Source organism: Pygocentrus nattereri, chromosome 5, assembly GCF_015220715.1.
Source record: "Pygocentrus nattereri isolate fPygNat1 chromosome 5, fPygNat1.pri, whole genome shotgun sequence".
Taxonomy (NCBI): domain Eukaryota; kingdom Metazoa; phylum Chordata; class Actinopteri; order Characiformes; family Serrasalmidae; genus Pygocentrus; species Pygocentrus nattereri.
In genome coordinates, this window is record NC_051215.1 from 33,391,058 (window position 1) to 33,457,315 (window position 66,258).

Consider the following 66,258-nt stretch of genomic DNA (forward strand, 5'->3'; position numbering starts at 1 on the left):
AGCAGGTGACACTCAGACTGAAAGAAAGAAAGAAAGAAAGAAAGAAAGAAAGAATGAATTACATTTTGAGTGTGTATCTCTACTTAGCCAGGAAAGGAACAGGATTTCCTCATAATAGGATCACACATGATAAAACTTGGCTGACTATAGAAGATCAGTTATGTGGTCCTTGTAAGACACAGAGGCTGGATATCACATATCACATATAAACATTCAGTTTGTCTAATATCTTATTCAATTAAATGGCAAACAAACTGGAAGGGGAAAGAAATACTGGAAGAGGAAGGAGTATTTAAAACATACTGTCACAATCTCATAATCCAATATCATAACGATTTCGTTCTCAATAAATCAACTGTCTTATACTGATTGTTTGATTGTGGCAATGCTTCAATTCACCTGAATAGTCCTAAGAAAAGAAAGGGAGATAAAGAAAGAAAGACAGAGACGTGTATATAATGATACACAAAAAAGGAATTATCTATTATTTTTACGTATGTCCCAAATGACCTGCATAAGCTTACAACTTATCCACACAAAACTCATAATTAAAGGGAAATCCCCACCAGTTTTTTTTTACATGAATGTTAATGATGGTAAAATAGTAGTAAATCTGAAAAAGTACAATTTCTTTGGGTACTATTTTGTCTTACTACACCCCATGTACCTTTCTGCCAGGAATCAATTAAAAAAATATATGTTTCAGGCCAAAAACCTTTCTTAAAACTGTTGTAAAAATTAAAAATATCTCAGGCATATAGCTGTCTGTGAGGTAGCTTTAAAGAGGCATTAAATGCTTCAGATGTCTGGTTTCTATCACCACCACTGTGAACACTTCTGAATCTGTAAGCATCTTTCAAATTATGTATTTAAAACCACTCCAAATAGTGCTGTTTACTTCTTAATGATTAAATCCTGCAGATGTTGTGAATAATCACTGGAATTCCTCTTTAGGTATTTTCTGCAGCTTTCAAACCATTACTGAATATGCAATGAGATGCAAATGAATGATAAATAACATTACTGTTGTGTTGTATGATCAGCACTTGGTTGTGTATTGCATATCACGCGCTCCTCCCACGAAACTGACAGCTCAAAGTAACGTACTAGTGCCACTCTCCAGAGCCAAGGAGCGTTAGAACTGTTACAGAGAAGAGAAAAGTTCATGTTCAAAACAGAAGCATTTATTCTCTTTACTTACCAAACATTTAACTTTTCTAGCCCCAAATGTAACTCTGCTGTGCAATCTATCTAGATTTCAAAACTGATAAATAATGAATGCTAAAACAGACAAGCAAATGAAAAGACAATGAAGTGTAGCCCATTAGTTTTAAAGACATTTTGCATGATATGTTTAAAAATCAGTTTAGTGTGTCACATTACACACATTTTTAAAATAGTGATTTTAAAGAAGCATTTTAAAGACTATTAATTATATTACCCAATATAAAGATACTGCCAAATATAGTTGGTATTTTATTTTAATGGATTAATTTATTACATACAAAAATGCAAATATTGTATCACATCCATTATCATCAGATATACCTTTATATAAACCTGAAGATACTTGGTCTGTATTAGAGAGATTAATGCACCATGTAATCCAACCGTTCATACATTTCCATACAAAAAAATGCTAAGCCCAAAATGGCAAAACATTAAGCTCAACAACAAATCATTAAGCAAATAAATAAATAAAGTAACTTAGTGTTGGATTTTTTTTTAACTTTCTTTAAAAATGAAAATCTTGCGGCTAAACTTGCTGACAATTTTTACAGAAAGAAGAGTGACTATTACTCCACTCAGCTTTAAACAGTTAAAATGAAACGCAAGCTATTTTCAATAGGGTTTAAATCTGGACTCTGATCAGGCCAAAACAAGTAGTAATCAAGTCCATTTTTTTGCACTGGAGTGTATACATGCACATGCAGCACTTGTATGATAAATCCTAATCTCTGAGAGGTCATCTTTGAAAAACTATCCGAGTCTCTTTCTGTTCCGTCATGCTAAAGTGGTCCACGTGGTGGCAGTATAGCATTTCTGAATCAGAATCACTATGGTTTGTAAGTATTTTACCAGATGTGTACAATTCAGCTCCAGAAAGTAAAAATCTTCCCAGGATTTTGTTCCAACGGCCTGGCTTCTCTAGTTAGATCAAACCGCCAGCGGAGATGTCTAGGCAGTTGGAACAAAATCCTGGGAAGGATTTTTACTTTCTGGACCTGAATTTTACACCTCTGTATTTTACACATATAAGAAATGGTTTCAGGCAACATACTAAATAGACCAAACAACAACGAGTACACAGACTATAATAAAGATTCAAACACTACAGTAATTAAGCAAAAACATGATAACAGAATAAAGAATAATGGGAATGGGGAGCTAAAAGAGATGAATATGTAAATATATGCATATGTGTAGGGTCTAAGGACACATAAACTGTTATTTACAGTATATGAGGAAGACCACGAGGACTCTGAAGGACTCCATCCACCCAAGCCACTGTCTGTTCTCACAGCTGCCAAGCGGGAGGAGGTACAGAAGCATAAAGTCCAGAACCAGCCAGTTCCAAGACAGTTTCCTGGACCATCAGGCTGCTGAACAGTTTTTCTTTCACTTTCCACCTGTGTAAATGTGATGAGACAATAAGCATGATTTGATTTGATTTGATGACAGGATGATATAATATACTAGGTTCCAGCTGTGTTATACAGTAAGGGAAGTTTGCTGGTTCAGTTTAACATGTTCACTGCAGTTAATGCGCACTATACCTGTTAACATGTATACTTGTGGTGTCTTTAATGGCCCAAAATCTTCTACCAGGGGGATATGGCTGGAGGAAGTGATGTGCAGGATGAGAAGGCCTTTATAAATGTCCTGACACAATGTGGTTATAAGTCCTGGAATTAACCTGCATACAGAATATATAGGAAGCAATATATTAGAAACTATAAATGAAATTCATTGTAATGTTTTTCTAGGATTTCATGTACTTGAACTAGGATATCTATAGTGCTTTTATCCAGAACTCATAGCTGGATATGAAAGGTGAAGTGCTGTAACTCAAACACTTTCTCAGAACCGCTGCTGCACTTCAGTCTGAATGAACAGATGAATGGCTCTCCATTTCTTTCCTCATAGGATTTCACTCACAGCAGACAGTGTAGAAGCACTGACAACTGACAGAAAACAATACAGGATGTGCAATGGTGACATGCATAATAGGGTTGGTTGTCACACAGCATATGTCACAATCAATAAACCTTATGTTAAACCTATAATGAACCACTTTATCAACATTCATTTCTCATCAGTGAGCAAAAACCTTTCAAATTAACAGAAATGTATATTTAAATCATTAGTTAATTAGACTCAATCGATATTACTTAATCTATTTTATGGAGAAACTCTAAGAAAGTCTTAAAAAAATTTAACTGAAAAGTTTAAGAGCAGTTAAAATACTGTGCCCCAAAATTGCTACGTTGATTCCTTAACGTGTGTTCACATCTCTCTCATTCATAACACACAACTTAACACATAACTCCAAACTTTGACTGTTTGGTATGAAACACGGGGGAAAAAATTACTTCAAATAAAATCTCTTTGCAGTTTGAGAGGAGATAAGAAGGCAAATGACTTCTGCTCTCAATCTTTAACGTATTACTACTCCTATTTCTAGTCCCCTTCGTGTACCAGAAAACAACCGTGTAACATCCAAATCGTGGTCCATGGGCACATCTCCTCGAATGCGGGGAGCACTTGGAGAAACACAGCTGGTTCTGATGCCGAATCTCTTTTTAACCCTATCCAGCATCTGCGATACCCACACAGGCCCCGAGAGGGCAGCAGCGGACAGCAAGAGTGAGTTCATCAGAGGGCGAGTTCACTGAAAAGCACTCGTGTTTCAATTCACTGCACCGAAGTGTTTCTCAGCCCGAGACTCACTCTCATTTAGGGGAGGCTGTTTTCCTAAAGCCTGCACGTCTCAGGTAATCATTAAGCCACACGGGGTCACTGAGTCCGGTCGGTTAGTGAGCGCAGATCCGTGACCCAACTTTCCTTGGCAACACGCATTAAAACAAATCAAAGGAGTAGCAGCTGATAATCTCCCTGCATTCTGTGATTAACCACGTAGAACCATCTGAAACAAGGCAGATGTAAAGAACACTTGACATACTGCTTTTGTAGCAGTCGCAAGAAATCCCACTTCTATTTTGGCCAGATGGGCTCCATGTAGCATAGTGCCTTGTGCTGTGTTTATAACCACTTACAGCTCTCGCTCTCTCTCCTTTAAAAAATCTCCACATCTCTTCATTTCCTCACGCCTCCTATTGCTGCAAGGTTAAATCTCTCACCCATCCTCCCGCCCCCCCCCCTCTCTCTCTCTCTCTCTCTCTGTCTATCTCTCTCCCTCTCAGCATGGTAGTTTTTAATTTTGTGTTTGTGCAGATGGCTGGTTGCTCCATTAGTATTCATTACAGATTCCATGAGCTCTTAATTACGGAACGGGAGAGAAAAGTGGCAGACAGAAACACTGGGTGAGACTTGCTCGCTCTCTCTATCTCTCTCTCTCTCTCTCTCTCTCTCTCTCTCTCTCTCTCTCTCTCTCTCGTTTTAAGAGTAGACCATAATCGTCAGAATGCCTGTATGTGAGTGAAGTACGTACCTGTACACTGAGTGGTGTGTGTGTATGGGGGGAGTTCTGAGTTCTAAAAGGACAGATATCATCTAGTGACGTAATGCAGGTGCTGAGATGTTTTTTTCACCGCCCCCCCCCCTCCTTTCCTTTTGCCGCTGCCCCGGCTTTCCACTGCACAAATGAAATGGGAATAACATTAGGAATGTCTCACCTATCCAGAGTAACTGTACACTTCACTGAGTGTAAAGCAACACAAACACAAACATCCTCGAGCAACTCCGGACAAAACATGTAAAAACATTAAAACAGTACAGCTTAGTTAAGTGGCAAACTCTACAGGAACCTTCAGCGCAGCGCTCTCTCTCCAAAAGGACAGAGAGACACAAATAAATATGTATGAGATAGATAAATAGATAAATCTGCATTTATCTAAATAGTCTATATATTGTCTAATATATATAATATACTATACACTAATATAAATAGTCTAATATATATATATATATATATATATATATATATATATATATATATATATATACATCGTTAGTATTATCATTATCATTGTTGTTGTTGTCGTGTTGTCGTCATTACAGGCCCTGCCGTGTACAAAAGCTTATATAATGCGCAAAAAAGTATTTTCCACGTAGCCTAAGAATACTTAATGTAATAACACGCAAACAAATAAATAATTCGATAGTGCGATTTTGCAGATTCAACTTTCGTCATCTTTTGATTCCGTAAACCACTTTAAACTGTTTTAAAGTATTTTAAAAGCATTTAGAAAGTATTTGAATTTTATTTCACTGTGGATTTGTGCTGGCAGTACACATCCCATTAAAAATAATGAAGTGAAATGTAAAATTCGTTGCGGACTATTAATTGGCGGAAAAGTTTTAAAACGGCTTCTAATACATTCACTGTCTATTCTTATATATTTACGAACAACGCCCTGCGTCAGACAGGCACTACTGTCATCATTACAGCTGCACTTCTAATCTATTTAAAACTACTAGACTAATTGTCAGACGTGCAGGTCCTTCGCTAGGCCGCGCGGTGCTGAGTGTGCGCGTTCACGGGCTCTTTGCTTTCTAAATAGTCGCTCAACATGCTGTTGCGCAGACTAATGCTCCGCTGTAATGATTTTCTAATGCGCACTGGAGGTAACGAGCCTATCAGGCGGCTAATCATTACCTTTAAAAGCACAAGATGAAACGTATGCTGGATGAGCCCTGAGGAAAAGCGAGCTGGCCTGGAAATTAATAGCTGAGCACAAGTTCACGAACTCTCCACTTAATTGACGAATGTGTGCGTTTCGGGCTCCATATGTTCAACCATTGAAACCGCACACATTCAATTATTGACCCTGTGAGGCGGCGGAGCTCCTTCCACACTGTAGCCTGTAGCCGTGATGGCTGAGCGCTCTTTAACAGGTGAGCTCTGCTCTGCCAGCAGATCTTTATCCATGTCCAGCTGTGGAAAGCGCTCTGGTTAATACATTACTGTGGGAGAGACGGGTCACGGCTTTTCATCACAGCGGACTGAACCCGCTCACAGGCCCGAATAGCGAAAAGAACGAATCTGATGCTCTGGGACTGCTCTGATGTCCCAGAAAGTCCGCAAATAAGCGGAGAGCGGCGAAACAGTTTAAAGTGGTTTCAGTGCGTCGTTTGATCTACATCGTTCATGAACAGCTGAAGTTCTGCAACGGAGTTTTGGGGGAACTGTTAAACTCTTAAATATTCAACTGTTCTAAATACTCAACTTACGTAAGAATAAATTAGTAATTGCAAGAGATGTAATAGTAGCTGTGTAAGCGTCATAATAAAACCCCCAAAATAAAAGTTCTGAAGCAGCACATCGTTTTCCACGAACTTGTGAAAGTCTTATTTATTACTTCACCGATCACTGGGCAGAAACTTCAAGCAGGAAAAAGTCGCGCAATAGAGGTTTGGAAGAGTATGGCTGAATGTAATAGACATACAGAGATATTTAAGCACACTGTACTATTAACGCAGTGCACTGAGGAGGCAAATAAATCAGCCTCAAACGAACTACTTTGGAATTGAATACATATAACATATAAAAATTGTGTTTGCAAACTCTGGATAAATCAGATAATTTAGGTACGTGCCTGTGTATTCATGTGTGTAATATATTATCATTATTATAATGACAAGTATTGTCTAGTCATTTTGCAATGTGAAAGCGAGGCGTATCTCAGACTGAATGACTTTAAGAAGTTGAAATGTTGGCTATTCCTTCAAAAATCAGGGCTAAATCTGTTTGTTAATTCATTAATTAATTTATTTATTTATCGTCTGTAGTGGGACTGACCTGTTGGAGGCAGCCGGTGAATGATCGCACTAATAGAGTTCATTATCGGGCCTTAGTGAACGTGGACCCGCCCACCAATCAGCTTTGCGAGCTCCACCGCTTCTGTCCAATCAGCGCGGCGCAAACGCGACCCCTGCTCGTCGCCCCTCCAATCCAAATGCGCCTAACCACAGCACGCAGCCTGCAGCTCCTCACTCCCGCGCTCATCACTCAAACACGCGCACACACGACTCATGGACCGCGCGCGCTGAGCCCAAACTGAGCGCACGCACTGAAGTCGGTCTGCCGTTCAGCCCCGCGTAGTTTCCGATCACCATGCGCGCGTGAGCGAGGACCTCCCGCTGGCAGAGGTCGACGCACAGGTCCCGGAGAGGACGGAAAGACCTCGCGCTGCTGCACGCTCCCGACGGGGACGATGTTCTCAGCCGCGGGGAAGCGCTGCTTCACCATCGAGTCTTTAGTGGCGAAGGAGAGCCCGTTGTCGGGGGAAGAGCCCGTGCGCCCCGCCGCCCTCACCTACACGCCCCCCACAGACTCTTTCCTGGGCGGCTATCAGAGCCCCGCGGGCCGAGCGCTCTACACCAGCCCGGAGCTCGTGTTCCCGGACGCGGTGAGCCACGCGCCTCTGAGCGCGCACCCGCACCAACTCGGCGGTGCGCACCTCCAGCACCCGCACTTCTTCAGCGCGCAGCACCGAGAACCCATCAACTTCTATCCGTGGGTGCTACGGAACCGGTTCTTCGGACATCGATTTCAAGGTACATATCGGTTTATCGCTATTTATATCGACGGTTAGGCCGATTAAATATTATAGTTGTTTTCAGCATTATCACACTGTTTACTGCTACTACTAATAACAATTATTATTTTATTATTTATTTATTATTTAATACTACTACTACTACTACTACTACTACTAATAATAATAATAATAATAATAATAATAATAATAATAATAATAATAACAATAATAAAAATAATAACAATAGTAAATAATTTCACAGTAGAGCAAAAGTATTTCATCTTTTAAAATAGTTGATGAGATTATTACTTAATGCTATTTTAATGAGACTATATGGTCCATATTGAGCTGAAAGTCTTGCATAAACATTTCTAAAGGACTATTCTGAGCTCTGTGTAGTTCCAGGCCTACTCCACACTCAGACCAAGTTCATGTCTCCTGCTTTAATAAAATTGTCCGATTAACCGTTAAACCCTAAAAATAACCCTTCTGGACTTCAGTGCTGTAAACTCCCTCAAGCGCTGCACACGACTCCAACACCGAAAAACCCGATACAATAATTATTCACCGGAGAAATGAAGCTATAAAACTGGAGGGTTGGTCTTTGGTTTTGAATTGACTGAATTCACAAACTCAACAGGTCAAGGCCAAGTTCACTGCAGTTCATCACAGCCCTCCACGCGCTCAGGTTACCTCAGGATAGTCTGTTAGTGAAAGCACTGCTTTACCAGCCTCGTGCACGAGCGTCTCCACACTCTCTGCTGTTGTTCTCTATTGGTGTCAAGGTGTTGAGAGGCGTCTCGATGATGATTATCCAGCTGCACAGCACCTTCTGTTTACTGTCATTTTGGGATCTTAATTAGCCCGGATTTCTGCAGCCTATAAAAGGATGCCATTGAGATAAACTCGTGGGCGAGGCTAAGAGATGAAGTAAGTGCTCAGATTGTTATAGCACTGTGTAAATGAGCTGAGAACGCTCCAGTGACAAATGAAGCGCAACGTATACCTTCGTTATTACCATGTTGACCCTAAAAATCCAACACAGCGTCCGCTTAGTGTTTAACACGGAATCCATACAGACCCCCCCCCCCCCCGACTCTTAAGACTTCTGAAGATACTTATATAAACATAGAATTATTAATATGCACACATGTTAAATATGAATAAAGATGTTATTTTAAAAGGTGTATATCGGAAATATTGTATATTTTTAAAGACATTTTAAAACAAACTTTAAATGCATATTTATTACATTTAATTATCAGTTATTTAGGACTTGCGTGTCCGTGGATGAAAACAACGAATATTATCGTTTATTAATCCAAGTTGTTTATATAAAATAAAACATAAATATATACAATATACAGATACTGCAAATACATATATACAGATACTAATACCCAACACAGTACAAAGACTGTCCATGCAAAATGCCAGTATATAGTGAAATACTGCTAGAAACAATCTGTCAGCTGCCAGCCATGATAAGCAGGTCATCCAGCTATACTCCAGCAATAACTCAAGAGGAATCACTGCAGAGTTGTTATGGTTGGTTTCACACCTATTAAAATAATTACTTATATTTAACGCACCCACCAAAGACTAACTGCGCACAACAGAACCCACATTAATTAATGCTGAGCGCTTTTATACTGAATCAGCAGGCAGCGCTCAGAGTGAAACAGCAGCAAGTTCTCCGCGTTTTCTCTGAATGACACATTCGAACCTGATGACGATTACAGATTTATTTAGATTTATTTATGCGGTAATGAAGGTTTTTCGTGCTCTAACTGCGCTAATTCAAGTCAACCCCCCTCCCCCTCCCCGTCTCTCTCTCAGGGAATGAGGTGGCTCATGACTCGCTGCTGCTGCACGGGCCCTTCGCCCGCAAGCCGAAGCGGATCCGCACGGCCTTCTCTCCCTCTCAGCTGCTGCGCCTCGAGCGCGCCTTCGACAAGAACCACTACGTGGTGGGAGCGGAGCGCAAACAGCTGGCCAACAGCCTCAGCCTGTCCGAGACTCAGGTACACACACACACACACACACACACACCACATCTGAGGGCTGCAGAGGATCACACACACTGAACTGCTGCACTTCAGTCGCGGTGTTGCTGCGGTGTTTTTCAAATAATTCTCCACCACTTCCGCTCAAATATGGTATTTTATCATCATATAAAATCAAACAAAATGTAGCATTTTTCTCAGATGTGTCCAGATGCGTCCAGCTAATAACTGTATTTGACTGACAAGAAAATGGTCTTAGTTCAGAAATCTTTTATTATTATTATTATTTAAGACCAGTTTTAAAACTAATAATCCATTTTTAAAAGGATGCGTTTGTAAAGCCGGTTAAAATACCTCATGTTTACAGGTTATACTCGCTAGAGGAGGACAGGCTGCAGTTTGAATGATCTGAAGAGAATATAAATACGCTGTAGCTCTTAGCCTCACGCGCGGTTTTTGACATGAATGAATGACGCCACTTTCAAAGATCTTTGTTAATGTAATGAATTAATAAATAAATAAACAAATAAATGTCATTACTGTTGTTACTGTTTTGTTGTTATATAGCGAAAGTCGACCATATCACACATGAGCAGTAATGGTCAGGCTGTATTAATGTTGTCCCTGCTTTGCGCACCCCGACACCAGACTGGACTAAACACCTTCACCCGAGTAATTAACGACTTCACGTTAAAACCACCCATCCAGCTCTTTCGCCGCCTGTTGTACAACGTACTGAAGACTGGAGACTTGACTCACCTGTCCTGAATGAAAGGCTGATCTCAGTGAGAGGCCACGTGCTTTACTAATGGCACTGAGCGGTAAACCCATCAGATCCCCGCTGCAGTGCGGCTCACGCTGTCTAGGTGTTTCTGCTCTTCAAATTAATCAACGAATTAGTTCATCAAACGAAGTTAATCAACAAATCAGTGATTCACACCATGTAAACAATGGTTCAGTTCAACCTAAAACCGTTATTCGTGAGAAGCGACTCAAAAAACGCTTTGAAAGAATTTCATTCAGCGGTTAAATAGTTTTAATTTATTACCACATTGTGTTTTTTTAAAAGTTTAATTGGCGCGCCGTGTGTTACAGCCAAACTAATGTGATTTAATGTGAGTGATTAAACCTTCTGTTTAGGTTTTATTTAGTAAAAGGGTAACGGTGCCCTGCTGTAGGGCCGGACTGCAATCCAACATTCAGTCTTTAACGAAGAACCACAGCAATATTGTGTAAGCGGACTGATAGTCTGTTCAAAAATTATTAAGGTATTAAATTATTAAGTATTAAAGTGTTATTTTTTGAACAAGTTTGATTTGCGTTAATTGAATCGGAAACCTGGAGCACAAATGTAGATTAAATACATATAGATCAAATGCGCACCGCGCCGGTTCAGCATTAAATGAATAAAATGATGAACATAAAATCCACACTACAAAGAAAAGAATAAATATAATAATCACAGTTTAATTTTAATATGAATATAAGTGAGATTCTAAGTATTATTTTAAAGTATATTATTTCAAGCATTTTTATTTTACTAATAAACAATTTTCAAAAGTCTTGTTAAATTGTTCCATATTTGCGTCTTGAAAATCACGTCACTGCCGCAGGATGAGGACCGTTACTGTTTACTAATACTCACTCTCTGCGCTGTGCTGTGACTCCAACAGGTGAAGGTCTGGTTCCAGAACCGCAGGACCAAGTACAAACGGCAGAAGCTGGAGGAAGAGGGACCGGAGAGCACGCAGAAGAAGAAGGGCAACCACCACATCAACCGCTGGAGGATTGCCACCAAGCAGACCGGCTCTGAGGACATAGACGTCACATCTGATGCCTAGAACCCATTAGAACGGGCCTAAACTCAAACACAAGGCCAAACAAGCTCTATTTATTTATGTTCTACGCCATGACCATGTCTGAGTTAAACGTGGCTGCTGAGGACTGTATGTGTGTGTGTGTGTGTGTGTGTGTGTGTGTGTGTGTGTGTGTGTGTGTGTGTGTGTGTTGATGTGAAAGAGGGAGTGAATGTGCAGAGATGTGGTCAATGTGGAGACCCAGTCCAGCTCTCTCTACCACTAACTACAGAAACTGAACATGGACTCAGTTATACCAGGACTCACTTTCCCCACAGTAGCTGAAAAGAGTGGCCACACTCTTTTACTGCCTATAAGCAACAAAAGCAATTATCAAATCATTTTCCTCATTTTATTTTATTTATATTTTTGTAGTATTTTTTATTTTATATTAATACCCATGTCTGAATATTTAAGGGTTAAATTACACAGTCCTATAAAAAGTTCACACACCCCTGGTTTAATTACACATTTTATTGATTTGAAATGAGTTAATGCATCTTCTGCAGAGAAAACACCTCTGCACATGTTAATACATGTTAGTACAATTACTGTGTATTTACTGAATTTAACGTATTGGGAAAAATAATAATGGAACATTAAATGTGACCTGTGCAAAAGTTACAGCACATTTTATATTTTGTTTTATTTTTTTTTTCAATAAAAAGTAGAAAACATGCAGTCAAATCAGCAGAAAAATGCCAGATTTTAGTGTGTTCACTGTAAAGAATGTGTTGACTTATTTTCAGTTAGAAAATTAACAAAGCATGTAATTTGACAAGGGGTGCCAAATATGACTGTTTCTCTAACTTGATGTCAACCGGAGATAAATACTCTTTGTTGACACCTAAACAGTTTAAACTGTACCTTTTGTGCTGGTTATGTAAAATAATACATAATAATGTATTCACATACTTTTAGACCTGAAAACCTCACAGTGATCACAAATTTATAATGCATTTTCATTCATCAGGTGGTTTAGTTCCTTTCTATTAGATTCTCACTGCCACTGATTCATTTCAAGGTCTTTCCTGTGGCAGCTGACAACAGTGACAAAATAAACTAATTGTGATGGGAGGAATCATTTTACAGGCCAGTTTAGACATGAGCCATGTACCCTCAGCACAGGAATGAGAGCTAGTGTGTGTGCGTGATTAGAGTGCTCGGGTGTCATTCAGTAATGGTAATGCTGGCTGATGGATGCAGGTTACAGTGTGGCAGCTTTTTTTCTTATTCACAAACTACACTGAATATTTGCCAACTAACACATTAATACTGGTATACTGGCCCATATAATGTACAGTACAATTGAAAATGATTTTTTTTTCCAAAAAAAGGCCATAATAATTAATAAACAGGCTTTAGAAACAAATCTTGGCAATGTGCCTCGTCCCTTTTTTGATAATTATTCACTGAAAATGATATTTAAACATTACACATTCTCCATACAGGCACCATTGCCAAACGACTTTATTAGCACATACTGGGTAACATTAAGACACTCTTAAACTTCATGAAAACTTCATGAAAAAAAAGTGGCATTTTACTTTAAAACAAATATACACACATAGGAACTCACAGGGTAACACCTGCTGGCGGCATGTTTCTCTCATCTGGCTGGTCTCCTGTCAAAAGAAACAGAAGGGATCTATGTTAAACGAACCCACAGGTCACCTTTCACCCCAGCATTTGACCTCCAGTCTCCATGGAAGAAGGGGTGGGAATGGAACAGGCAAGAACAATGACACCTGAGAATGACAGTTGAGAGCACAGAGTGGACATGGAGAGAAAAGCGGTGGGGGGAAAGGTGTGTATCAGTAGGTTTGTTTTGAGTCCACAGGACACCTTATCCTGCACACAGGTGCACACACACACACACACACACACTGCATCCTCAAAAGCCAACCGTTATGTCACACATACCATTCATTCTCCAGATCCACTCTCCAGTCCACGAAAAGAAAGGAAACAGAAGTATAAACATGGAGATATTTGTCTTATATCAGTGATCTTAAGGGTTCTCTGAAACATCTAAGTCAAAATTCAATAAAAATCTATATTTTAATTCAAAAATGTATTTTAAAACAAACTGCAAGGATAATAACTCACAAGATTCATTTCCTAGCCCAGAGGCCAGCAGGAGGTGAATGATCAAAAGCTCAAGTGGACCATTCAGTCATGGCTATTGTATACAATCTGTGTGTCCCGCAGCTCAGTACTAGAGAGGTTCTGCAAGGACGGAAAACAATATAGCTGCATATTTTTGGCTGATTGCCAATAGAGAGACATACCTCACAGCAACTCCATTAACAAATAATAACAGAGAATTGTTCTCACCCACCAACATCCCCTGCAACCTAAGCACTGGAGCACACAGATGATGATGGTTTTTAAAAATATTTCGTTTTTGTAAACTTTTTTTTATGGTGCTCTTTTCTTTTGCAGCTACGTGTGCCAAAACAGGCCAGTTCTTAACGGCACAAAAACAAAACACTCAGCTTGTTCATGAGACCTCTAGCTTACTTAATTGAAGATCCTTGATTCCATAAAAGAAATGCATACCCGAAGCAAATAAGCATGAACATTCACATCGTTCTACAATCTAAAGTGACACTTGCACTAAAAAGATCTGATTTACATTATGAAACTTAATATTAAGTAAAGATAGAGAGAAAGGGGAAAAAAAACATGAATTCTGAGATATCGTTTACAAATGAGACAAATTTGCAGATTTTGTTTAAAGCATGATGAGTTGTATCTTTTAAGATAGGATATTCATTACAGAAGGAAGTTCATTGCCAAAGTTTACAGTGGTAAACGTGTAACCCTGAGCAAGCTTGTGCTGGGGCATCCCCAAGGCTGCTCTATATGGTTAATGATTCTGCATGCGGCTTCATGTCCCGCCCTCTCTTACCATGGCCCACCATGACCTGTTGCCATGACGATCAGGTACGAAAACAAAGTGGCCCCCACCTTCCTGATCTGTAGATGGATCTAATGATAAGAGAGGAGACATTTACAAGACTCATTTTACAGCACTGCCAAAAGAACACAAACACGGCCAAATACAATCAGAGATAAAATAGTTTAATGAAAAGAAATCTGAAAGGGAAGAAAATGGGTAGTGTATTAATCTGATTTTGACTGGTACTAAGGCGTTCAACATGTTCTTACACATACATGCTATTTATTCACAGGTCATGAGCACATTAAGGCACAACTGGAGTGATATATTAGAATAGAGCAGGTCGGTTTATGGAGGGTTCATTGTAAGGTCTTTTTACACGAGAGAGAATCTGGAGGAGAAAAAAAATGAAAAGCAGAGGCACTGCACGTATGTTGCTAGCTGAGTGGCATGTGATGTTTGTTATTTCTCTAGTACGTTTCAGAAAAGCAAAACACTATGCTGATAAGAGCATGGTGAAGCTTACATAGTACTGCTGCATGCAGCTGGACTGATGCGGATGAATATGGCTCAGGTTTCAAAGCTTTCCAGGTTCCAGCATAAACTTTGTGACGCAGCAGCCACACATTCGCTATCAGCTCCACTGCTGCTTTCCAGAATCTTTTTCTAGATTACTCATCTATATTATGCATCTCTGCGTTTACTGAATAAATGTCCCTAATTAATAGCCTTATTTAATTAATAGCTTTTCTTAACCTACCTATTAACGAACATTCTTTCTTCACCTATTTCAACCATTATTTCTCACATTTGCAACCAATTTGTCATATCTAAGGAACTAGATAGATAGATAGATAGATAGATAGACAGACAGACAGACAGACAGACAGACAGACAGACAGACAGACAGACGGATAGATAGATAGATAGATAGATAGATAGATAGATAGATAGATAGATAGATAGATAGATAGATAGATAGATAGATAGATAGATAGATAGATAGATAGATAGGGATGGACAGATTGATGGATGAATGGAAGGATAGATGGATCACCTCATGTTCCTCATGTTTGAGATATATTAGTTTAACTTCCTCAGTGATTACAAAGGGAATAAATCATCCTTCAAGTGGATTTACTTATTTGATATAACTTTCTGCTTTTTTATTCACTTTTCCTAATTTAATGGATACAACTGGGTAAACAAAAAAATACACGATGATATGTTTTCAATGTCTTGTACACATTTTGCATGAATCATTGTTACACAAGGCTTAATTTGACCCCAGGCTGTTTAGCTGCAAAAAAAACAAACAAAAAAAAACATTAGATATATAATTTTACAAACTTTTGTTTTGGTTGTTTTCGATGATGCTGAGGTCACTACAGCATGCAATTTTATAATCTTTAAAAAATATCCCTTTGTTTTAGAACCCTAACCTAACATAACCATACATGTAGTGCGAGAAACCCTGATAATTCACATGAGAACTTTGATATTTTTCTGGAGGATTACATTGTTGGGGTCAAACTGATCACAAGGACAAGCAATGTTAGTAACTTTGAGGATAACAGGATGGACATGTCTGTTCCTGTGAAAATAAAGTTACAATAAACATATAAATGAGGTGACATCTATAATACTGATCTACCATCTTTAACGAAAGTGGCAGGTGAGTCCTAGCTCAGCCTGATCGAGAGAACTGCTGTGGTGTGAACTATGATTCAACTGGTAAATGCAGCACATGTTCATTTGCTGAGTAATTACTGTGTATGTTTCTTGTTATTAATACATCAGTATTCATCAGTGAGTGGATGTTATCAAAGATGAAACCAGTGAAAACTGACCACATACTTTTTTTCTGTTATTTTTACCTTGTTTCCCTCTCAAACCTTGTTTCCCAAAAGGCTGTATGGACAGAAACCTCTCATACAACTATATAATCATGCATTCTATCAAAAGCTACAACACAGGAAATTATGCCACTCAGGCCATCATTCCGCTGTTAATTTCCTGTTGATTTGGCGTTAATGTCCTTACTAACCAATGGCATATTCAAGTGAATGCAAAGAAGACAAGTGATTAGCGCTGGTGTGTGAACGTGCCTGTCGCAGTATGTAAGTGATAATAAATTCCACACACACACATCCGTGGCAGGTTAGAACCAAACACAGAGGAGGAATGTCCTCATAGCCTTCTCTAGCATGACTGGGTTGCGCATAGCGCCACGCTTCGTTACATCACTGCACTTTGGACTCACAGCTTCAGAGCTGTTTGATGAAGATCTCCTGACCTACAGTTTTCATACGTTTTTCGCATGGTGCTCCACCGTTTTGACTGGTTAAAGGCCCTTATTGTAGGTCAGGATCTTGCACTCGGTTGCCGCAGAGATTTCTGGCTCAAGCTGAGAGACGTGAATCTGCGAGAGAGAGAGATACACATCCAGTACATCAAGAAACAAACTAAATCTTGACTCAAGAGTAACTCATCAGTTGATCTTAAATCGTTTTAGTTGAGCAGTAATGTGTACCCATGCCTAAGTTCATCATTAGCCTGTTCAACTCAAAGCCTTTTGCACACATTTTAAATTACCTTCAAAACTATAACATTCACATTCAGTGTTGTGCATATATCTCTTTATATATCCATGTTAAGGAGCTGATCTCTCAGCTAAAAATTACATTCATTAACCGTAAACATCCACTCATTAGGATGTTTAAAATGTTTAATCAAACGTGAATTAAGAGAGCTGTGTCTCTTCCATCAGAGCCTCAAGCATTTTGTCACTGGCATTTTTCACAGGCAAAACTGCCGCTTTGAAAAAAAAATTATATATATATGCGTGAAAATAAAGTGATGAGCACTGGTAAACGTCCAAAGCAGAGCTAAAACGCGCAATATTTTGCTCAGAAACAGATGGCAAGGAGTGCGCGAGTGTGTGAGGCAGAATCTGAAACAGACGTGCCGTGGGGTGTGAAAAGGTGGGGGTACAGGAGCGGCGGATTTTTGGGAGCACTCTCGTCTGGAACCCTCTGAAACGTGTAAAGAGGGAGCGAGGAAGTGAGAGGAGAGGAGGAGGGGAGAGGAGAGAGAGGAATGGAAGAAGTTGGCAGCACATATGTCTGTAGTTCAGTAACCATATGGAGGAACAGCTTATTACAGACCATTTTAAATCATAACCCTCAAAGAGAGACAAAGAGAGCGGGAGAGAGTGAGACAGGATGAAGAGGTTGTGCTGTGATGTGTTATGTGCTGTTGTGTTGCTTTGTGTTGGGTAATGTAGTACTGAATGTGGTGCAGAATGCAGTACTGTTGGGTTCTATACTATAGTGTTGTGTTGGATGTGATGGATATGCTTATATCCAGCATAGCTAAGGTATCAGGATCAGAGAACCTGCACACAAGGAGAGAGAGGGATATATATATATATATATATATATATATATATATATATATATATATAAAAAACTGTGTACACTGCATGAATCTATTACAGTGTAAGCCTCAAGTAGATGAAATGGCTTATCCGATATTTAACTGCCTTCCTAGATGTCAATACTCAGTAGCTCCCAACTGAAGGCAAAAACAGCTTGAAGTCAAATATCAGACAAACATCACTCACCCTCTAAAGTTCTTACAGCACCAGAAATCAGTTGATAAAACTTCTGTTAAGCATGACTAATTATATTATTTATAGGTATAAAATTTGAATGAATACAATTTCTACTTTTTTAGCTTTTATTTACAAATATTCGCTTCTACACAACAGATGAAAACATAAACATAATTGAGAAAGCTAACAGGACAATAATCTCAGTATGCTTCGATTAACTGCAACCAACTCATGTAGCTGCAAGTAGGCGATTATGTAATGATTGTGACAGGCCCAATTTATATCACTATTGGTAATTTTATTACAAAGACTACTATAATAATAATAATAATAATAATAATTTTACATGGTACCTTTCACAAACCTGAGGATGTTTTTACAGAAATATACAGACATGGAGAAGGACATACAATGCACAGTACAGCAGTGGTCACCATCTCCAGGAGATTTTTCTTTCAGAGTTTATCTCTGCAGTGATCACCAGGGTTGGTGATCACTGGTATACAGGAAAGTCTTAAGTTACAATCCCCTTAAACTCCTTACAGCATCTACGTCCTGAGGTTAATTATTTACATTTATGCATTTGTCAGATGCTCAGATGCCAGAGTTACTTACAGTTTAGTCATGTTAAACAGGTAAGTGAATGCAATACTAGGAGTCAATCCCCAGGACTCTTAATGGTGTAACATGGTGTGCTTTTGTGGGTGGGGAATTGAACCCCTGTCTGTTGTGTGGAGGGCATGAGTGTTACCAACTGTTGTTAATTAGCAATTGCATAGAAAACAATGAAAAATTACTTAGCAATTACAAAATTAGAGGATATGAGGAATGAATGTCTAGACTTGCCAGTAAGTCTAAGAATGACATAGAAGGAATCACATAAATGAGCAGTCATGGAGAGTCTGCTGGATGGTGTTGAGTGCTCACCTGGCTGTTTTGTGGAAACAGACTGATGGCGAGTGGTAGGGCCATACCAAAAGCACAAAGACACACCAGGCTGTGTACTGGCAGAACAAGTCGAGGGTGTCTCTGCAGTAGAGGGAGTCTGATACCCACACACACACAAACACACAAGAAAAACACACCCAGATAATTTAACACAACAAAAAAGAAAACTCTCAGCATCCTAAGCATTCCTGCAATCATCATTAAACCCCCTCTTTCTCTGACACTTCCTCTCTGCTGCGAGATCGCTCTGTGGCTGACACCTCCCTCAGCCCTCGCTCCCGGCCGCAGTGCAGCGTGGGGGCTTGTGGGATAGCGTGCTCGGCAGGAGTCCTCCAGAGCAGTCCTGCTTTAATGAAGGCAACGGCTGCCTAATGACGACTTCATCAACACATTCGCATGATGAGCTTTAATTGGCCAACAGACACGACCAGGCACTCTGCGTGTGCGCGCTTGTGCGCAAGTATGTGTCTGCATGAGCGTGTGTGCGTGCAAGCATGAGGGGAAGTGGGCTTGAGAGGGGGAGGGCTGGAGAGAAAAGAAGCACTGAAAGATGTTTGTTAAAGATCTTTTTTTCTTGTCCATCAATTGTTTAAAATGTGTCATCTTGGTCATCAGTCACTCTTAATTTGTTCTAAGAAAAAGCAAAAGGTAGGTAGAGGACACTACGGATAAAAGAAAAAGGCCAAAGAAACAGCAGGGAGAGGAAGACATTAAAGCTCAGAATGAATGGAAGTGGCAGATAGTAAGAGGCCTGCAGGTAGAAAACTATGTTAAAGGTTCACCCATCACAAGCATATATCACACACACTCCTCTCAGCACACTAATCCATCACACAGGCAACCCCCCATTACACTGACCCTTCTGCTCCCTTGTTCTCGCTCCATTGAAAGCCAGTGAGGGTGAGCTGACAGGCAGCATTGCACAGGACAACTCACCGTTTGCTCCTTCACACACGCACACATGCACACACATACACACACCTGTGAGATAAAGCATGGAAACTGAAGAGCAGTTGAGACAGGGGCTGTCAGCCTTAACAAAGCCAATCAAACTCTCTTATAGCAAGTAACCTAAAGATAGAAACTATTACAAACAAATCATAGTTATAGCTAGACAGGCACACAACCTCAAAAAAAATACTTAAAGGGAAATTCCACCAACTTTTCAAAAGTTTTGCATAATTAGTCATTCAGAGAGGTTTGATGTGGAAAGCTCAGTTCTAGAGAAACCTGCTGAGTTGGTATGGTAACACTTTATTTGTATGGTCCACTGTATATGTTTTTAGATGCTCAGTCTATTTTTAACTACAAGGCAAATAAATATCTATTAAATACAGCTGAATTTGAAGTTGTGTGTAAAAACAGTCTAATAAATCTGTCGCTAATCCTAAACCTAACCCTAACCCCAACCTCAAGGCAAAACCTACACCTACTCCTAAACCTAACCTTAACCTTAACGTCGTCGATAATCACCAGACAGTTTGTTAATAATTTAAGTATCTGTAGATCTGTAGATAGGAGACCATATAAGTAAAGTCTGACTCTTCTGTGTGTGTGATTGTTCACGGTGGTGGTGACAGGAACCAGACATCTGAGTTTAATATAATCATCCCTCACAGAATATTATTACAGGAAATAGTTATGAATACATTGCCTGATGTTTGTGTTTTTCAAAAGTTTTACAATAAGGTTTTAGCCTAAAATGCATTTTTTTTATATCAAGTCATGGTAAAGAAGTACACACAGTGTTTTGTAAAGCAGTCTCCAAACTACTCCAAACTACTATATGTCACTATTATCAGCATTACATACAAGAACTCAGAAGACAGGTATAGGTTCACAGGTCAGTTTAGATAGTAAGATTATGGCTATATTTGTGTTGTAGACATTGTGACCCCTGCTTTCCATGACCATTACTGTAAAGAAATCTGAGTCAGCATGTTTCTCTACACTGGCCATTTCACATCAAAACACTCAATGATAGTGTTTACATTTAAAAAACTAAATTACGCAGAAATTATTTTAAAAAAATCCTCTTTAAGGTTATGAAAAGCATGCACACATTTATGTTAGGGCTGTTTAAATACAGAAATGTTGGAATCATGTCTAATTTAAAGTGATGGAGTCGATTCCACACAATCAAATTCTTGATTCCCAACTTCAAAAATCAAAACATAGTGAAAGAATTCTGGCAACATAAAAAACACAATATTTGGTATATCTTATACACTTATAATTTATGGTTGTCCTCAGTTGTTCTTAAGATGTTAAATTATAATTGAGTTATTCCATAATTTAATTATATGGTCTGCACTTGATTTTGGGTGGGTAGATATTTCAGCACCAGCAAGCTTAACTGTAAGCCAGATGTTTTGTTACAAACTGTACCTTTTACTCCATTTTTTAAAAAAATATAGCCGAATACAAAAGTTTGGGCACCCCTGGTCAAGGTACATGTTTTTTGATTTGCTGAATAAAAATAAATACACATCCTCAGATAAGAGAACACACGCCTGTGCATTTTAATGCACAATTACAGTTTATTTGCTGAATTTAACATAAAATGTGTCCTGTTCAAAACTTGTCACTTGCATTTTATGTTTAAGTTTTTTTTTCCAAAATTTTACACTCAGCAAATACATTAAATTCAGCAAAAAAATATGAAAAAGCAGAAAAATGCCAATTGAAGTTTGTTCCCTTTACAGGATGTGATAACTTATTTTCACTGAGAAAAAACAAAACATTTAATGTGACCAGAGCTGTTAACTCTTTTGCATATGATTATTTAGCCAAATCTACTGCTGTATGTGTTGTAAAGGGATGCATTTTTTAGACAGGCCAAGAAAGACGGTGAAATATCTGTCAGTGTACGTACAGCACTGGATAACTTCTCTGTGAGGAAAGTCCAAAACTCCTGCATCAACTCTCATTTCCCAAATGTCTGAAATTGGAGAATCAATTCTTTTGGGATTGATAACACTGATCCCCTAATCTAACACACCTAATCTAGTTAATGGAGGCCTTCAGAAGCATCTTAATATCAGAGCCAGGTGTGTTTAAACTAAGCTCCCTTGAGCAGCACATCACCAAAACCAGGGTTGGGCAACCCAGTTCTAATAGGAAGTACTGACCTCTCCAGCACAGTCATCAGCATGGGTGGCAGGACCAGGATAGGCACAGGCAGGACCACACGTGTCACAGCTGTCTCCAACAATGCCTGTGCACAATTCTGGCTATTCGTGATTCAAGCTCTACAATCAATCAAGCTTACACGAATGGATATGGAATGGAAAATAAATAACCAGCAGTGCCACATTTAAAAAGGAACAAAACCACAGTAAACATACCTCCTACATAGTAACTTTACAATTATTTTTAATGTTTTAATTTAAAGCTAATGTAAACATTTGATTTGGGGGTATTTCTATTGGACGATTCATCATGAAATTTTCACACAATGCAAAGAACAGCTGCTGGTTTGCATACAGTGATGTAACATCAATAACGTATTGCTATATTGTGCAGCTCTACAGAGTGAATGTTTTCATGTGAAGCTCTCATTGTTCACTCACACATCTGGCTGCTATCTTGGAGGTGCCCACTACATTCCCATTCTCATCCAGCACACTAACTCCTTCAGACAGCTCGCTGTGACGCATCAGCAACACGTTACACACGTTGGCACTCGCTATGGGCAGTAGAGGATGGACAAAAGAGATCACAGTCAGAAAAGGAACTCGATCCACTCCACACTGAGAATCACCACTTTTATTTTTTTAATTATTAAAGCAAGAATATCTTAAAAGACGACAAGGAAATCTTTTCAGCGTCAACTCAAGGACAAAAATAAAATACACTATTAATTAACATGCAGGAAAAGCTAAGTGGCTATGTACACGTCAAGAATCACAACGGTGTAAAGGCAGGACAGTGATTTATTTAGTGACATGAATGTTTTTGACATGTTGTAAATTTATTTTTGGGTGTATGTGTGTGTGTGTGTGTGAGAGAGAGAGAGAGAGAGAGAGAAAGAGAGAAAGAGAGGGAGAGAGAGCCTGAAGCATTTTTAATTTGCAGGCCTTGTGTTGTGAGTTATCAGTGTTCAGTGCTGCAGTGTTATGGGGCTGAGTTAATTGGCTGAGTAAATAGCTATTCACCTCTGAGGGGTTTAGACCCAGACCAATTAACCATGCACGCACACACACACATACACGCACGCGCTTTCACGTGCAAACACACAAACTCATTGCTTAAAAACATCAAAATACATCATATAGAAGCTAAAGGGGCAGGGTAAGAGAGTCAGGCTTTAGGTTGCCCTTAGAAGCGAAAGCAATGTGAAAAACATATAAACAGTGCAGTTAACTTAAACCACAGTATATGCATGTGTGCCTGTAGGATGTCATTCGGATCTTAACAGAATTCCAAACCTTAGCTAGACTGCCCTGAGAGCATTAAACTTAAGAAAAACAAAAATTAGTCAAGTCAAAATTCAAACACCTTGTCTCTGTCATGCTCAATTAGCTAAGTTTAATAACCTTTTATAACTAAACACTGGGAAACAACAACAACAACAATGACATGGCGGCCTGGAGACAGGAAGCCCTGTGCTGACACAGAGTGAGCACTTTAGGCCTAATTAACCAATTAGAGAGCAGCAACCAAGAGCTAACGAGGCTCCGTTACCCAAGCCAAAAGGTAAGGGGGGACCGGCTGATTTAATTAAAGGGGTGGGGTGAGGGGACAAAAACAATTTAATTACAGCCAAGTATCCCCACGGCATCCTGGGACCATCTCCCTGAGCCCTTCTGGCCTCGTTAGAGCTACAGAACGCTAATGGAACAGAGAGATAGCGTTCCAGCGATTCCCCTCTGACACCAGTCAAAATAGAATGCATCAATAAACAAAAATAAACAAACACTTAATGTATTGGTGGTTAAAGGATGGTGCACGCAAACATTCATTTGGAGGCCAAGTGTCATTACAATTGCAAACACAGGGCAATGAGCGCTCAGACGGAAGAAGACATGACACATGGTCCTGATATGGTCCTAATGAATTAATATTTAGTACTACTGATTCTATCACTTAATTGTGTCTTGCACATGTTTTAATCATTAGGCATTCATAGGGGCTACAACACAGGCAGAAAGCTGGCTTTGGACGACAGTATATACTCTACATCTTTCTCTCTCTCTCTCTCTCATATTCACACATACATACCGACAGCAGGGAAAGGGACAAATCTTTGAACCAGAAGTCGTGTAGCTGGTCTGAAACATTTGGCTCTCTGAATCAGAACGTTCAAGCCCACCTGTACAACACAAACATGTACATGCACACACAGACATACACAGAGAATGAAACTGAATGTGATCTACATATGTACTACTCAAACTACTTGTGATCAAGTTTTTTTTTTTAATGAGGCTGTAACTACAACAATATCCCAAAAACTAACCATACATTTACTATTCCTAAACCTAAGCTTAAAGGGAATTTCCACAGTTTCTTCAAAATCATTGCATAATGTGTATGCACCCATTTCATATAATCATACAATGTATATGTAACCCTTTTATATAACAGCTTTCTGAAAGGCAGCTTTTAGAAACAGACATCTGGTTCCTATCACCACAACTGGGAAACAGTCTGACTCTTAGTTTCTCTAGAACAGAGCATTACACATCAAATCACTCAGAATATCTGTTTTCGTTTTTTTATCAATTTAATATTGCAGAAATTTAGAAAGATTGGGGGAATTTCCCTTTAAAAGTTTACATTTATCCCTAACTTAAACATAAACAACAGACTAAGCAATCTTCTTATTCTCTCTATATTAGGGTAGGCTGAAGATAACAAACACCGCAGTTAAAGCTATTAGCTGAGGAGGAAGGTATCTTTATCATCCAAGACTAAGCGACAACTGAAAATATGGAGAAGCAAGAACAGGAGCATGAGATCACATCCAACCATTTGGAATAAATTTCTGTACCCAGCTATAAACAACCATCAATAAATTAAATCTGTCCTGTTTGACTCACACTGACAAAACATCTGTTAACACATTGCAGCATTTCAAATTATCCTGCTGAACAGAGATGGGGAAATCAAGACTGAAATCAGTTGCTAATAGACTCACAGTCATTAGGAATCATAAATACAGTGAAAATGCTCTCTAACCTCTGAGTGCGAACTTCAGATGAAGTCTTTAAATGAAAACTCTAGCACTGAATTAATAAATAAATAATGATAAAAAAACATTTGTTTTCCTGTGTGCCATGAGGATAGCAAGTCCTCTAAGGGACCACAAGGCTTGGTGACAGGTCATGGCAGGCTGTGTGAAGTTGTTTCTTGCCTTGCTTTGGGGGTCTCTGGTCATTTTCAACAGCTCCTGTTACAGGCCTGTCTAACTGCCATCTAACAGCTCTATGCCTGCTCTCCCCTGCCCCTCCCCAGCAGGAGGCTTCAGCAGGATTTGAGTTTTAATTAGTGACCCCTCCCTCCATTTCCCACAGGCATGGGGCCATTTGTAGTTGCCGTCACCGTGGTTATGGTTGTCATGCCCCAGGGCATCAAACCGCCACCCAGCAGGGCAGCTAATTGGCTCTAGAGTACACAGGGGGGCGTGGCCACGTGGACACATGTGTTGAGCTCTGTGCACCAGAGAATAGTGGCTAGTGCAGGAGGGATCAGACTACATCAGTTTACTTGAGAAATGTATGCTTGATATCAACAACGGAATACATTCATGACAGTGTGCTCAGCTTGAACAGTTGGACATTGTGTCATGTGTGTGTTCCAAACTCACTGCAATGGTAACTGCGCTGCTGACTGCACCCAGGTATCCTTGGAAGAACTTTGAAAATGGTGTAGGCTACAAACAGAATCAATTAGCCACAATCATTGTTGTCCACTAAAATGTAGTGATAATAGCAAAGACAGCTAAATGCATAGCTAAACTAGATATGTTAATTAACTGCACTAAATTAGTTTTCATGAGATTTCATTCTTAGAGATTTAGAAGTTGTATTTCCTTCTCAGGTAGATTTACACTCATATGCAAAAACTTGAACACCATCACATCATCAGGCAGATTATCTTTACTCAACGAAAATAAGTTACCACATCATCTATAGGGAACAAACTTAAAAAGGGTATATATCTGCACATTTTAGTGCAGTTTCTATTTATTTGTTGAGTTTAACATTTTGGAAACTTCACAAATAAACAATAATCATGCATTTAAATGTGCATCTTTGTAGAGAATGTGTTATTTTAAATGACAAAATTAACGTTTGACAAGAGCACCCAAACTTTTTCATATTACTGTAAGTGTCCGAACATTTGACAATGCAACTGGGAATTTCAGTTTCAGTGCCTCAGCACAACAGACTTTTAAAAATTGAGGCCTAATGGAGCGTATATGACCATCAGCCAGAGCTGGACACCAATCACACACACACACACACACGCACACACACTCGCACACGCACACAAGACCACAGTCTCTGCAATTTTAGTGGCCAAAATGTGAAATATGGCCAGGGCCACTAAGAAATTCTTTATTCCTGTTAACAAACCTGTCTATTCAAATAAATGCACCAAATTGGATCAAATGTGATGCTGTGGTGAACATGGTGAACCCCTTATCAAGCTGGTCTGCCTGTCCTCGTAGATGCTGTTCCATTGACTGAATGATGTCAGAATGGACCAGATCACCAGGGGGCACCACCACAGTCCCAGCAATGTGCTTTTAGTACAACCCCAATTCCAATGAAGTTGGGACATTGAGTAAAACATAAATAAATACAGAATATGATGATTTGCAAATCCTTTTCAACCTATATTCAATTGAGTACACTACAAAGACAAGATATTTAATGTTCAAACAGATAAACTACTATTGTTTATTGTTTTTAAACTATTGTTTTTTGCAAATATTCACTTTTGAATTTGATGCCTGAAACACATTCTAAAGAAATTGGGACGGGGCAACAAAAGACTGGGAAAATTGAGGAATGCTCAAAAAACACCTGTTTGGAACATTCCACAGGTGAACAGGTTAATTGGAAACAGGTGTCATGATTGGGTATAAAGGCAGCATCCCTGAAAGGCTCAGTCGTTCACAAGCAAGGATATGAACAACTGCATGAGCAAATAGTCCAACAGTTTAAGAACAACGTTACTCAATGTGCAGTTGCAAGGAATTTAGGGATTTCATCATCTACAGTCCATAATATCATCAAAAGATTCAGAGAATCTGGAGAAATCTCTGCAAGTAAGCAGCAAGGCAGAAAACCAACACTGAATGCCCGTGACCTTCGATCCCTCAGGTGGCACTGCATTAAAAACCGACATCATTCTGTAACGGATATTACCACATGGGCTCAGGAACACTTCAGAAAGCCATTGTCAGTGAACACAGTTCGTCGCTCCATCTACAAGTGCAAGTTAAAACTCTGCCATGCAAAGCGAAAGCCATATATCAACAACACCCAGAAACACCGCCGGCTTCTCTGGGCCCGAGCTCATCTGAGATGGACTGACACAAAGGCAAAAAGTGTCCTGTGGTCTGACGAGTCCACATTTCAAATTGTTTTTGGAAATCATGGACGTTGTGTCCTCCGGACCAAAGAGGAAAAGGACTGTCCAGATTGTTATCAGCACAAAGTTCAAAAGCCAGCATCTCTGATGGTATGAGGGTGGGTTAGTGCCCATGGCATGGGTAACTTGCACATCTGTGAATGCACAATTAATGCTGAAAGGTACATACAGGTTTTGGAGCAACATAAGCTGCCATCCAAGCAACGTCTTTTTCAGGGACGTCCTGCTTATTTCAGCAAGACAATGCCAAGCCACATTCATGCATGTGTTATAACAGCGTGGCTTCGTAGTAAAAGAGTGCGGGTACTAGACTGGCCTGCCTGCAGTCCAGACCTGTCTCCCATTGAAAATGTGTGGCGCATCATGAAGCGCAAAATATAACAACGGAGACCCCGGACTGTTGAGCAACTAAAGTTGTACATCAAGAAAGAATGGGAAAGAATTCCACCCACAAAGCTTCGACAATTGGTGTCCTCAGTTCCCAAACGCTTATTGAATGTTGTTAAACGGAAAGGTGATGTAACACAGTGGTAAACATGCCCCTGTCCCAACTTCTTTGGAACATGTTGCAGGCATCAAATTCAAAATGAGTGAATATTTGCAAAAAACAATAATGTTTATCCGTTTGAACATTAAATATCTTGTCTTTGTAGTGTATTCAGTTGAATATAGATTGAAAAGGATTTGCAATTCATTGTATTTTGTTTTTATTTATGTTTTACACAACATCCCAACTTCACTGGAATTGGGGTTGTAAATGTGCTTTTGTGTTTTTAATAAATGTTTCCTTACTCAATGCAACACCTGACTGTTTTTTTGAAGTGTTGCTTGTTATCTGTAAACCCAGTGTATAAACATGTTTTTGTTATTCTGGCCATAAATTCTTAATTTTTGCCACAAGATTATTGGCTTGGTGAACCACACAGCCAGTGCAAATGTTTATATCTGTCTAGCCCTGCCACCAGTAGTGCTCATCATCATGAACTAATTGCTTTTCTGCCCTGTACCTCTCTACTGCACCCTTGAGGAGACTGTGTTGGGTATACTACACCTTAGAAGCATTGCGATTGCAGTAGTTAACACAAGCGTTATGACTCTGGTTCAGCCACTGACAGACACAGAGAGAAACAGCAGAACAAGAGAGCAAAACATTAATAAAGAAATACCAACATTTCCATCTATCGAGTGAACTGGGCACTGAAAAAGGGAGTTATACCTGCCAGAAGATGGTGGTGGCCAGGGTCTGATTGGGAAGTAAGAGGCCCACGACCTATTAGGATTGCAATTACATTAAACAAAAGAGACTTTGTTAGGGCCTACAGTCATAAAAACAAAGGTGTCCAAATGTTTCTTAGCTCAGAAAAGAAAAAACCTTTAACTGGTTTAGAACCTTTGTTATGTGGAGGCTATTTAAACTTTAAAATGCTTATCCACACTTGCATATCTCATCTACAAAAGTGTAAATGAGATATGCAAGTGTGGATTACTCTCCCTCACCCTCCACCAACACCATAATGCATTGCGAGAATGTGGTCCATTTGGGGGGACCTGAGGATTGTTTTTAGAACCACTGCTTTAGGAAACTTCTAAGTTTCTTCTATGGCCATATTCCAAAGAGCTTTTTCCAACTTTTGTTTTATGAGTTTTTGTTTTGTAGCCATGTGCAAAATCACTACAGGTACAACAGCAATTGTACTTTAAAATATAGTTGCTAATCTACTTTTTTGTTGGGCAGTATGTAACTTACCACTGGTGTACCAAAGGGAATATAACCTAAAAAAATAAAAAATCAAAGAGCATAAAAAGACAAGAAATGTGAAAGGAAAGCAGAGACGGCAAAAGTGTGAGAAAACCTTTACTCTGTAAAAATAAAACCTGCAAGTGTGGAACATAAAGTGATGTGGATTAACTTGCTACATCACTTATTACGTGGTTTAATTATGCTATAGATAGGCTCTCACATATCATCATCACTGACCTTTCACATGGTAATAACACACTTATTAGCCTAAAAAGCCTCTGTCGTTCATTCCAACAGAGGCCATCACCTGGTTCCAGTGAGCAGGTCTCTCTCTCCTGTCTTTAAATAACTGTGTTAACACCAGACTAAAATACTCCCGTTTCTGAGAGGCCCAACAGCAGTTGCAGACAGCAGGGGGCAGAGGCCTTAATCAGAGCCCAGCTGAGTGTGACCTTTCCGAATCACTCAGCCTGCGCAACCCCCCCGCCACGCTGCCCACGTCTCCAGGGCTGGTAACAAGGAGCAAACAGCCAACCAGCAATGACACACACATACTCACTCCAGTGGCATGCTCACACCCTCACCTGACATGCGAAAGGGCATGGGGATCTTTTCTCCAGTGTCTGGATGGAGGATGGCCTGAAGGTGTAATGACCCCATAGATGGCACAGAGGGGGATGGAGGTTAGAGAAAAGACACGAAAAAAGACAGACAGGAGGGCTAAAACAACAAGATTACCTGTGATTCCCTGCAGTTTGTGTGTGTCCACTATTTGAGACCATGATTCCGACAAGCTGCCAATCAAAATCAGGTCATTCATGCAGAATGGCCTAAAGAGCAGTCTAATGGCTAACTGGCTAATGAAAACAGCAATTTTGCATCATGGTTGTTTACATCTATTTATTTACTAATGTATTTATTTGTCAGGGACAATATAGATAAACACTCTTATATAAAATGCAATACAAGACAAATTTAAAACACGCATTTTTATCTATAAGTACGTATCCATGTTGGTATTTATAGATATCTGACAACACATATTTGAGCACATGAATATAAATGTATATATGCATGTCTAAACTCAGTGTCCACAAATGTGCTTTTATTTAAGCCACTGTTTTAGTACTACATTAAAAGCTTTCAATTTATTTTGTGTTCTGATTTGGATGGTAAGTCAATCCTCAATTGTATGCCTTCAACCGTGAAGACGACTGATCAAAGGTAGGATGCTGGGAACCTACAGTGGCCAAATGATGATGCAAAATACATGATTTTTTTTAATTTTGACGTCTACATAAAAAAAAGGTTTTAAAACATTGAACACCACACAAATCAAGTCTTGCTTAACAATTTCCATTCCTCATCGCTCTGGCAATATTCATTATTTAGTTCAATTTTATTATACAAGTTTGCATGTGAAATATTAGGTAGCGTGGATCTTTAACATGTGACTTAGGTTTTAGCTTAAAGGCTGATTATGCAAGAGGCTAGTGTGGAGATAAAAAAGGATATCTGCATCAGGCCAATGTGACATTATGGACTGGGGAAAAGATAAAATGCCTAATTGCGCAAGTCCTAATTTAGAAATTCACTATAGATCCAGTTCAGACTCACCTGTTTCACCTTCTGGGCCTCCCAAAGCTGTAGAGAGAGACAGAAGATTAGAGGGAGGAATAATAATTAGCAATATTCAACTCTGATCTGTCACACATTTGTGCAAATGGGACTCACAGGTTAGGTCTTTCACCAGTGTGTCCACAACACAATTCCATAGCAACGTAACCTGTGTCCACAACACAAACTGCCCACCCAGACTCCCACAGTGACCTAATGAATTCACTGACACCTACTTTCTGCTCCTCATCAGCGATCTCATCAGTCAGCATAAACTAAACGCTATTTTGGCCAGCGTCTAAAAACAGCTCTCACATTTTGAGGTGCGCTTATCCAACAGTTCCTTGTGATGAAAGTGGGCTGTTGTAAACCATCTTACCTGTGCATTGGTCACACCTGCAGGTAGAGTGCCATCTCTGAAGTGCTCTAAGAGTTTCACACATTCATTTAGACGGCTCTAGGACAAAAACATATCTATTCAAAACAATAAAAATATTTTTTTCTGAAGCCTTCAAATGTGGAATGCCTGCTTTGATTATAAATGCTTTGGAAGCAAACGGAACAATGTTCTTCCAAAACACATTTTAGATTATTTTTTACAAATTTTCCTTTTTTTTACTATGATGGATGTTGTTGGGAGTGGGTTTTATACATAAAAGAGACATCAGTGATTAACTCTCACCAATATTAGAAATATAAAAATATGTTCTCTATTACATATCAACTGTTGTTCTTTTCAAAACTCTTGTTATTTCCAAGATGTCACAGATGGATGTACAGTATTTTGGAATAGAACTCTTCATATCAAAGTGGAACAAATTTGGATTTTAAGGCAGGTACCTGCCCTGTGGTCATAATCCTGGTAACTAACTAATGACCAGATATCTAAACTCTTCCAAACACAAGCACTTTAAGTCAGAAACAAACACCCACTTATTTGTTCAATGAGTCAGTGTACTGGTCTCTCTTTCTCCAAGGCTTTCGAAATACCCTGTGATCTGATATGCTGTTACTTCCATATAAGGAAAGCTCACATACCTCTGATACAAAGAGTGTTCGAGGGTCAATCACATCCAGGAAATGCCTTAATCTACCATAAAACGATCCCTGGGGAGCAGAGACAAAACACAATAAATGCGCCTCCAGAGAATGAATTATCTGCTATAATCCGTATTATAGTCATGGAGGAAACTAGGGGTTCTTTGATGACTTGACTTAACTTTAAACATAATGACAGATTGAATATAGCGACCCCAGCAAGGAACTACTTCAAGAAAAAAAAAGCTTTTATCTGATTAATTAGAAAATTAATTTTAATTAAAATGTATTATATCATTTTGAATTTCTTTTTTCAGGTCCCAAAAACTTTCTCCAGACGTGGGAGCCAGCTGCTATAGAGCACGCCTTGACATAAGGGCTCACCAGTTGTTTTCGTATACCAGGTGTGACTGCCTCATTACAGCAAAGCACCAACTGTCTCGCTCGTTCATAAACTGTGAAACTTTTTCAGATGCAATTAAACTTTTCGAGAGAGAGCATCTCTTGTGCGTTTGTGTGTGTGTTGGGGGGGATTGGGGATGTCATGCTATCCTTGTGAGGACTACATGTCCTCACAAAGAGCCTAATTCACCAGTCATTTCTTAAGAATACATTTCTTAAAACCCACTTATGCAGTTTTTGTGAAGATCCTCACATTCACCAACATTTTCTTCTTTGGCATTTGTTCTTAGGTAAGAACAGAATCTACATACAAGATAACATACAAGATACATAAAAGCGCAAACGATTCTGTGGTTTAAGAACAGGTCATTAATCTGACATAGACTTTTCTTAGGACCTAGTTCAAGAGGAAACTTAACAAAAAAACTTAAGATATGAATGATAGAAGATGGCAATTTACACAAGTGAGCACATTTTACTGGTCCTCACTTGAGCACGTGTGAATGTTTTTGGAAAAACAAAAAAACAGGAAGATTGTCTTGGGGGAATTAATGTGAAGATTAGGTTGAGATGCAGGTGTAGTATTAGTTGGCTACAGTAATACAAAAATAAATATAAATCAACGGAAGTCCTCACAAGTAATGTAAGACAAACGGAGGTGTGTGTGTGTGTGTGGCATCATTTTTTGCTGCATATTACTGGTAACAGATGGCGGTTTGCAGATGTTCCTGTCTGACGTTAGTGGTGTAATTACAACAGCTCTGCAGTTCACAATAGTCAGAAAACTCTCCTCTTTTACCACTGAGGATGAAACCATTCGCTCACATCGGATCATTAAACAGTTAATTGGAGTCGGTTACTGCGGGATCTGTTATGCGGATAATTTCCTCATTTGGCAACAGAAACTTTCTTGCTACGTTACTATTTATTTGACTTGAAAGAAGCCGTTTAAAACCAGTGGCGGTATCAAACCAATAGGGGTCTCTATTAGAGCGATTTCTCCACTGTCCAACAACACCAGGCAGGTGGTGAACCGCACTGACTGCCCACACACAGACCCCTGAGCGGACCGGTCCGTCCTAACTACTAAACTATGGCTACATGTTTTAAAATCCCGCTGAGGAGCAGCAGGACACCACGTTTCCCAACAGGGCTGCGGTTTGGAGAAAAGTTGAGCCGGATGTGAATTACCGCTCGGCGCCGTGTGTGTTTACCTGAGCGAAACGAGACTCTCCGAGTCTGAAGGCGGGGTACACTGTCGACTCAACAGCCATGGTGGAGCAGGACAAGCCCCTTAAACACGATTAATCTGTTCAAATTTGATATAATACAGTAAATAGCGAGGGTCGCCTCAGCGGGTGCCACATGAGGCTCGAAATAGACTCCGGGTACGCCCCCCCTGGAAGTGCTCGCTCCTTCGCTGCATTTTGGGTAATGTTGTTTTTTAGTGCCGTGTAATTGATACTTTTTATTATTATTTTAACGTTGTGAAACTAAACTGTATCCTATTCTATCATTTTATCGCACTGCCGAATAAAATATAAATATAGCCTGAATTACAACCGATTAACCTCTTTGTGACTCATAATACACATGAATTTTTAAAGCACATTTAAAAGCATAGAAACATATATTAATCACAGAAAACATGAACAGGCTGGCATAATGCCCATTTAATATGTAAAACACAATAAAAAAAATTGATAATGTATAAGTAGCTATAGTGGTGCAAAAAAAAAAAAAAATGTTAAGTCTGTAGAGTGGCCAATATAGTGATTTGTAGTCTATTTAAGCCAAATTGGCCATGTTTCTCATACATAGCTTACATTAGATCATTAACAGATATATAAAAATATTTTAAATTAAAATGCTTTTTCTTCATCTCTACTTAAGTTACAGGGCTATCATCCATCCAGAGTATCATACACAGCAAGAATGTGTTTTAAGGAGGAGGGTTTAGTTCAGTTTAGGCAGGAGTGGGACTGCAATGAGCTACTGTTCTCAAAAGGTATCTAATGCCATCATGAACTGACAGCAATGGCTTACGGTCAATTCATTTAAAGCAGCTTATTTTGAAACCCTGTCTACTTAGGCTGCCCACGCAGCTGTAATATAGAATCGGTTTTGGTCCCTGTTTTCGGTCTTTTTGTTTGTGGAAATTTCAGTGTTGCAGGCTGTGCTGACCTTGTGCAACCTACTGCTTCCATCTTTAACCATATTTGGGAAACAACTAGAAGGTTGCAGCAAAATGGTCAGACATGCTCATCACTTCACTCAGTTTATTGTGCAAACTGCCTTCCTTCCATGTTGCCCTTACATTATGAAAAAAGCACAACAGAAAATGCCATCCCAAAGTGAAAAGAGTTTATTTTGTTGACAGATGCAAAAGGACAGACCAGAGAATTGAACGTCTCTGACTGCACATCTTTCATCTAGTCGATAGTCAAACAATCAAACATTTGCCCCCTGTGGACAGTCATAGAACAACCTGCACATCCCAAAGAGAGCACCTCAGAGAAACATAGGTGAGGATTAAATAAAAAAATAAAATCAAATCAAACGGCTCCCGATTCCTGCAGAGTGGTCAGTTCTTGTTTGCTTTATGACCTGGAAAGTTTACCTGGACCTGTCCTCTCCATTAATTCCTCAAAAATAAGATAAGAGAAAAGCCAAATCAAAAATAAGCAAAAGTAAATTACTAAAATGTTCACTTAAACAATTTTATTGAAAATAAAACATTTGCAGCTACAATGAAAATCATCTTATGTTCCATACATGAGCATCTTGGATCTGCAAAAACAAAAGTGTAGGAACTGTAAACACATTCGCAAATAAATTACCAGAGGTTCTGCTACAGAAATGTAGCTCTATCAAATCTACAATTAAAAGCACACAGACCTATTTCTACATTCATTTCCATTGACACATTTCATAACATTAAGCCAAGGACACTTGTACCTACAAACTGGACTGCAGGATGCACACAAGTTCCCCACAGTCCTCTAGCCCTCTGCACTATTGCTTTCTACATTATTACTGACTTCTAGAGAGAAAACCTGATGAACACAGTCATGGTGCATAAGAACAGCGTGTTGGTAGTTAAAAAAAAAAAAAAAAAGCCAGATAAATCGCAAACAAATAATTATTAGAGAAAACGAGCATTACACCCTGCAAGCAAAACAGTGAGTTTTTTAAAAGAACAGAATAGAACTCCACACACACAAAAAAGTGCAAGAAAGCCAGAAAATATCATTTTGAATAAAGACTAGAATGTAAAACCTAACAGGTTTATTAAGAACTGTAAACTTCAGTCTCTGACCAACACAATTGTTCCATACCAGTCCAGCTGAACGATGCAGTCCAATCATTCAATTCATACATCAGCACAATCTAAGAGACAGAGATCATATCTGAATGGGAAGAATGTGTGAAGTGCTTCTAATCATCTCAGTATGTCTCTGATGAGTTACATGTATTATGCCTACCTCTGATTTTTTTTTTTTTTTTAGCTGGGCTGCACTATGAGAATTACAGTAACACAGAAATACTGTAAATATCTTAGGTTCAGAGAATGAGCTAGTGCAGTGTGCATGTGCATCTATTTGTGTTTACTCAGTACATTTTCTCTGCTCTTGAGGAAGAACCATTTCCAGTGTGCGTGTGGCTTGAAAGTGCTGTAACATTGGCCTCTACCACACAACTACACATGGTGCTACAATGCAAAACACACTGATAGTGGCGACATTAGAGTAACATCAGAGTAACACTGCGGGGACACTGACAGGGGCCAGAGCCACGGCTGTGCATGACACGAACACTGAATTATAGCAACTTCAGGCATTTAGTATTCGATAATCATCCTTCTTTCTCTTCAGTTTGCTCGTAGCTCCACAATGAGGCAGTAACATCCTACATCTTCACCTGACTTAACCTAACAGTCTGTTGGTAATCAAGTTTGAATGCACCGTCCCTTTAAGTGGTACTTCAAGGTCAGGCGCAGAGCTGAATAAAAGGGATGGTTTCCGCGACAACAGAGACATACGATAAGGCAGCGTTTGGCATTTCATCAGAGTGGCATATATGCAGTAAGGACAGTACATATCCCGTTCATTACACCTGAAAGCACTGGCAGCGATGTGCGTGCGTTAGCTCAAGCAGGACGGGGGGAGGGGAGGGCACTGACTGACTGACACAGATGGGGAGTGGGGAGCCAGCATGTTAGTGCGTGCCTCTGCTCTTACACTTGTCAGTAAAGTGCGGAAGACACGACAGGAGGCACAAGCAGATTCAGAACCGACCGATTCTGCTTTCTATCCAGGTTGTTTCTCTCCCTTTCTCTGTCTCACTCCATCTCTAGAATCGGCCTATTCAAGCAGCACGTTATATGTTTAAAATGCGATAGGTCCCATTAATGTGATGGGAAAGGAAGAGCAAAAAAGACAGAATTTGGTAAAATGAGTTATTTTGAGCATCAGAAACTATTCACCATAGCTTAAAGACCACACTTCCCCTTTGACTGACCGACAGTTTTGGTAACTAGCTGGACAGCTGCACCTCTGAGACATCTGTGGCAGAGAGTGAACATCAGCTGATGCAATTTAAATAATATTTCTCCTATCAGAATAAGACTTCAGGGAGGAGGGGGCATCCCCTAAGCCCTGCCAATGCAGGGATGTACCTGCCAAGTGTGGACCCCACACAGAGATCCAGGTGTATTTGGATACAGTTAAGCATGCCAAATATACATCATGTCCTCTGCCTCTTCAGTAATACCGGTTGCTGTACTCTACATTTACATGATAGCAGTAGCGGTGCAGGGTTGCGACATCTGCCCAAGGTTTGTGAGGGGGTTAGTGAAAGGTTGGATGAGCACTGGCAAGGTCACTTCATCTTGGAGCGGACCTGCAACAGCGAAGGCGTTTGCTCCATGATGCGGACAAGCAGAGTGTCAATGTAATCCTCTAGATCTCTGATTAAAAACTTCATCTTCCTTATCTCCACCTCTCGCTTCTCCAGCAACACCCTTCGGCGCTCATACTCTTCCCTCTCCTGTTGGAGCACAGCATCTCGCTGCACCAGCAGGGACACCAGCTCACTGTGATTCAGATGGTAGTAGGAACCACCACCCTCCACTAGGGGCTGAGAGACAGTGAAAAAGACATTACAATAAGTATCTTGATCTATATCAAGTTACTTTGCAGTGCTGAAACCTACATTCATTAAGCAATTTCATACAATCACTGACCCATCTGTTGCTATAGTTTACTAAAGATAACACAGGTTTGCATCATCTCTGTTTCAACACACTTTGCATCAGGTCTCAAGAACACCTCTAAACAAGACTGTCATCAAAACACTATTATTGGTTTGTGTTAAGTAACTAAAAGTGATGTCCTGGGAGATCATATATGCTATGTATTATTTTAGTTCATCTGTTTTAAGAGGGTAGGCAGAATGTGTCAGTTTGTCCAGTACTGGTCTTAACGTGGCCTTTTTCCACTGATGGATGAAAAATTACACAAGAACAGATGAACTTGGTATATACATTTACTAGCACCCTACATGTTTAGCACATACCTTACAACTGGCACCCTAAAATTGTAGCCAAAAGGATTCTATACAGCCTAGTACTGAAAAAAGGGTTCTTTGACTTGTTATAATAGTGGAAGGACCATTTTTACAACTGTTTTTTAATTCATGCATTGATGCATGCAAATGATTGAGTGATGAACCATCTTTTTAACAGAATATCCCTGTTTGAACAGTTAGATCATCGGTTGATACTGAAATTCATTTATTATGTAATTTTATGTCCACAAAGAAAACTGGTGACATTGTATTGCCAAACTACACCCTAGTCTGGGAGTAACAGAGTTGCCAGCAAAACAGCGTCTGGCTTTGGGGGATTAAATGTCTTGGGATTTGAATTTCTGACTGTCTGGGCACTACTACTAGGTTCAGTAGATTTGTTAGTGCAGGGAAATCATCAAATTTTAAGGACTGCAGTCCACTAGGCATGGCCACCAGAACCACTGACCCAGCACTTTTCTAAGTACTAGGGCAATGCCCCACCAATTATTCTGTGAGTTTAGGCCAATTTCAATATTAGCTTGTGAAAAGCTCAAAAAGTATAACTCACTGGGACTATGGTATGTGTTTAATGTTTTGGCCAAGTCACGGAGGTGCCGCTTCTGGAGATGTGGTACCACCTTTGCTCCATGATCAGAGCTGGTACCCCGATTAAAATCTAAGGCCAATATAGTCATTTCACTGAGACACTAATAGCAATGTTCTTTTCTTCTGTTCGTCAAATTGATATGACACCTCATGGTATCGGTTTTCAAATCTATTCATACCTTCTTTTCAGCATCTTGGTCTCCATGGTGACCCCGGCCAGGGTGAATGGTAGACTTTAGCTTCTCTAACACAGAACGACCTTCTGACTTCTTGTCATCTGGAGGTGTGAGCGGCTTCACTGGGTGTGGGCTGTGAAATTGCAAGATGGGCACATCGAGATATGAAATTATTCAGTAACAAAGCAAATACAAATAAAATGTTGCAGGTTTTGTGTGTTACGTTCCTACAAGACTGAAACCAGTGCATCCTAGGGAGCAGTCACATAGTACTCTGGTGAAGAGAAAATCCATGCGTGTTAGTCACAGTGATTAGCCTGAGTATTTAACAACGCAAGAAATGTCCATAGTAGTCTTCTATATTGTTAACTAAAGTGAACCCACTCAAACCACCACTGCAGCAACCACAACTGAATGTGTGCATTTCAGTGTGTATCACAGGAAATATGATCGGAAAGTCAGAAAGATTGTGCATTTTGTGGAGAAAAAAGGAAAGAAGGAAAAACCGTTAGTCCAGTATTAATGTTAGAAAACTCCCCAACCACCATGTAACACTGTAGATTTAATTATTCCTGGTGGAGCTTTTATGTGCTTTTAACATGGTAAGCTGATCAAATAATTCTTACATGGCATAAACTGCGTTGTCCCTGATACGCAACACATATAAACTCCATCCAAGGATTTGGGCAGGATGAGTAATGCATATTTTATAGACCTGTAAAGCCTCTATTTATTTGAAGTTTTGTGTATATGAAATATAGAACACAGAAATTGCATTACCCATCCATCCACCCTCAGTCTGATTCATCTTGACCACCAACCATTTAACCTCACCTGCTGAGATGAGTGGGCACCTGATGCGTTTCCTGGGAAAAAGGGGTATGCGATACATGCTGTGTAGGCTGAATAGAGGCAGCAGCCAGCACAATACTTGGTGATGAATTTGCTGGAGTAAAGGGTGTTACAGGAAAGGGGAAAAGGGGAAAAGCATTAGTGCTTACTGCCATTTGTGGTGTGGAGGAGGCCAGGGGTGAGAGGTCAAGCAAAGAAAGGGAAAAGTTTGAGTAGACATCACGCCCTGACGGCAGGGTCGGTCGATCCTGGCTTGTGGGTTCAGGAAGTGGTTCAACTGTATCAGGCCAGCATCTAAGACTGTCCAAGTAGGGCTTCATGTTAGGAACATCAGTAGATGCTGCCTTTGTATTTTTACTTGAGTTCGAAGTCTCAGTATAATAAGGACAGAACACCATATCAGCGCAAGGCTCAACAGGCACAGGGTGTTCAAGAGGATTTGTGTTCGCAGTATGTGCTGCAGTGTTGTCGGGCACAAAAATATTCTCCAGGAGCAAATCTGTTTTAACTAGGTCCTGGGTAATGCTAAAGGTTGGCTCTGATGATAAATCCGAGCCACATATATTCTTGGCTAACTGACAAAAATCTTGGCTGACCCTATGGTCCTGTATGGCACGTGTGTAGCTTTTGTTATCCAACAAACATGTTTGCAGGTCTAACTTCAGAAGTTCTTCATCTGGTGCTGCCATCGTCCTTTGAGAGGTATCAACCTTTGACAAAGTTTCCTCCTGTAGCAAGCCATGGTTTAACATCACATCCACAGGAGGATGGCATTTCAGTACTGCTTCATTGGTATTACTATCCATTGGGGCCTCTTCTATGGTGTGACAGTCTACTAAATCATTCTTTGAAGGATCAGATTTGGGCGTGAAGATATGAAATACTGGTGGGTTTGAGGCATTATATTGAGAAAACATCTCAACATTTTTTGGCTCTTGAAAGAGCTCAGTTCTTTTTTGGTCATACTGTATTTCTGGCATGCTCCTCTGGGCTAGGGCAATTATTGGCAAGACCTCTTGAGATGAGACACATTTTGGCTTGGCTTCTTGAAAAGGGTCATGTTTTGTCTTAGGTTCCAAGGGCTCAGAGAGGGAGTTTAAATTGTGCTGTGACCTGCAGGTGAGGTACTGCTCTGAGTCTGCACTTGTATACAGGCTGTGCAAGAGCATGCTGACAGGAGGCAGTGCTGCATTGAGATTTAGCGCAGCTGGCTCTGCCTTCATGCTCACATTTTTACTAAGTGGATGGTGACAACCTACAGACAGAGTCTGTCTGCCATTGTGCAGTATCTCTACCTCCGGATGTCCGCTATGAGTGCCAGAAAAAACATCAACCTTGAAGTCGTCCTTGGATGGATCAGGTTGCCAGTCACAGATTTCCTCCTTTATCCAAGGCACATTGCCTGAGACTCCGGGAGAAGTCAAGATGACGTCCAAGTTATCAATCAGTGAGCCTGCTCCAACAAAACTAACTTCACTTCTATTTAAGGACACACACACTTGCTTGCCTACAGCATCTTTCTCCTCCATCACAACTCTTGTTTTTAACACACAGTCAATGGTTCCTGAAGTAAATGACAACTCTAAAGGATCTGCTGCTGTATGGGCAAGAAGAGAATCATTCAAATGGGGTCTGTCTTTATTTGCAGACTCTTTCAATTCTACATCCCTTTCATCCGTTTTGCCACGATCATCTGATTTGAAACTGCTCATCCCCGTTTGTGATGGCTTTGATAACTGAAGGTCAAGATTTTTGTCTGATGTGCCCAAAGTTATGATGGTAGGTTCCAGGGTATCACCTGAGCTAAAGTGTTTACAGGAAGGCACAGATGTGGTGAGGGTTTCTACAGACTTATCAGCATCCTCATCTGTCAACATTTTGGAGGAAAGGTTGTTGACCATTTCATGATCGGCCTTTATATCCACTGTAAGGCCTTGAGGATCTAGAGACTTGCAGCCAAGGGCTAAAACCTCAGGAATAACAAATGCCTCAGATAATACACTGGATGATGTGCTGCACAGAGATGATATCTGAGACTCAAAACTCAAAAGCTCGGTGCCTGAGACTGCAATGGCTTTGTCCTGATTAACAGAGCAGCCTAAAATTGCAGGGTAAGGGCAGGCTAATGCATTCAGTTCAGAGAACTCTATGCTCGAGTTCTGAGGCAAGGAGGAGTCAAAGTCAGACAGTGGAGCTTCCGGAACAACAGAATCGAGGTCACTAATGAAAACGTTGAAGCAAGTTTCACTTCCTGAAGGGTGAGGAAGTATATTAGAAGGCTTTAAATGATCTATAATCAAAGTGCATGCTGGGCTAGTGTTACTTCCCAGAGCAGCACCCTTATTAGACACAGTCAGCACATTCACAACACACGGAGGTTTTGGGCTAGGTGGTTCAATCAGTGCAGGTGGGAGATTATTTGTCAGAGTCTCAATCTTTAGGTGCTCTGAGGGCTTTAATCCATCACTAATGAAGTTGTCCCAGTCAGAATCTTTCTCAGATCGGGAAATGGTTGGATTCACACAGTGATTGTCTAATAAGTCAGTTTTGTTTGAATCTGTGGTCATGTCTGATGCTCTGTCAGCTGGGTATTCATTTGTATTTCCAGCATTAGCTAAAGCTGGAACTAGGGTGAGGTTCCTTGTACTGGAGAGATGTGCCTCAGGTTCCCAGGGGGAGGGGCTAAAGAGAGAGGGTAAATCAGTTATCGGATTATATGTACACAGCTCCTGGAAGAAAGGATTCTGCTTCAGAAGAGAAAAGAAAGGGTTGGCAGAAGAAAGAAATGGGGGTGAGGTGAATGGGTTAGTGTGTTGGTGAGTCATGCCCTGTGAGGGGTCAGTTGGGGTGAGGGGTGAAGGGGGCATGGTTGCACTGGAGCTGGAGTCTGCAAGAGGAGCAACCAGCTGGCTGTGAAAGGAAGACACAGAGTCCACACCATTAGTGACTGCTGTCCCAGCAGTTTAACATTTACACATTACATTCCAGGGATGTAAATGATTAATTTGTGCTTGCTATTGCAAGTGCAGTATTGTTCTAAGACAGTGGCATTTTTAACAAAAAAAGGCAATTAGTTTTGTGAACAATTCTAAGCAACACTGCAGATGTAGAAGACCCAGGCTGCCATTATTAACCTGGTACAACAGTTCAGTTAATTGTAAAACAGAGACAGGACAGTGGCTCTGTAAAAGCCTGCTACTCATCTACAGTATTGCAGGAGGTAACACAAACCCTCACACAGAAAACAAACCCATGTTCAAGGATCAAAACGAGTGCATGTGAGTGAAAGAGAGTGAGTAAGTGAACCATGCTACATTTGCTCTATATTACAGCACTGCACAGAGCTAGCACTGCTGAGCTAAGAAACGCCATAATGATCATCCAGCCATATCAGAAGATGATAGAGCAGCAGAACCAGAGAGACCATAGAAATGGAAAGAAGGCTGCATCCTAAAAGTAATCAAGGTTAGTGAAATACCATTTTCTATGATGTATCAGAGTCATACTGATGCATACACACTTTAATTACCTTTCCATGGAAATACAAACATGATTGACTGAGCAACAGTCTTCAACATCAATAAACATAATTTGCATATTGCATATAAGAAGTTTCATGAATTCATTCAATGAGTCCTGTCAAACTTCAAATATATTTAACAATATTCATAAACAAACTACAATATGTAGTGAGAAATGTTTCATGAATTCATGAGTAGCATATTCGCTGTGGTCATGCTCTCAGGAAGATACTACAAAAGGTTGTTCGCATGGTGCCCAAGTGTAGCCACTGATGTATGTACGCCGATCATGTATTACATTATGACCACCTCCTTGTTTTTATGCTCATTGTTCTTTTTTTCCCCCCAACTCCACTCATTACATAGGTGCACTTTGTAGTTCTACAATTACAAACTCTAATCCACCTGTTTCTCTGTATACTTTGTCAGCCCTCTTTTACCATGTTCTTCAGTGGTTAGGACCCCCATGGACCCTCACAGAGCAGGTACTATTAGGGTGGTGGATCATTCTGGAGTTTTTAAACACCTCTGTGTCACTGCTGGACTGAGAATAGTCCACCATCCAAAAACATCCGGCCAACAGTGTCCTGTGGGCAGCGTTCTGTGACCACTGATGAAGGACTAGAGGATGACCAACACAAACTGTGCAGCAGCAGATGAGCTATCGTCTCTGACTTTACATCTACAAGGTGTACTGAAAAAGTAAGAGTGTCTAATAGAGTGGACAGTGAGTGGATACAGTGTTTAAAAACTCCAGCAGCACTGCTGTGTCTATGGACTACAGTCTGTAATTGTAAAACCCCAATTCCAATTAAGTTGGGACGTTGGGTAAAACAAAAAAACAATACGATTTGCAAATTCTTTTCAACCTATATTCAACTGAATACACTACAAAGATAAGATATTTAATGTTCAAATGGATAAACTGTTTTTTATAAATATTCACTCATATCGAATTTGATGCCTGCAACACGTTCCAAAGAAGTTGGGACAGGGGCAACAAAAGACTGGGAAAGTTGAGGAATGCTCAAAGAACACCTGTTTGGAATATTCTGCAGGTGAACAGGTTAATTGGAAACAGGTGAGTGTCATGATTGGGTATAAAGGGAGCATCCCCGAAAGGCTCAGTTGTTCACACCAAGGATGGGGCGAGGTTCACCACTTTGTGAACAACTGCGTGAGCAAATAGTCCAACAGTTTAACAACAACGTTTCTCAATGTGCAATTGCAAGGAATTTAGGGATTTCATCATCTACAGACCATAATATCATCAAAAGATTCAGAGAATCTGGAGAAATCTCTGCAAGTAAGCGGCAAGGCAGAAAACCAACATTGAATGCCCGTGACCTTCGATCCCTCAGACAGCACTGCATTAAAAACCCACATCATTCTGTAATGGGCTACCACATGGGCTCGGTGAACACAGTTCGTCGCTCCATCTACAAGTGCAAGTTAAAACTGCTATGCAAAGCGAAAGCCATGTATCAACAACACCCTTTTACCGTAGTAAAAGAGTGTGGGTACTAGACTGGCCTGCCTGCAGTCCAGACCCGTCTTTGAAAACGTGCGCTGCATTATGAAGCGCAAAATGCGACAACGGAGACCCCGGATTGTTGTACATCAAGCAAGAATGGGAAAGAATTCCACCTACAAAGCTTCAACAATTAGTGTCCTCAGTTCCCAAACGCTTATTGGGTGTTGTTAAAAGTAAAGGTGATGTAACACAGTGGTAAACATGCCCCTGTTCCAACTTTTTTGGAACGTGTTGCAGGCATCAAATTCAAAATGAGTGAATATTTGCAAAAAAACTAAGTTTATCCCTTTGAACATTAAATATCTTGTCTTTGTAGTGTAGTGTGCAAATCATCGTATTATGTTTTTATTCATGTTTTACACAACGTCCCAACTTCATTGGAATTGGGGTTGTAGAACTACAAAGTACACCCCTGTATTAAGTGAAGCTGATAAAATGGACAATGAACACAGAAACAAGGACAAAGTTATGCCTCATCGGTGTATGTGCATGTGTGTCACACTTAAGCCTACATTTAAGAAATGAATCACCATGCCAAGCAGGTGTGTATACACAATGTACTTTCTAAATGGTAAATGCACACACCAAGGACAGGAATAACAAGCGCAACTAGTTAAGATCATTGCCCAAAAATAATTGAGACTTCTTTAGAAACCCACTGTCACACCTCACACACACGCACACAGTTATAAAGAAACATCAAATCCGCCATTTCTGGTCACCTCTGAATGACAGGAAACAAACAGAATGGTGAGGACAGAGTGATAGAATGTATTAGAAACAAGGGATAGAGAGGGACGGAGAGAAGGAGAGAAAGGGATAAATACACAGGCATTCAGGTCTCCAGGGCAACACCCCTCTCTGCAATGCAGATGCTAGTCACAGCAGTAACCGACAGCACATACACATGGCCCGTCTCCTTTATTACCAACTTTTTTTTTTTTTTTTACCTCTTTGTAATACATAGGCAATATTGCTGTTTACCTGGGTTTACTGTCCTTTGAGCTGAACCATCCTCTGTGTTTTCCTTCTGTAGGTGGCTGGCCATGGCCTGTTTCTGAGCCTTTCCCAGCAGACTCATTGCCCCGCCCATGTGAAAACAAGCCCCGCTTCTTCTTGCTTTGAACTTCCGTCTCAGAAATAGTCTTGTCCACCTCAGGTTCATCAGAAACCAACCCAGCATGCTCCAGAGCAGCAGCAATGGCAGCTTTCTCTTCTTCTCCTGGTTTATCAAAGGACCAGCGGCGCCCATCTATTGGGCCTCCACCCTTATGCTCTTCCCCACGGCGAGAGATGTTTTGCAAGGAGAGGGAGAGCGTAGAACCCCTCTTCAGCAAGCCTAGTGTAGTCAGCTGATGCTCAGACCTGGGCTTAGACTCCACCTTAGGCAGCTGGCTCTGAGGTTCTGCGCTGGGTTGGGGTTTGGGTTCTGGAAGTTTTGCTGTTTGAGCCTGAGTCAGTTTGGTTTTCTCTGGTGAACTCTTCTGAAGTGGAGTTTTGGTTGGCTCTTGTTGTGTCTGTGGCTTGGGTTGCTGTAGAATCAGCGAGGGCGGTTGGTGAGTGAGTGGAGATGTCTCCACTGGATTGCCATTCACACAGACTGAGGGCAGGAGAATGGGGGTGTCATTGTTGTTTGTTAGGGAACGAGGCACCGGGATGCTAAAGTCACACGGCTCGTCAAACACATGCTTGACAGGAGAGACCTGCGGTGAGGGTGCTACTGTGTGCTCTGAAGAAGTGAAAGAAAGTTTCATTCAGTTACAGAGGTGCAATAACAATTTTTCTTACAACATAAAAATATGCATGGTTTTTGGGACCAAGTGTCCATACACAAACAGTAAAATGACAAAATAACCTTGAGGCTTGTTTTGTTAGTCCTCATTCAGCAATATTGCTTTTAAAATAAAGTTTGCTAATTGTTACAGTTTGGCCTTTGGGCTACAATAATGATTGTTGTAAATTTAGTGTAGGGTTTTGGAACAACTTGAGGCCCACAGTCGTGAGAACATGGGAAAATAAACAGTGATTTTTAGAATTAAACAGGTGAAACATCTTGCTATACCAGTCAAACACAGTGTGAGAACAGCACAATATGGAGAGTTTATCCAGACCAAAAACCTTTTGAGATTCTGTACCAAAAGTATTATCTAACTTTTTTTTTTTTTTTTTTGCCTGTCTTGTCTGGCAGATTTGCAATCAGAATTATGGTCAGACTGCGTTACTGTGCCAAACAAATTTACTTTTCCAAAATGAGCACTATAGATTATATACTAATCTATAGTATTATCTAACTAATCACAGTTTCGGACAGCTGATTAATTTATTATACCACATTTTGTATTTCATTTACATATGCCCTAATGACAGCCATTACTTTCAGCCCATGGTAACTGGCACTCTCTGGTCAGATTTATTCTGCACTTTGGGTGAATATGGGCTGGTTCTGGGCAGTTGGACAGACTTTTGTTGGGCTCTGGGCAATTTTGGACTCAAAACATGAGGTGGTTTAGGTTGGGTCAGGTTCAGACAGAATTTTGTTAGGCTTGGATCATTTTCAGATTCAAAATGCTAGGCTACATACTGGTTCAGGTTGGGCTAGGACAGGATATCCTCAGGATATACTTGAGTTTGAATAAATCTTGGGTCTGAATAAAACTGTACTAAATATCAATGAGTAATAATGTAGTAATTTAAATTCTAGAACCTCAAATCTCCAAAGCAGTTTAGTATGAGAGGGGAGAACATTTCTTTTATTAATCATTTAATGCAACATGGATGGTTAAGCCTTTCTCGCAAAACTATATTTGTCTATTTATTATAAAAAAACATTCACAAAATGTAAATGGCAGCTGACGTTTTTTTTTTCTAAATACTGACAATATACCTGGGCTGTTGTCTGCAGTCAGGTTGCTGCTGTTGCTGGGCGAGTTGGAGAGATCAGAGACCACCACACTAATGCCAGCAGTGGGACTGAGGCTGCCCCCTCTGGAAGATGACTCGCTGCTCTCGGAGCCCAGAGAGGTGCTGGAGCGCGTGTCTGAAGACTTTCTTAATCTTCCCCGCAGGAAGAAGCTCCTCATCTTACTCCTTCTCAGCTCCCCACCTTCATCGTCCTCATAGTCTTCCTCTCCACCTCCATCACTGGGCAGCCGTCCCCTCATCCGTGCCAGCGCCCCATAGCCCCCAGGGACAATGGCTGAGGAGGACTCTTCATCTCCACCACGTTTTTTGGCTCGAATCCGCTCTCGCAGTTTGCCAAAGGCAGATCGTGGCTTGTCTTTCATAGAGAGGTCATACATGCTAGCTGTAAGGTTGTGGCGAGTAAACTGCACTGTAACCTGCAGCTCTCCCCTCTCCTTCTCCTTTTTACCAGTCTTAGAGTGAAGCTTGTGCCATCTGGAGAAAAAAAAAACAAATGAATTAATTAATAGAATGAAAATGGGTGAGCATTTGTTAAATTTGCCTCTCAATGAATCCATCAATATGACAGTTTTCCATAATTACTTGAATAAAATGACTGAACAACACTGAATCTTTTGGGTCAAAGCATTAAGCTCCATCCCACACCATTTAAAACATTTTAATCATGTTTGTTTTGTTTGTGTCTCAATTATGTGTTACTCCACAGATTCTGGTGTTTTTGTTTTCAGTAACACACAAAGGGTTTCGTCCACCCAGTGCAAATAAAGACTAAATTCTTTATTTAGCAACACAGTTGAATACTGCTAAATATCAATAGTGAGGAGAAAAGAAAAATAAGCATGTGTATTCTTCAAATGCATACTGTAGCTGGACATCATTACACTGCAATATAAAAACACCAGTCTATTAAATAATAATAAAAATATTCTTTATAATATATCCCACTTTACCCAAATTCAATGTATTTAGAGCTGTTCATAAACAGAGCCTTAGATTACAACTCTGAGAAGGAAACAAGTCTTGCTCAATGCACATAATGATCCAGATCTCCATAAAGAGATCAGATCTCTGAGGAGGCAGCATTTCCTTTAGTAGAGGCCAGTACATCGTTGCACATCCCTAACAACCAAAAGACATTTTTCAGTAACAGAAATAGTTAGTTACATCAGTGATGTACAATAATACCTGAATCATTTATTTCTTGTACTCTGCAAAGGCAGAATATTTAGACAATGCTGTAAAACTACAAGAATAAAAGTTACGTTTCTACATTTTATAAATGTTTACATATCGCCAGATATAAACATGAAAAATATATGCATCAACTTATATTGGCACATCCCTAGCACCTTCACCTCCAAAATAAACAATGATTTAAAAAAAAAAAAAAAACACACAACAACATGCTCATATTTTTGGGCCTACAAAAAGGTAAAAAAAGAATTTAGTTTCATTCTTTTAATGTTTCATTGAAGAGTTACTGTTACGCTTGGTGTCATTTACAGAAAGATCACTGTACACAAACCATCATATAGCCCCTATAGAGCAGATATTATTTGGCTGGTGGATCATCCTCAGCACTGGTGGTGTGTTAATGCATGTTGTGCTGGTATGAGTGAATCAGATACAGAGCATACATGCATGGAGAGACAGACAGACATACAAAAACAATAAATCAATGTTTCTCAGCTCAATTCTTGAAGGCCACCTGCATTTTACTGCTTCCCTGACTCCTGACTTCGAAGGGTTGCCACATAAAATACTATTTTCTGCATTTCTTTGCTGTGCTACTGCTCACCTTTGTATTGTGACTGCAGCACCTGCTGTAGGACTGAGCACGCAGCCAACAGCCCTGCAAAATGGTAAAACCAACTGCTGAATGCTTGTGTCGATAAAGTCAGCAGTGATGAGCTCTACAGCATCTAGATTCCGCAGCTTTAATATGAAACGAATTTCACTGGTTAAGCGTGAAACAACCTGTCAGTCTTAAATATTTTTTCTCTAAATTGGGCTGAGTATTTAGAGAAAATACATAAGACTGGCAGTTAGTCGTGGTTGTCTTATGTAAACAGCACATGGGTGTTCAGTTGCTTCTTATTGGTCTGACTTATGGCAGTTCACAAGCTCAGTTTTATTTAGTTAAATTTTCCCAGTTAAAGAGAAATTACACTGATATTCTAAGCTTTCTGCACAATTAAAGGTTAAGATAAAGTTATTAGGTTAACAAAGTCATTCAGAGTGGTCTGATGTGAAATAATCTGTTCTAAAGAAATGAACTGAACAGAAAAAGCTCCGTCATAAAGTTATTACATGAAATAAACTGTAACGCTCGACACCTTGTTTTTAGTCAAAATTTTGTGATAGGGTTTTGACAAACTCATTCATGGCACAGGAGCACATGAAGTCTGTTGTAAGGCAAAACAGAACAAATATTTTTTCACCATCATCAACATTATTACAGATAAAAATACATATAAAACCCGTTTCCATCACCACTATAAAGAAATCTGAGCACTTAAGTCAAACCACTCTGAATGACTTTTTACATCTCTAAGACTCAATTATGCAGAATTTTTTTTTAATCTCTAACACTTGTTTAAAAATATTTAAAGTTAAAATTGCACCACTTTAGAAAATCACTTTAGACCTAATTTTTGGAAATTGTGATTTCAGTATTTAAATGATGAATCGTCGCTGTGCACCACACGCAAAAGATGGTGGCAGTACATTTTGTCTTATCGCTGATCATTTAATCACTGATGTCTATTTGAAAATTACTTCTCTTTGCCAAAATTGCATGCCAGGGTCACTTTCTGATGGGGCTAGCGAACTGGTGACCAACTTACTTAATCTATAATAAATCAATAAATCTCAAGAAGGTAACAATGAACTGTGAACTTCAACCAGTCAAGCTATAAAGACATCATTAACTTCCTCATGAAGTGTCTTAACATCCTGTGTGAACATAAAAATACATATTTTCTTAACACCTTTCCTGCCACCATCACATCTAGCCTGAATGCAAAATATAGATTCACTTCATGATCTTATTTATAACATACCACATCACCAAAGCATGGGGCATTCTATTCTTTTGAGCTTCAAAAGCTATAAAGGAATTATCCTCAAGAGAATGTGGTAAGAATGTGGGTTTTATTGCATTCTTCCTTCACACCACATACATTAACTCAAAGCAAAGCCTTATGAAAACCAAATGTCACTTTAAAACTCATAACAGGGTTCTGCTGTCCACCCCTTCTTTGCCCTGCAGGTGGAAGTGTATCATTACTGTACACTTATCTGTGGGTTACATCACAGACAATAAATGACTTCTATTGTCATTAACCCCCTTTAGGTACACTCTTTTAACATGACCAAGTATATAATTACATGGTGCGAACAGGACACATTCCTATTTTTCCAGCTATGTACAGGATTGTGTACACATATGCATTAATATGCACAGATGCTCTCTCGCTCTCTCTCTCTTCCACACACACTTACACAAATGCTGACAAATGCAGAACCAAGAAGGGCTCAGCTTTCTGACCATCAGCAATATTGATCTGCAAAACTGTGCAATATACACATGCATGCACACAAATAAGCATTCCTTATAAATTAGCATGCCCAGAGACTAATATCAGAACACCCCAGAGAAAACATTTTAATTAAACCTCTCTGTGTCTCTCAACTCATTGTTGTACACTTGTACCTTTACATTATGTAGTTTCTTCACAAACACTCAGCACAAAATGCGCAGCACCCCAATGTCCTAGATATTTCCTCCCATGTATTGCAATGTTGCTATGGTTACTGGACTGTAGCACACCAACTGAAGGTGACACTGGGAAATGACGTTTAAATGCAAATGAATCAATTTATGTATGTTCATGTCAAGCAAAGCTGCATGAAAAGTACATGGCTGCCAAGTGCAGTTTATACTTCCTTAAAAATCTTGCATTTGTCTCTCTTCAGTTATCTGCACTCATTAATTTATCTCCCATTCAAACTCAGCTTGATCAGGCAACAACTGCCAGTGATACAAAACTTTTCTTTTTGTCTGCACAGGCAGAAATACACCTTTGGGCAGGCTGGTGAAAGTGGGTGGGCCAACTTGGTAGATCCAATTTCCAAAGGCGCTAAAGCAATATTGTTACATAAGGCTACAACCTATTCCTGACAGTCATATAGTCATCACCCTACAGCCTATATACAGCCATATAGTCATTACTCTACCTATTCCACTGCTTCAGTCCTATGGTGATACAAAACAATTGCAAACATCTAGAATGCAGGATTCACGTAAACCCAACCAACAATGAAACATGCTGCACAATAAATCCGTAAGCAAGTTAAAATCAGAGAGCTGAGATGAACAAAGACATTTGGGGGGGGGGGGGGGGGGGGTTGAAAAATAAAAAAAAAATTATCTCCTAAATATCTCCATAGTTCCTCTCAGACAACAATGAGATTACATAGAAAAACACAGCAGACTTTTGCTTTAGTCTCCTGTTGCTCAGACATTTCTCCTGAGCAAAAGAGCTCAGAAATGTCACGTGTCACCCTTTTGAGTTTTAGCAGAAACCACAATAAGGTGCTAAGATCAGACAAGATATTATCTGCAGCTAAATTCTCATCTCTCCTTATCTGTCCTGAATCTCATGTGTCCCTTTCGTCTAATGCTATTTTATGGGTAGAAAACTACATTCTCTATGGAACAGACTCTCGCAATTACATCTTAACTGCAACTGGAGAGTCAGCCCCAACACTGGGGCACTGAACTGGAGGTTTGGGGCAATGGAGCTAGTCAGAGCAACATTAGATGTTATAGAACATCAGTGCTAAGGTAGACACATCGTCTTTTATACAAGGTCTTTTAGCATACTATAATGAAACACTAGAAAGAATAATATCTGCACAAATACATTTCTCTTTATATACAATTTTTCCCATCTAAAATGTGTGTGTTGAACAGTACTGTTTATTCCAACTGGCTCATTAGTTAGCCAGCTGATCAACATGCTTCTGCAACAGTCATCATTAGACAACAAATTAAAATGACTTCTAGAGAATACAGTAACCCAGATAAAGTTTAGTTTACCTTAGATCTAGGGCAACTCTCCCTCTTAATAGTTTTGTCTTTAAGCTGTGAGGTCCTCCACATAGTTTAGTACAATATTTTTTTCAGATTTTGGGGAAAAAAATACAATCAAAACCACCATCTAGATGATCAGAATAGTGCAGGTAATGCATTACAGGTTCCTCAGCAACACCTTTTCACCATGTCTTATTCATGGCCACAGTCATTCTCACTGCAGGTTTGTTCTGAGGTTTTTCGTTCAAAAAAATAAGCTCCTTTTCTTCAAAGCGTTACAAGTAAAATAACTTCATGTGTTTGCCAATGCATACCCCTTCGTTTGCCACACCTTTTTGTTTTGTTAGACGCCACGTTTTGAATCATCATCATCCACCCATACATACCACACTGAAACCGTGTCCTATGGTAGATTATTTTGTATGTCAGTGAAACATCCTTTACCATCAAAGTAGGTAATTCTTGTCCCTGTTAAAGGACAAAATGCACCAAACTCTTCAACGACAGGCAGAAGTTTGGCCTGCGAAATTACTGCTGCAGAAACTGAAACACACCCATTTGCCCTTCCTTGTTAAGGAAATATACTTGTACACTGACGTTGCCAGATTCTCTGTCTTCTTGTAAGGATAACATTATCATACCACCTCAAAACATGAAATTAATCTGGGCAAACATCTGACCTCTACACAAACAAAAATATCAAAGACTCCATTTCCATAATCTTCAGTATCTCTAACAGGAAATCAAACATTCTCTTTCGCTCTCTGCTCTACAGGGGTACAGTTTTACAATAATCTATTATACACAAGTACTATATAGGGTAGTGAACAGAGAAAAGCCTTTCCACTCAAAACACTTGCCGTTACACTGTGCCATGGATGTGTCTTCATGTTAGTGAGATAGTGACAGGTTTTTTTTTCACGTTTGGAGAGTAGGACCCAATGCTCAAATATAATCTAGTTCTCATCTTACTGGGTTTGTGTGTTCAGCCAGGATAACACTATAGCTGAATAGTTGCTAAAACAACTGCTCTGGTAAAACAGAAATATTAAAAGGGGAAAGGTGAGAGGGGAAATGTCTGTAGATATTTTTTTTTAGTTTGGTGATGCTGCCAGTGTGCCAATGTGCTACCAAGTAATAACAGCAGTTACGGCTGGGTGTTGTTTAAAAGAAAAAGAAAAGACAGAAAGACAGTTGATACTGATTTCTGAATGATCAAACATGTGGTGGGGCGGACATAACACAAGGAAGGCTGGATCCATGGACCTACGCTGCTGGCGCCAAATTTTGACCCTGCCATCTATGCAAAAATCAAGATTCATCAGAGCAAGCTACATTTTTTTCAATCTTAAACTGTCCAGGTTTGGTGAACCTGTGCCCACCACAGCCTCAGCTTTGTGTTCTTGGCTAAAAGAAATGGAAACTGGCATGGCCTTCTGCTTTTGTAGCCCATCCACTTCAAGGTTCAGTGTGTTGTGCATTCTGAGCTGCTCATCTGCTCACCACAGTTGTACAGAGTGGTTATCTGAGGTACCATAGGCTTTCAGCTCGGTTTGGCCATTCTCTGTAACCTCTCTCATCAACAAAACATTTCCGTCTGATCTCCTTCTGTCCGCTCACTTAACGTTTTTCTTCACTGCACCATTCTGAGTAAACTCCAGAGATTGTTGTGCATGAGAATTCCAGATAAGGAGTTATAGAAATACTAAAAACGAGCCCATTAGGCACCAATAATCATGCCATGGTCAAAATCACTGATGGCTGATGTGAGCATTACCAGAAGCTGCTGGCCCATTTGTGCACAATTTTATTTCCTGCTCTGCTGCCACACAATTGGCTGATTAGATAAGTGCATGAATGCGTAGATGTATAGGTGCTCCAAATAAAGTGCTCTGTGAGTGTATTTACAGCCTAAGGATAGCAGACCAATCAAGAAACAACACCACCAACACCACCAGCAAAGAATATAATTTTGACAGCTAACCTGCAGTCTAGCTCTTGAAACAAGCATGCTTATTGATTGACTTACTCTGTTTACAAACTGCATAAATGTGTTTGTGTCTGGATCATATCTGGATAAACTTCCAGTTCTATTTGCACTTTTCACTAAAACGTGTCTGCAGCGTAACCAGATGAGAAACAAATTATAATTTTCCTGGCTGCCTTGGTACTGACATTGAGAAATAGGTGACAGTTTTGAAGTAATTTGGTAGGTGTCAAAAAGTACTGAAATTTAATACCCAGCCACCCTACTAGCAGCTACCCAACAGGTCAGATGGTGAAACTTGACGGAAAATACACTCATAAATAAAATAAAAGATTTTTCTTCTAGCAATGCCATAGAAGAGTTTCTTGTGGTTCTTTTTAAATTTTCCTTTTAATGTATGGTTTATTTGGAAAAACTACAAAATGTGACAAACGTCTGAAAAAAAACTTTTGAATCTTAAAAGAACCTTCTCACAATGTAAAGGTTCTATACCAAGAGTGTAAGTCTGGTTATCTACACAAAAACAGCTGATTCAACTTGTGTGTTAATTGCCCAGTTTAGTGACTGTGCTTGAGTAGGGGAACCACCAAACTGTGCTGGACACCAGCCCTTAAAGACCACACCCCTGTCCTATAGTAATGAAACATTTTCCTAGAACCATACGTCCAAGCCAAGAACCATTTAGGAACCTTTTTTAACATAGCTTTTTGGAAATTCATAATGGTATGTTAAGAGTTCAAATAAGCTTGAAGCTAAATTTGATCAACAAACCCTTTTCCAGACCATAGACCAAAACAGCAGCCCAGTCTGTCTCCCTCTCTCTCTCTGCCCACTCGCCCCACACACTTCTCCATCCATCTAGATCTTCTGTGTCTATAATACTTATTTTATTCCCACTTCAAAGTTGAGCCACACAGCTCTACCCACTGTGGTTAGACAGGTGACCACATCTCTGAAGAACAATATGAGACATTATAGCCCCATTCGAGCAGGCCTGCCTTCATCCACACCACAAGAACCAATGCAGGAAACTGGGCAAATACTGTTTTTGACCCACATGTTAGAGTTGACTACTGAAGTGTTAAACTATCCAACATATGCTAATACATACATTAATTGCTGTTTCGCTTGCCAGGCTACACTTTCTCACACATAAGATGAGGTTTCTGACAATCAGGCACAATCTGTAGGCTACATGTTTCACACACACAAGTAGGGGAAACACCAATGTGAACCAGAAGTGACAAAATACAGAATGTGACTCAAACTGAAAACAGAAAAATTCACACAGACAGACAAACCATGTCCTGCAGACTGAAACAAGCAAACATTCAATGTATTTAAAAATGACCCCATGTCGGTTCTCCTCGGCTATTCTTACTGGGTTAGAAGCAAGAAAAACAGGCTGTATCACTCCAGTCTAAGAGGTGAAACTCTACCCTGTGGACTTCATTATATTACTGACTCCTGATACCCCACTTAGCTCTATTTCTGCTCTTTCTAATCCAAGTAAGGAGGTTTTTAAAACGTGTATCAATGCAAGAGGACGTTTATTCTGAGTCACGACTTTCTTACCAACCAAAGTGATTTCCTGTTTCCTGGACCTACACAGGAAGTGGCGAGGATGAATATTTATCTTGATGCACGTAGACTTCTCACACAAATAAACAAACACATATAAACTTGTGTATATAACAGATCTTCATCTTACTTAAAGAAATAATCCATCTAAAATAAATATATAAAAGAACACTGCCATATCGGTTTGTAAACAAGTCAATTTACCTGGTTTTGTAAACTCGTCATACTTGGCTCCTGTGCCCAAAAAAAGTCTCTAAAGTGAGTCTTCCTGGTTTAAAAACCATGAAGTTCCCCTTCCTAACTTGAAGGTGGAAATAAATAAGAAAAAAAAATTCTTTTTGTAGTGCTTAGAGATGGGCTTTTTGATTATTTTCACCAGTAAAAGTCTGACATCCAGTCAAGGTAAGCGCTATATCAGGTATGCAGCCTAGCACCACAGCAACCAGGATTTGTTGCGCAACATAGCGATTTCCAATGATTGTGTGATTCATTTGCATAATGCATGCTGGGTATTGTAGTGAGAACTCAAAGTCATGTGAACTGTTCCAAAGTGATTAAGCTGAAGAGTACAATGCTGCCCCACAGAATAATGCATAACACTACAACATATTAAATTGTAGTTTTAGGTAGAAATGCCCTTCCAACGTAATTTGAAAAGGGTTTCCAGACACTGACTGAAGAGGGGGCCTTATCCTGATACAATTTAGAGCAAGTCAGACAGTCTCCAGACCTATGGACACTGATTTGCTACAGCAGTCTAGAAACTTTTCAAGCTAATTCTGTTCGGAAATCCTTCAGGTATAATTTAGCTGATGTCAATGTGAACAATAGCAAATATGGAAATATAAAACACACAACAGCATGCTCTTTGGGGTAGCACTGATGGTAGTATATTAAAAGTTTGTATTAAAATTGGATGGCATGCAAACTGTATAGCACAATAAACATCTGATTTGGTGCTCTTCTTGATAAAGATCTTAGTGACCTCCCTCTGCATAGCTGCTTGCTATTTGCAAAGTACCAGGCTGACTCAGTGGAGAACAAAGTGAAAGCTTATGAGAACACTGTACTGCAGCCTTTTGCAGAGGTCATCACTGCAATATTGATTAACAAACAACATATTGTGGAGCACTACCAAGACGTTTATGAGAAGTGGTCAGTATTAAGACCCAGCACCTAGTGAGCCGTATTCAATGTGTGGTTGCTTACACTGCACATCTTGCAGGCCAGGAAACAGTCAGAGCGGCAGTACATGCTAAAACGTCTTCTCTAAGCACTCGAAAAGAGGTCACTACGTACTCAAAGGGAGAGGATTTGAACACCTAATTCAGTTTAATCTGACTGAAGGCTCTTTGTTTGTCACCAGATCTGAAGGCCTGTGAATCAGAAAGAAGCTGTGTTAGTGAACCATTCTGAAAACAGCAGCATCATAAGGATGCTGACTGAGACCTGCTTTCATTCTGCATTACGATTACATAATACAAAAGCTGACACAGCAGAATACTGAAAACGGGCTGCTCATCATCTCCATGACATCAAAGAAACCGTGCATCAGACACTTCACATTCAGTTTACATGCTGTGACCTTGAGGGCAGATACAGGTTTAACTGAGAGCGGAATGAAAAACACAGACGACATGCAGCTGCACTGTCAGGATCACTGAGTGGCCTCCTTCACTAAAATCCCCCCTCAGCAACTGGAAACTGAAAGGAGGAGGGCGTGACTGCGGAACTAAGGATTGCAGCAGTGTGTAGGGAGATCCAGCACTGAGAGCGTGCGTGATGCTCATTCGTTGCCAATAGAAACCCAATGCTGACCATGTTTACACACCACCATCTACCTCTGCGACTGTTCTGCAGGCTTACACGTTCACCTGGAGCTCACGCACCGCGGTGACTAAACAAATACGCAATCCCAACGAGAGAACAGAGGACAAACCTACTCGTTTTTCATGCATTTACGCTGGTGGAAGGCCTTGTCCAGCGGGATCACGGCCTGGCCCAGGAACACGTCGAGGCCGATGAGCGCGCGGTGCATGACGGTGAGGGTCAGGTCGCAGCTGCCCGGGGCGCACGCTTCGCGGCCTCCCCCCTCGAGCGCGCCGGGCTGCAGCTCGAACGAGCACTCCTCGCCCCACTCGGGCTCCGTGCTCTTCTCCATCACGCACGTGGAGTACTTCTCCTTGCCCAGCTGGATGACCGTGTACGCGTCGCTCGTGCCATGCTTGCCCTTGGCGCGCAAGCCGCGCGCGCGGATCACCAACACCTGCACGTGCGTGGGCACCCATCTCTGCTCCTCGTCCGCTGCGTTTACCGAGCACATGGCGGTGGCGGTAGCGGCGGCGGCGGCGGGGGCGCGCGCGCGGCGCCCGGAGACATAGAGGGCGGACTGAGGGGAAGAGTCTGTCGCGCGCCCGCGAACGAAGCCCCCGTCCGCCGCCGCTGCTCCTGCTTAGCCGTTAGCAGCTCAGTCTCACGCTCTCCAGCATTATTTTTACAGCTTCTTCCTTCGGAGACGTACAGTCCTCCCTCTCTCGCTTTCTCTCTATCGTTGTATCCGCGTGTTTCTTCTCTCGCTCGATGTCGCTCTCCTCCTCGGCGCTACAGCCGGTCCGCTGCCGACGTCACTGCTTTATCCCCTCCGCAGCACGAGGAAGGAAGTGCGTGCTCACACTCTGCCAGGAGCCTGGACTTCACTTCAAAGCGAGCGTTTAAAACGCCCTCGAGCTCGAAATCCACAAGCCGCTGTATTTCGACCGCATTTCCTTTGATGCTTTACACGCGCTGGCGAGCTGCTGCTGAGCGGTGGAAGGCGGTGGCGGAGTCCTGCCGCCCTGCGATGACATAATACTGCAGAGGCCCAACGAGCTGAGGGAGGACGGGCGGGTTTTTGTAGGGGGAGAAGCAGTGAGTGAAAAACACTACCGGCTCGAGCCGTGAAGGCTGGGGCTGAGAACGTGCAGGAGAAAGACGACGGTGTTAGTTCTCGAGGAGCAGCCCGGCCGGGGGCTGATCACATTGTGATCTGAGTGCACTTTGGGCAAGTTCCCAAAATGCCCGGGTGTGGCTGTACAAATGCTTCACATTACATTCTGTAAAAACACTAATATGCTCTCCTCCCTGTTGTGATGAGCATTACCTTTGCATACCACACCAACCCAACTTAAATCTCTTAGGAGCACTGTCTGACCATCCTCCCTCCTGACTAGAGACGATGGATTGACAAGGTCTCATTGCAGACAGTAAACTTTAGCCCAAGCGCAGTATTTACTGTATTTGCCAGTATGTACTGTACTGTATATTGAACCATGGACACCCAAAGACAAATTGAACGCATAAACAGTTTTTTTGCATGGTCAAATGGTTCTCTGTGAAGAAAAAATAGTTTTATGTAGTTCTTTAAAGACCTCTTTTAAAATGGTTCTCTATAGTGTCAAAAAAGAGTAAAAAAAAACCCTTTCTAATACTATACAGAACCCTTTTTGCCACACCATTAAAGAAGATGGCTCTTCAAGTGTTCATTAGTAAAGAAAATGGTTCATATATAGAACCATAAACACTCAAAGAACCCTTTGCATGAATTAAAGTTTCTTTGCATCATGAAAGGGTTCTAAATAGTTCTATCTTGAACCTTTTTTTAAAAGAAATCTGTATTACATTGAAAAGGGTTCTTCTATTGATACAAAATCAAGCTTGTTACAGTAGAATAATAGACTAGAATAAATATTTGTGGTTCTATATAGAACCCTTTGCAGAAAGGTTCTATATAGAACTCTCTACAGTATGTTCTCCATCAATCTGAAGAACCAATCTGAAGAAAGGGTTATTTGAGTGTTAATGGTTCTATTTAGAACCATTTTCTTTATTAAATCTTTAAGAGTGCAAGATGGGACCACTGTAGGGCCTCCACAGATCAGATATTCTTTGTGTCATGGTTCATTCACATGCTAAGTGTAGAATAGTGTATCAACCAGTCAACAGCAGTTTAGAAACTGACTGCTGAATAAAGGTTAGAGGATGACAAATTCAAATTTTGAATGGAGAACTATGGCCTTTAAGTCTCTAAAGGAGCACTTCCCAAAATGTAGGATCGGCCATCCAAATAATGTCATAAATATATAATATTTAAAAAGTGGTATCCCAGTGTGCAAATTTGCTAAAAGGGCTTATTTCCCTCGTTGTACACCATTTGGTAAAGTTTACCTTTTGAGATAAGCCCATTTTAGCAGCCAACACTGAACAATGAACAACGCAGTACTTGCGCAGCACCTGATCTGTTTTGTTTTGTAGTATTCTGAGTGGAACATGTTTATTTCACTTAATATACATGGGCTTCCAATCAGATTTTATCCCATTTACTTGGCCATTATGGACCTTGCTTTGTATACTGGGGTACAGTCATGCTGGAACAGAAAAGGGTCTTCCCCAAACTGTTCTCACAAAGCTGGAAATATACAATTGTCCAAAATGTCTTGGCATGCTGAAGTATTAAGATTTCCCTTCACTGGACCTAATGAACCAAGGCCAACCCCTGAAAAAAAAAAACCCATAGCATTATCCCTCCTCCACCAAACTTTACAGTTGGCACAACGCAGTCAGGCAGGTAATGTTATCCAAACGTATGTCAAACCCAGACTCGTCTATCACACTGCCTGTTAGAGAAGCGTGATTCATCACTTAACAAAATGTTTCCACTGCTCCAGAGTCTAGTGGTGGGGTACTTTACACCACTGTCCTAATGCTTGGCATTGTGCATTTTGATCTTAGGCTTGTGTGTAGCTGCTTGACCATGGAGACCCATGTCATGAAGCTCCTAATGTGCAGTTCTTTTGCAAATGTTGCTTCCAGAGGAAATGTACGCTTCAGCGCTCAGCGGCCCCAATGAGTTTGTGTGGTCTCCCACTTCATGGTTAAGCTGTTGTTGCTCCTAGTTGCTTCTATTTCATGATAATAACACTTACAGTTCACTGGGGCAAATCTAGCAGGACAGAGGTTTCACAAACTGACTTGTGGCATCCTATGACAGTGCCATGTTTAAAGTCACTGACCTCATCAGTATGACCTATTCTACTGCCAGTTTTTGTCTATCAAGGCTGCAAGGCTATGTGCTTAAATTTATCAACCTGTTCGCAGTGTGTGTGGCTGAAACACCTAAACTCAATTAAGAGTGGTGTCCTAATACTTTTGTTCAAGTAGTATATATAGAGGCTATACCATAACTGACCACGGTTCCTTTTTTTCTGTGTATGTTGCGTGGGATTCCATGTTGAGTGTCCTCAAGAAAAAGAAAGTGTTCCCTTTTGAGGTGTTCTCAGAAACAATGAGAGAAACTGTAGACACTCCCAGAGAGGAACGGAGCTGCACTACAAACTACAGCTTAGTTTCTTTTGCAGGAAGAGCCCTTGCCAAAATAAATGTGGGAAAAAATTAAGCATTACAAAGTGATAGCAAGCAGGGGGGGCAGATTTGAGAAAACGTATCCAAAAGCAGCAGGAATGTCACCAAGTTGATCTCAGTCCACTCTACTTGTCTCAATAATGGCCTTAATTTAAGAAAGAGAATGAGCCAGGTCCCCAATGAGTCCCCCTAATTTAGTCCCAATTAACAGAAGCTATTCTTAGAGAGGCGATGTCAGTCTCTTCTCATCACCCACTCACTGATCCATATCACAGCCGACACCCACAGCTGTTACATAATGGTCGCCAGTTAAATCCTGGGCGATAATATCCCTCCTCCATCTCTCTCTCTCTCTCTCTCTCTCTCTCTCTCTCTCATTTCCTCATTCATCCACTTACCTCTTACACACCTACCTGTTTCATATATACACTGAGGTCACAAATATAAACACATGCATTGTCCTCATATCACCATCCAATGCACTTGACAAATACCAGTGGACACACAGAGGGGCAGCTGACATTTATTTACCAAGTAGCCCACATGCCCAAACCGCACACACCTCAGCAGCACACACATTCATTCTCCCATATACACAATCTAATCCGAGCAGGGTTCAGTTCCAGCACCAAAGTGCAAATAGACCACTTACAGTCTAAACTGGGTAATTAGATCCCTAATCAGGGATCAGAACCACAGTGCAGTACTACATAATGAAATTCCACACTCCTACACAAACACACACGCTCCCTGACCTAATCAGCTCTTATTCACACAGCCGTTAGCAGCTGTCACCGATATGCTCCCTGTCAGTCAAAAACACAGACACGCTCATACACATGGATGGGCAAAATAATGGAAACACTAAGTAATATATTAGCAATGCCAGAACAAAATCTTGTATCTCCAAAATGTTAACTTTACAGGAAAAGCAAAAACCCTTCTTAACTGAATTCATTTTTTATTATTTACAATATGTAATTAATCCATTCAATATGAAATTTTAACAAAAAGCAAAGAGTAACAGGAGTTTTTCAATTATATAAAAATGCAAAAAACAACAGAAATTAAGATACTGTCAGAGGACCACAGTCCAGATATCATTTGGGAAGTAAATAATTCTCCTCACAGCACTGACTCTATGCTCCACCCTGGCATGGTGGTGTCTGTGGAGCTGGTAGGAGCGTATCAGGCTAAGTGGTATTCTGGGGGTCTTTACACACTTCACTACCACTGCTGAGTGGAGAATAGTGCACCAACAAAAATAGTCAATCAACAGCGGTCCTGTGGTCAGAAATTCAGGAGGCCGACAGGATGGCTGACACAAATTGTGAATAAAACAAATGAGCTGTAAGTCTCTAAATGTACATTTATATTTGTGGTCAGGCCCCCATATAATAGTAACCAGTCGATGGAGATGGTTCTTTTCCATTCAATATAAAGGGTAACAGGAGTTTTTTAACTATAAACAACTGGAGAAATTGGAGAGGTTTTGTGTGACAACAACAATACTACAGGATTCATAACATGGAAAAGTAAATAAAAAAATTGAATAATGAATTATTTTTGGTGCACAAACCCACAGAAACATAATAATTGTGCCTCCTGGGAAGGATCCAAAAAGTAGGATATGTGCCCTTTAATATCATGTCTTAACTACTAGTGTTAAATGTGCTAGCACTGTAATGACTGCCTGGTTGAGTGTGGATTTGTTGTAACAACATAACGGAATTGTTATGTATTTTGAATCTGTTGGTGTGGACTAAAAGATTCAGTATCAATGGTTTCTGATAAAGTCACAGATTAAATATTTCACCTACTGTTATAACTTACTCTGTAGCAACATTTCTCTTTGTATATTACAGTAAAATTTCAACACTATTGTTATTTGTACGTTTGAAAGGTATAGCACAAACAACCACTGGGTTGTAGATACAGACAAACAGTTTTACAGCCCTCCCCACTCTGCTCTACTTAATAAGGATTAAGATCTACACTTTCAGCTGCTTCTGTCCTTCTTGAAATGCTGTTATGCAGATCTTAAACCAGGGGTCTCATACTGAGTTCCTTCTGGGCCACATCACTGCATGGATTAGCATTTTCCCTCTTCTAATACTCTGAATCCAACTGTCCCAACTCATGAAGGCCTTACTAATTAGCTGATGGCTTCAACCCTGTTTAACACTCCTGTCGTAAACTGTGTAGCGGGATATTGGATCATTCCAGAAATAGAAATGCTTTCATCCCTTTGTGTGCTTCAGAACTTCACAGAATAAACTTCCCATCAGTAAAGATCTGATGACTGGGAAGGCCATGTAAGGCATTTAACTCCATCCTGGTGTTCATATACCCACCTTGAGTTTGTACAGCAGTGTGTGTTGGAGTATTATGGAATATGGCAACACCAGCTTTGTAGAGATTTTGCATTTTGATTTTAATATTTCATTCCAAGTAATGTTGGGCCATTTCTATTGGCTCATTTTCTTTAAATGTTCTCACAGTGTAAAGGGCAACTGACATTTGCTGATGATGGTGTGGAAAAAAGAAAACTTAAAACAATGTTATGATGCTTTGATATGATAGTGGTGAATGTTTTTTTGTGATTTGTGATGGTAGAGACTCCCTGACTAGGTGATTTTATTAAAAACAAGGTAAAGATACTTTTAAGGGTACTTTTTGTTTTTGCCAGTGAGTTGAATTATTAAGGGGGATTAAGAGAGAAAAGTAGTTTGAATTTGGAGGAAAATTGAAGTGTGGGAAATCAGTGAGAAATTTAAAAAGTGAATGTATGCTGTTAATATGTATTGATGTGTTGCCAACTCATCCATTTGTGGTAAAAGACCCTGAAGATCTGTCAATCATCATTTCAAGTTGAATTCCCATACCAATGCTTCAGCAACACGCATCATTCTAATTATGTTCATTTGTGCTTAATTAGTTGTGTGTTTGCTACTGATTGATGGATAAGTGTTTAAAACTCATGTCATGCTAATGGAGTTGGTCATTTATGTAGGCTGTGTGGCTGAACGCCTCTGGCAAGGGTCAGGCTATTTTGTGGTATGCAAAACACTGCTATTTTTTGCAAGTTGTTGATAATGAAGAACTTCAGCCATATTATGGTTTTCTTTATATTCACTCTCAGTTTGTGTACACCTGCAGTTTGCAGTAAGTTATTGGCCTTCTTAGAACTCTTATATTGCTTTGAAAACGTACGTATGAAAGCGCTGACCTCTTTTATAATTGGCATACACTATCAGCAGCTTAGTACTACACAGTTAAATACTTAAAACCTAAAGAATTTCCATTGTTTTATCTGTTTGTATAGAAAGGGAGGTCACAAGCTTTCTGCTCAACAATTCAGATTCCGTAGCATGAAGTACTATGTGCATATGATTCAATTCAGCTGAATATTGAGCAAGGGAAACCATTCTCCTCTGGGCAGCAACACATTAAGCCAAGTTACACTTACTGTTTTATCTTAAAATCATGTTTCAGGTTTCAGAAGTAAAATCTGACCTTTAAATGTATTGTTAGAGACAATATGTCTATTATAAACCAGAACATTCTCATCGTTCCCATCAACAGTGTCTCAAAGTAAAGACTAGACACACAGAATTATACTGCGGTTTACAGCACAGAAAAAAATGGTGCACTGAATTTACTTGATTCAAATGTGTACATAACACAAATACAAGTATATTACATTAACACAGTTGTTACCACGAGAACGTTAACTGAAAGACAAATTGTGTTGATGAATGATATTCATATGTGGCCAAATTTGAAGTAAATGCGTGTCGTGCATCATAATGTGACTTTGGGTTTATCGTCAACTGCCCAGTGACAAAAAGCATGCATTGAAGACGAACTGCTGTACGTTTGTGGAGTACAGACTACTGGGGTCCTGTTGTAGGTCCTGGTAGGTTTTTGGATCATGAACATGTTGCCCACTCTAGGTGCACTCACTGATCGTGGTCTTGACCAAGCGCTTGGCCAAATTAAAATTCCACCATAAGGCGCCTAATGCCGCGCTGCTTTTTCTCTTTGTCCGTCAGTAGACGTTTGTTAGCCTGTCCAAACAGCTCGCGGCTCCCAGACTCGCCTCGGGGCCGCGCCCCACCGAACTCTGGCGTCGCGAGCCGCACGTGTTCGGCGCAGCTGAGCTCACGCGGCTCGGCGCTCTGTTTCAGGGCTTATTGGCGGTGTCGGTTTACCAGCCCCGGCTCGAGAGCTTGTCTTTGAACGGTTTAACTCGATTTAGATTTTAATTATCCGCTAAACTGCGCGCGGAAGCCATTTGTGGGAACAAGCGGGTGCCTGGCAACCTCTCACGTCAATCATCCGATAAAATAGACTCCTCCCCGCCCCCTTAAGCGCTCACTGAGGACAATATGAAGCTCATTATCCTCATGAATGACACACAGAAAAGGTGTCACAGCCACAGTTCAGTGTCTGAAAGTAACTGACCGGTCACAAGAAAAACAGCGATGTTTTCAGTACTCGCACATAAACGTTATTAAAATCTGTTAAAACTTCTTGGACACAGGTTTAAT

The 66,258-nt window shown here is 40.3% G+C and overlaps 3 protein-coding genes across 6 annotated transcripts; 1 reads left to right on the forward strand and 2 right to left on the reverse strand.

Moving 5' to 3' along the window:
* Positions 1 to 7,174: 7,174 nt before the first annotated feature.
* Positions 7,175 to 12,210, forward strand: emx1 (empty spiracles homeobox 1). The gene is made up of 3 exons (XM_017721474.2): positions 7,175 to 7,740; positions 9,564 to 9,748; positions 11,404 to 12,210. Exons 1-3 carry the CDS (start codon positions 7,398 to 7,400, stop codon positions 11,569 to 11,571), a joined length of 696 nt encoding a protein of 231 aa, XP_017576963.1. The 5' UTR covers positions 7,175 to 7,397; the 3' UTR covers positions 11,572 to 12,210.
* Positions 12,211 to 14,652: 2,442 nt separating this feature from the next.
* Positions 14,653 to 33,842, reverse strand: sfxn5a (sideroflexin 5a). Of its 2 annotated transcripts, XR_001858969.2 has the most exons (15): positions 33,675 to 33,842; positions 32,059 to 32,127; positions 31,400 to 31,477; positions 31,021 to 31,047; positions 29,988 to 30,042; positions 29,410 to 29,435; positions 28,879 to 28,932; positions 28,714 to 28,770; positions 25,867 to 25,932; positions 24,279 to 24,369; positions 22,628 to 22,743; positions 22,187 to 22,272; positions 19,035 to 19,152; positions 16,755 to 16,913; positions 14,653 to 15,791 (listed from the first exon to the last, which is right to left on the reverse strand). XR_001858969.2 is itself a non-coding variant. In XM_017721431.2 (14 exons), exons 1-14 carry the CDS (start codon positions 33,732 to 33,734, stop codon positions 16,836 to 16,838), a joined length of 981 nt encoding a protein of 326 aa, XP_017576920.1. In that variant the 5' UTR covers positions 33,735 to 33,842; the 3' UTR covers positions 14,653 to 16,835. The 2 variants fall into 2 exon arrangements, 1 of the variants encoding a protein (XP_017576920.1); XM_017721431.2 differs by having other exon boundaries at positions 14,653 to 16,913.
* Positions 33,843 to 34,807: 965 nt separating this feature from the next.
* rab11fip5a (RAB11 family interacting protein 5a (class I)) lies at positions 34,808 to 59,380 on the reverse strand. Of its 3 annotated transcripts, none has more exons than XM_037538688.1 (6): positions 58,252 to 59,380; positions 47,605 to 48,116; positions 45,705 to 46,449; positions 39,648 to 42,575; positions 38,817 to 38,946; positions 34,808 to 37,599 (listed from the first exon to the last, which is right to left on the reverse strand). In XM_037538688.1, exons 1-6 carry the CDS (start codon positions 58,629 to 58,631, stop codon positions 37,342 to 37,344), a joined length of 4,953 nt encoding a protein of 1,650 aa, XP_037394585.1. In that variant the 5' UTR covers positions 58,632 to 59,380; the 3' UTR covers positions 34,808 to 37,341. The 3 variants fall into 3 exon arrangements, with proteins under 3 accessions (XP_037394585.1, XP_037394586.1, XP_017576922.1); XM_037538689.1 differs by lacking the exon at positions 58,252 to 59,380 and adding an exon at positions 56,513 to 56,654; XM_017721433.2 differs by lacking the exon at positions 39,648 to 42,575 and having other exon boundaries at positions 58,252 to 59,322.
* Between the last annotated feature and the right edge of the window lie 6,878 nt (positions 59,381 to 66,258).

Bases quoted from the DNA above. Each gene is read 5' to 3' on its own strand.
- emx1 (XM_017721474.2), top strand. From the start codon at position 7,398: ATGTTCTCAGCCGCGGGGAAGCGCTGCTTCACCATCGAGTCTTTAGTG. The intron at 7,741-9,563 runs GTACATATCGGT...TCTCTCTCTCAG, and splicing joins CTTCGGACATCGATTTCAAG to GGAATGAGGTGGCTCATGAC. The intron at 9,749-11,403 runs GTACACACACAC...TGACTCCAACAG, and splicing joins TCAGCCTGTCCGAGACTCAG to GTGAAGGTCTGGTTCCAGAA.
- sfxn5a (XM_017721431.2), bottom strand. From the start codon at position 33,734: ATGGCTGTTGAGTCGACAGTGTACCCCGCCTTCAGACTCGGAGAGTCT. The intron at 29,436-29,987 runs GTGAGGGTGTGA...TTATTTTTTTAG, and splicing joins CATGCCCTTTCGCATGTCAG to GTTATATTCCCTTTGGTACA. The intron at 28,771-28,878 runs GTATAACTCCCT...TGTGTCTGTCAG, and splicing joins CCACCACCATCTTCTGGCAG to TGGCTGAACCAGAGTCATAA.
- rab11fip5a (XM_037538688.1), bottom strand. From the start codon at position 58,631: ATGTGCTCGGTAAACGCAGCGGACGAGGAGCAGAGATGGGTGCCCACG. The intron at 48,117-58,251 runs GTAGGTTTGTCC...TTTTTTCTCCAG, and splicing joins CGTAAATGCATGAAAAACGA to ATGGCACAAGCTTCACTCTA. The intron at 38,947-39,647 runs GTGAGGTTAAAT...GCAATTTCACAG, and splicing joins GTGCCCACTCATCTCAGCAG to CCCACACCCAGTGAAGCCGC.